At 46.9% G+C, this 72,089-nt stretch overlaps 1 long non-coding RNA gene across 1 annotated transcript; it reads right to left on the reverse strand.

The window, feature by feature from the left end:
- Positions 1-8,921: 8,921 nt before the first annotated feature.
- LOC146835274 (uncharacterized) lies at positions 8,922-56,485 on the reverse strand. The gene is made up of 3 exons (XR_014960706.1): positions 56,204-56,485; positions 34,933-35,044; positions 8,922-14,093 (listed from the first exon to the last, which is right to left on the reverse strand). It is a non-coding gene; the product is annotated as an uncharacterized LOC146835274 (long non-coding RNA).
- Positions 56,486-72,089: the final 15,604 nt, after the last annotated feature.

Genomic DNA, 72,089 nt, shown 5'->3' on the forward strand with positions numbered 1-72,089 from the left:
CTTCAAGGAGCCGCGAGTCACTCAGCAGGCTCAGGTACAAGGTCGGAGGTCTTACGATCTTCAGGGAGCCGCGAGTCACTCAGCAGGGCTCAGGAGGGTCCAAGTTCCAGGAGCCGCGACCACGTCGGCAGGCTCTCGTTCCAGCGTCGAATCTACCGGACAGACCCAGAGCACCCCTTGTTATAGGTCGACCCCTCTTTGATGTCCGGAGTCTGTGCAGGCAGGGGTCTTGTCACCTGGGGGTCGCTTGTCGGGTTTCCTGCCAGTGTCTTTTGATCCTTTCAGGGCCGGGTCGGGAGGAGTCCCAGACACCCAGCAGGCATGGAGCCAGCCCTCAGGGAGGCCGGAGGGCCGATCGAAACCCATCGTCCCAGGGGAGTTCAGAGGTGCGATAGAAACTGCTCCTCCCTCTCTCATCCCCTGGCAAGGGTGATGTCCTCCAGCCGGAGTGGCGCCTCTAGGCCCGGGTCGCGCTGGGGCCGGGCGGCCATCTTGGTACATGAAGTGGGCACGCGGGCCCGGGGTGGCCGAAAGGAGAGAGGCCATGGACGGGGATGTCCGGGTCGGGTGCGTGTGTCCCGGTGGGGAGGGTCGGCTGGGCCGTGTGCTTGGGGCTGCAGGTACCAGGTTTAGGTGGTGCGGGGGCACGTAGGGCCATACTACGAGGCCGGGTCCAACAGGAGGTCACCATCATCCCGCTCCCAGGGGGCTCACCACCATCCCCGCTCTCAGGGGGCTCACCTTCATCCCCCTCTCAGGGGGCCACCATCATCCCCGCTCTCAGGGGGCTCACCTTCATCCCCCTCTCAGGGGGCCACCATCATCCCCACTCTCATGCGGCCCACCTTCATCCCCGCTCTCAGGGGGCCACCATCATCCCTGCTCTCAGGAGGGCCACCTTCATCCCCGCTCTCAGGGGCCACCATGATCCCCGCTCTCAGGGGGCTCACCACCATCCCCGCTCTCAGGGGGCTCACCTTCATCCCCGCTCTCAGGGGGCCCACCTACATCCCCCTCTCAGGGGGCCACCATCATCCCCGCTCTCATGGGGCTCACCTTCATCCCCCTCTCAGGGGGCCACCATCATCCCCACTCTCATGCGGCCCACCTTCATTCCCGCTCTCAGGGGGCCACCATCATCCCTGCTCTCAGGAGGCCCACCTTCATCCCCGCTCTCAGGGGCCACCATGATCCCCGCTCTCAGGGGGCTAACCATCATCCCCGCTCTCAGGGGGCTCACCATCATCCACTCTCACAGGGGGCTCACCATCATCCTCGCTCTCAGGGGGCTCCCCATCATCCTCGCTCTCAGGGGGCTCATCTTCATCCCCGCTCTCAGGAGGTCACTATCAACCCCGCTCTCAGGGGCTCACCATCATCCCTGCTCTCAGGGGGCCCACCATCATCCGCGCTCTCAGGGGGCTCACCTTCATCCCCGCTCTCAGGGGGCTACCATCATCCGCGCTCTCAGGAGGCTCACCTTCATAACCGCTCTCAGGGGGCCCACCTTCATCCCCGCTCTCAGGGGGCCCACCTTCATCCCCGCTGTCAGGGGCTCACCATCATCCTCGCTCTCAGGGGGCTCATCTTCATCCCCGCTCTCAGGAGGTCACTATCAACCCCACTCTCAGGGGCTCACCATCATCCCTGCTCTCAGGGGGCCCACCATCATCCGCGCTCTCAGGAGGCTCACCTTCATACCCGCTCTCAGGGGGCCACCATCATCCGCGCTCTCAGGGGCTCACCTTCATACCCGCTCTCAGGGGGCCCACCTTCATCCCCGCTCTCAGGGGGCCCACCTTCATCCCCGCTGTCAGGGGCCCACCTTCCTCCCCGCTCTCAGGGGGCTCACCATCATCCTCGCTCTCAGGGGGCTCACCTTCATCCCCGCTCTCAGGGGCTCACCTTCATCCCCACTCTCAGGAGGTCACCATCATCCCCTCTAACAGGGGGCTCACCATCATCCACGCTCTCAGGGGGCTCACCATAATCCTCGCTCTCAGGGGGCTCATCTTCATCCCCGCTCTCAGGAGGTCACTATCAACCCCGCTCTCAGGGGGCCCACCATCATCCGCGCTCTCAGGGGGCTTACCTTCATACCTGCTCTCAGGGGGCTCACCTTCATCCCTCCTCTCAGTGGCCCACCATCATCCCCACTCTCAGGGGGCCCACCTTCATCCCCGCTCTCAGGGGGCTCACCTTCATTCCCGCTCTCAGGGGCCCACCATCATCCCCGCTCTCAGGGGCCCAGCTTCATCCCCACTCTCAGGGGGCCCACCATCATCCCCACTCTCAGGGTGCTCACCACCATCACCGCTCTCAGGGGGCCACCATAATCCCCGCACTCAGGAGCTCAACTTCATCCCCGCTCTCAGGAGGTCACCATCATCCCGCTCCCAAGGGGCTCACCACCATCCCCGCTCTCAGGGGGCTCCCCTTCATCCCCGCTCTCAGGGGGCCCACCTACATCCCTTTCTCAGGGGGCCACCATCATTCCCGCTCTCAGGGGGCTCACCTTCATCCCCCTCTCAGGGGGCCACCATCATCCCAGCTCTCTGGGGGCTCACCATCATCCCCACTCTCATGCGGCCCGCTCTCAGTGGGCCAACATCATCCCCGCTCTCAGGAGGCCCACCTTCATCCCCGCTCTCAGGGGGCCACCATCATTCCCGCTCTCAAGGGGCTCACCATCATCCTCGCTCTCAGGGGGCTCACCTTCATCCCCACTCTCAGGGGCTCACCTTCATCCCCACTCTCAGGGGGCTCACCATCATCCACGCTCTCAGGGGGGCTTACCATCATCCTCGCTCTCAGGTGGCTCACCATCATCCTCTCTCTCAGGGGCTCATCTTCATCCCCGCTCTCAGGAGGTCACTATCAACCCCGCTCTCAGGGGCTCACCATCATCCCTGCTCTCAGGGGGCCCACCATCATCCGCGCTCTCAGGGGGCTCACCTTCATCCCCGCTCTCAGGGGGCCACCATCATCTGCGCTCTCAGGGAGCTCACCTAGATACCCGCTCTCAGGGGGCCCATCTTCATCCCCGCTCTCAGGGGGCCCATCTTCATCCCCGCTCTCAGGGGGCCCACCTTCCTCCCCGCTGTCAGGGGCTCACCTTTCTCCCCGCTCTCAGGGGGTTCACCTTCATCCCCGCTCTCAGGGGGCCCACCTTCAACCCTGCTCTCAGGGCCCACCGTCATCCCCGCTCTCATGGGGCTCACCTTCATCCCCGCTCTCAGGGGCCCACCATCATCCCTGCTCTCAGGGGCCCAGCTTCATCCCCACTCTCAGGGGGCCCACCATCATCCCCGCTCTCAGGGGGCTCACCACCATCCTCGCTCTCAGGGGGCCACCATCATCCCCGCACTCAGGAGCTCAACTTCATCCCTGCTCTCAGGGGCCCAGCTTCATCCCCACTCTCAGGGGGCCCACCATCATCCCCGCTCTCAGGGGGCTCACCACCATCCTCGCTCTCAGGGGGCCACCATCATCCCCGCACTCAGGAGCTCAACTTCATACCTGCTCTCAGGAGGTCACCATCATCCCGCTCCCAGGGGGCTCACCACCATCCCCGCTCTCAGGGGGCTCACCTTCATCCCCGCTCTCAGGGGGCCCACCTATATCCCCCTCTCAGGGGGCCACCATCATCCCCGCTCTCAGGGGGCTCACCTTCATCCCCCTCTCAGGGGGCCACCATCATCCCCACTCTCATGCGGCCCACCTTCATCCCCGCTCTCAGGGGGCCACCATCATCCCTGCTCTCAGGAGGCCCACCTTCATCCCCGCTCTCAGGGGCCACCATGATCCCCGCTCTCAGGGGGCTCACCACCATTCCCGCTCTCAGGGGGCTCACCTTCATCCCTGCTCTCAGGGGGCCGACCTACATCCCCCTCTCAGGGGGCCACCATCATCCCCGCTCTCAGGGGGCTCACCTTCATCCCCCTCTCAGGGGGCCACCATCATCCCCACTCTCATGCGGCCCACCTTCATTCCCGCTCTCAGGGGGCCACCGTCATCCCTGCTCTCAGGAGGCCCACCTTCATCCCCGCTCTCAGGGGCCACCATGATCCCCGCTCTCAGGGGGCTCACCATCATCCACTCTCTCAGGGGGCTCACCATCATCCTCGCTCTCAGGGGGCTCCCCATCATCCTCGCTCTCAGGGGGCTCATCTTCATCCCCGCTCTCAGGAGGTCACTATCAACCCCGCTCTCAGGGGCTCACCATCATCCCTGCTCTCAGGGGGCCCACCATCATACGCGCTCTCAGGGGGCTCACCTTCATCCCCGCTCTCAGGGGGCTACCATCATCCGCGCTCTCAGGAGGCTCACCTTCATAACCGCTCTCAGGGGGCCCACCTTCATCCCCGCTCTCAGGGGGCCCACCTTCATCCCCGCTGTCAGGGGCTCACCTTCCTCCCCGTTCTCAGGGGGCCCACCTTCATCCCCGCTCTCAGGGGGCTCACCATCATCCTCGCTCTCAGGGGGCTCATCTTCATCCCCGCTCTCAGGAGGTCACTATCAACCCCACTCTCAGGGGCTCACCATCATCCCTGCTCTCAGGGGGCCCACCATCATCCGCGCTCTCAGGAGGCTCACCTCCATACTCGCTCTCAGGGGGCCACCATCATCCGCGCTCTCAGGGGGCTCACCTTCATACCCGCTCTCAGGGGGCCCACCTTCATCCCCGCTCTCAGGGGGCCCACCTTCCTCCCCGCTGTCAGGGGCTCACCTTCCTCCCCGCTCTCAGGGGGCTCACCATCATCCTCGCTCTCAGGGGGCTCACCTTCATCCCCGCTCTCAGGGGCTCACCTACATCCCCACTCTCAGGTCACCATCATCCCCTCTCTCAGGGGGCTCACCATCATCCACGCTCTCAGGGGGCTCACCATCATCTTCGCTCTCAGGGGGCTCATCTTCATCCCCGCTCTCAGGAGGTCACTATCAACCCCGCTCTCAGGGGGCCCACCATCATCCGCGCTCTCAGGGGGCTTACCTTCATACCTGCTCTCAGGGGGCTCACCTTGATCCCTCCTCTCAGTGGCCCACCATCATCCCCACTCTCAGGGGGCCCACCTTCATCCCCGCTCTCAGGGGGCTCACCTTCATTCCCGCTCTCAGGGGCCCACCATCATCCCCGCTCTCAGGGGCCCAGCTTCATCCCCACTCTCAGGGGGCCCATCATCATCCCCACTCTCAGGGTGCTCACCACCATCACTGCTCTCAGGGGGCCACCATAATCCCCGCACTCAGGAGCTCAACTTCATCCCCGCTCTCAGGAGGTCACCATCATCCCGCTCCCAGGGGGCTCACCACCATCCCCGCTCTCAGGGGGCTCCCCTTCATCCCCGCTCTCAGGGGGCCCACCTACATCCCTTTCTCAGGGGGCCACCATCATTCCCGCTCTCAGGGGGCTCACCTTCATCCCCCTCTCAGGGGGCCACCATCATCCCAGCTCTCTGGGGGCTCACCATCATCCCCACTCTCATGCGGCCCACCTTCATCCCCGCTCTCAGTGGGCCAACATCATCCCCGCTCTCAGGAGGCTCACCTTCATCCCCGCTCTCAGGGGGCCACCATCATTCCCGCTCTCAAGGGGCTCACCATCATCCTCGCTCTCAGGGGGCTCACCTTCATCCCCACTCTCAGGGGCTCACCTTCATCCCCACTCTCAGGAGGTCACCATCATCCCCTCTCTCAGGGGGCTCACCATCATCCACGCTCTCAGGGGGCTCACCATCATCCACGCTCTCAGGTGGCTCACCATCATCCTCTCTCTCAGGGGCTCATCTTCATCCCCGCTCTCAGGAGGTCACTATCAACCCCGCTCTCAGGGGCTCACCATCATCCCTGCTCTCAGGGGGCCCACCATCATCCGCGCTCTCAGGGGGCTCACCTTCATCCCCGCTCTCAGGGGGCCACCATCATCTGCGCTCTCAGGGAGCTCACATAGATACCCGCTCTCAGGGGCCCACCTTCATCCCCGCTCTCAGGGGGCCCACCTTCCTCCCCGCTGTCAGGGGCTCATCTTTCTCCCCGCTCTCAGGGGGTTCACCTTCATCCCCGCTCTCAGGGGGCCCACCTTCAACCCTGCTCTCGGGGGGCTCTCCATTATCCCAGCTCTCACGGGGCTCACCTCATCCTCGCTCTCAGGAGGCCCACCTTCCTCCCCTCTGTCAGGGGCCCACCTTCCTCCCCGCTCTCAGGGGGCTCACCTTCATCCCCGCTTTCAGGGGGGCCCCCTTCATCCCCGCTCTCAGGGCCCACCGTCATCCCCGCTCTCCTGGGGCTCACCTTCATCCCCGCTCTCAGGGGGCTCATCTTCATCTCCACTCTCAGGGGGCCCACCTTCATCCCCGCTCTCAGGGGCCCACCATCATCCCCGCTCTCAGGGGGCCACCATCATCCCCGCTCTCAGGGGGCCCACCTTCATCCCCGCTCTCAGGGGGCTCAACTTCATCCCCGCTCTCAGGGGCCCACCATCATCCCCGCTCTCAGAGGCCCAGCTTCATCCCCGCTCTCAGGGGGCCAACATCATCCCCGCTCTCAGGGGGCTCACCATCATCCCTGCTCTCAGGGGCCACCTTCCTCCCCGCTGTCAGGGGCTCACCTTTCTCCCCGCTCTCAGGGGGTTCACCTTCATCCCCGCTCTCAGGGGGCCCACCTTCAACCCTGCTCTCGGGGGGCTCTCCATTATCCCAGCTCTCACGGGGCTCACCTCATCCTCGCTCTCAGGAGACCCACCTTCCTCCCCTCTGTCAGGGGCCCACCTTCCTCCCCGCTCTCAGGGGGCTCACCTTCATCCCCGCTTTCAGGGGGGCCCCCTTCATCCCCGCTCTCAGGGCCCACCGTCATCCCCGCTCTCATGGGGCTCACCTTCATCCCCGCTCTCAGGGGGCTCATCTTCATCTCCGCTCTCAGGGGGCCCACCTTCATCCCCGCTCTCAGGGGCCCACCATCATCCCCGCTCTCAGGGGGCCACCATCATCCCCGCTCTCAGGGAGCCCACCTTCATCCCCGCTCTCAGGGGGCTCAACTTCATCCCCGCTCTCAGGGGCCCACCATCATCCCCGCTCTCAGGGAGCCCACCTTCATCCCCGCTCTCAGGGGGCTCAACTTCATCCCCGCTCTCAGGGGCCCACCATCATCCCCGCTCTCAGGGGCCCACCATCATCCCCGCTCTCAGGGGGCCAACATCATCCCCGCTCTCAGGGGGCTCACCATCATCCCTGCTCTCAGGGGCTCACCTTCATCCCAGCTCTCAGGGGCTCACCTTCTTCCCCACTCTCAGGAGGTGAGCATCATCCTAGCTCTCAGGGGGCTCACCTTCAACACCTGCTCTCAGGTATTCACCTTCATCCCCGTTCTCAGTCGATCGTCACAAAATCCGCGCACAGCTTATCGTATAGAAAATTTCATCACTAAGACATTGAAGTTTATTGTGAATCTTTTGGGAGACATTGCACGTTTGTTTGCTCTCAGATTTTGACATATATCATTGTCTGTAACATATAAATTTTAGCTGTGTGCTGAGCCATTTCTGTTTTCCATCCCCACTTTCAGGGGCTCACCTTCATCCCCAGTCTCAGGGGCTCACCTTCATCCCCGCTCTCAGGGGCTAACCTTCGTCCCCGCTCTCCGGGGGCCCACCTTCCTCCCCACTCTCATGCGGACCACCTTCATCCCCGCTCTCAGGGGGCTCACCATCATCCTAGCTCTCAGGGGGCTCACCTTCATCCCAACTCTCAGGGGCTCACCTTCATCCCCGCTCTCAGGGGGCTCACCTTCATCCCCGCTCTCATCGGGCTGTACATCATCCCCGCTCTCAGGGGGGCAACCTTCATCCCCGCTCTCAGGGGGCCACCATCATCCCCGCTCTCAAGGAGCCACCTTCATCCGCGCTCTCAGGAGCTCACCATCATCCACGCTCTCAGGGGGCTCACCTGTGTCCCCGCTCTCCGGGGGCCCACCTTCATCCCCACTCTCATGCGGCCCACCTTCATCCCCGCTCTCAGGGGGCTCACCATCATCCTAGCTCTCAGGGGGCTCACCTTCATCCCCACTCTCAGGGGCTCACCTTCATCCCAACTCTCAGGGGGCTCACCTTCATCCCCGCTCTCATCGGGCTGTACATCATCCCCGCTCTCAGTGGGCCACCTTCATCCGCGCTCTCAGGAGGTCACCATCATCCCCGCTCTCAGGGGGCTCACCATCATCCTAGCTCTCAGGGGGCTCACCTTCATCCCCACTCTCAGGGGCCCACCTTCATCCCCACTCTCAGGGGCCCACCTTCATCCCCGCTCTCAGGAGGCCACCTTCATCCCCGCTCTCAAGGGGCCACCTTCATCCGTGCTCTCAGGAGGTCACCATCATCCACGCTCTCAGGGGGCTCACCATCATCCCCGCTCTCTGGGGGCTCACCTTCATCCCCGCTCTCAGGGGCTCACCTTCATCCCCACTCTCAGGGGGCTCACCTTCATCCCCGCTCTCAGGGGCTCACCTTCATCCCCACTTTCAGGGGCTCACCTTCATCCCCGCTCTCAGGGGCTCACCATCATACCCGCTCTCTGGGGCTCACCTTCATCCTCACTTTCAGGGGCTCACCATCATTCCCGCTCTCAGGGGCTCACCATCATCATGCTCTCAGGGGGCCCTAATCAACTCACGCAGCTAGCAGTCCATCTGGACAAGGGATGAGTCTACCAGATCCAGTCACTTACTTCAGTCAGCGAGGATGAGTAAGCATTGACAAACAGGTTTGAGACTGAAACCCTCCTGCTGTGAGTCTCTGTGCCCTCCACGTTAAGCTTTGACGGACCAACAGTGTTAAATATGGCCCCTCACACCTCCCCATTGAAGAAGACCCTAGACATACATTTCAAGCCCCCTCTGTCCATAAATAAGAAAATCACAGAAGAGTTGACTGAATGTGAGTGAATGACTCAATGAACATTTATTTTAGAATTCATGTGTATTCTATTAAATCAGTACATCAATATCATAGAACAGTGTTTTCCAAACGACCCACTGGTGGGTCGCAAAAGAGTAATAAATGACAGCGCTTTGACATTTTGTTTTAATCTTGTCACATTTGCTTTGCTTTAAAAGCAGATGTCAAATGTTAGGATACGTCTTCTGACAAATCCTGCTCATTCTGTTAACATGGGGATTGGTGTTTACTTTTCTTGCTCTGACTCCAAAGCGAGACAAGTTTTTAAAGTGAACTATGTGTCAATCTTGCTGGTGTACATGGAATGTGAAAGGAAAGGCTGTAGAGTGTCATTTTTTCTAACACACATCTTACCTTTCTTAACTGCTGATTTATATTCCAGAATTTATCAGCAGTTAAGGAAGCAAAAATGAAATCCATTATTTTGTAATTCTGAAGTGTGATGGGAATAAAGATTTTAAAAGGATCAAAACAAATCAAGACAGTTTAACGGGGTGATGCACAAAGAATATTCACTGAAACCCGACTTCCGTACATTATCATTTGTGTGCTATATACCTTTATCAGTAAAGCTGTCTGTAATCTAGTGGTCAGAAAATGTGCTGCCTGTACATGACGTGCGTTACTGTGTGACGCTTTAAAAATATATGAGTGACTCACGCCCCGCCATGCACAGTTCAGTTATCAATGATGACATTTCAAATGCTGCAGCAATGATATTAATGATGTTACACAACATGTCATGGGTGGTGTAATATGTGGGGTAATTAGCTGTGCATGGGGAGGGTATGACATCGTTACTTTAGTACATGAGTAATAGTTACCAGAGATAATTATAACGTTTTTTTCATTTAAAATGTCACTTTGACACTGACATTTTCACCTAACTATAACGCCCTTTAACCTTTGATTTTTTTCTGTGAATTTCTATGGTATTTGTTAATGCAAAGCAAGATATGATTACAACTCATAACTAAAATGTCATTTTAACCTTGGTTTTTTTCAGAGAATTTCTATGTTTTTTTCTAACATAAAGGCTAATATTTTACTACCATAGGTAAACCGTGCATGGCATGTGGTCAGCCACAGGACCCTGCCTGCTGTCAGACCCTGCCTTGAACTCCCAGAGCAAAAGAACACAATTGATGGACAGAATTGAGAACAAATCAAAACATTCACCCCCAGTCAAGATATCTGGGTTAGATCCATCATTCTTTTGCTCACCATGCCACCCCAGTTTAGACCTGGCCATATGCAAATCAGTATTGACCCTATGTGCCTCATAGAAACAGTCCAGCCACAACTGCCAAGGCAGGTCCTCCCTAGACTGGAAACAAGCATCCTAGGACCAGTTTCGGGGTTTCATTCCTCATCAGCCAGGATAGTGTGAATCCAGTGGCACAGTGAGCGCTGGACCCACGTCTGGGCATACCCGGCACACTTAGGTCAAGAAAGCAAAAGACACAATTGATGGACAGAATGCTGAACAAATCAAAACATTCACCCCGTCAAGAGATCTGGGTTAAATCCATCATTCTCCCCATGCCACCTCAGTTTAGGCCTGGCCATATGCAAATCAATCTTGACCCTGTGCCTCATGGGAACAGTCAAGCCCAAACTGCCAAGCTAGGCCCTCCCTGGAACGGAAACAAGCATCCTAGGACCGGTTTCGGGGTTTCACCCCTCATCAGCCAGGATAGCTTGAATCCAGTAGCACAGTGAGCCCGGGACCCACGTCTGGGCATACTCGGCCCACTTAGGGCGGGAAAGCAAAAGACACACACAATTGATGGACAGAATGCAGAACAAATCAAAACATTCTCCTACAGTCAAGAGATCTGGGTTAAATCTATAATTATTTTGCTCACCATGCCACCCCAGTTTAGTCCTGGCCATATGCAAATCAGTATTGAGCCTGTGCCTCATGGGAACAGTTCAGCCCGAACTGCCAAGCCATGTCCTCCCAGGACCGGAAACAAGCATCCTAGGACCGGTTCCGGGGTTTCAACCCTCATCAGCCAGGATAGCGTGAATCCAGTGGCACAGTGAGCCCGGGACCCACATCTGGGCATACCCGGCGCACTTAGGGCGAGAAAGCAAAAGACACACAATTGATGGACGGAATGAAGAACAAATCAAAACATTCACCCCCAGTCAAAAGATAAGGGGTTAAATCCATTAATCTTTTGCTCACCATGCCACATCAGTTTAGACGTGGCCATATGCAAATGAGTATTGACCCTGTGCCTCATGGGAACAGTCCAGCCTGAACTGCCAAGCCATGTCCTTCCTGGACCGGAAACAAATATCCTAGGACCGGTTTCGGGATTTCACAACTCATCAGCCAGGACAGCTTGAATCCAGTGGCACAGTGAGCCCGGGACCCACGTCTGGGCATACCCGGCGCACTTAGGGCGAGAAAGCAAAAGACACACAATTGATGGACGGAATGAAGAACAAATCAAAACATTCACCCCCAGTCAAGGTATCTGGGTTAAATCAATCATTCTTTTGCTCACCATTCCACCCCAGTTTAGACCTGGCCATATGCAAATCAGTCTTGACCCTGTGCCTCATGGGAATAGTCCAGCCCGAACTGCCAAGCCAGGCCCTCTCTGGACCGGAAACAAGAATCCTGGGACCGGTTTCAGGGCATCACCTCATATCAGCCAGGCATGTCTCTGAGTCTTTCTTTTAACATTGTTTCAGCTCACAAAATGGAATCAGAAAAAACACAAGAGGGCTGTGCACTCCCGCTGAAGATGATAGAGCTGAAGCTAGGAGTGTTTTTGAAAAATATGGTAAGTTCTCCTGGGTCATGGATTCAAAGACCCAGGGGACTTACTGTTTTTTAGGTCTCGCCTGACCCAGCGCATGCGCTGGCCTGGCGAGACTTATTGAGAGGGCTCCAAAAAGTGCTACCAGCCCAGCCTAAAGCTACAGTGCCTGTGCGCGGGCGCGCGCGCCGCTTTTTACCGCGATTACTTTCACTTTCGGCCGCACGGCCGCTTTGATGTTTGATCACGATCACTTTCGCGGCCGCACGGCCGCTTGGCATAGCCGATAGGTCTCGCTTTTGGGACCTTATAAGAATTTAGTAACGCAACTGTTGCATGGCTAAACACTTATAAGGTCCCAAAGGCGAGACCTATTGGCTATGCCAATGCTTGTTTTAAATGTGGTTGGAAGGCTTCCGCACTCCATGCAGCTCCCCCACAACATTACTAAAATGCCTGGTGGTCCCCCTGTGCTTTCTAGGAGCACCACCAAGCTTTAAATGTATGCTTAAAAAGCCCTTGCAGGGCATAATGGGGCACTCTTTCAAGAAGTAGTGACTAATAAATGTGCGGCTCCTGCCTCTCATTTATTCTTTTTTTTGTTCTTTTTATTTAGGGTGTTCTGTGTAGCTCCACTCTTCGAGCCTTTACAGGCTCCGGGGACCCCATCCCCAGGGCCCCACTCTTTATTTAGGGAAGGTGGAGCTCACCTCTGCGGGACCCCAACCCCAGGCAGTTTTCAATTTTATAGGGGGGAGGCTGTGTTGCCCCTCCCCGAGCCTCTGAAGATTCACTAAAACTACTTTCATATTCATGTTTTTCCTGTGTGTGTTCGTTGATGTTTTTGTAGGTATGATACTTGACTAAAGCTCTTCACACATTCATTGCATTCATATGGTTTTTCCCCTGTGTGTCTTCGCTGATGTCCCTGTAGTTCTGATAATCGATTAAAGCTCTTCACACATTCACTGCACTTAAATGGCTTTTTCCCTGTGTGAGTTCCCTGATGCATCCTTAATCCTGAAGCATCAACAAAACCACTGCCACATTCACTGCACTTGAATGGCTTTTCCCCTGTGTGTCTTCGCTGATGAATCCTGAGAATTGAGGAATCACTAAATCTACTTCCACATTCATTGCAATGGTAGGGTTTTACCCCAGTGTGTGTTCGCTGATGTGTTCGTAGGTTTGGTAATCGACTAAAGCTCTTCACACATTCACTGCACCTAAATGGTTTTTCTCCTGTGTGTGTTCGCTGATGCTCCTTTAGATGTGATGGTCGAATAAAGCTCTTAACACATTCACTGCACTTGAATGGCTTTTCCCCTGTGTGTGTTCGCTGATGAATCCTTAATGCTGAGCAATGACTAAAGTTACTTCCACATTCATTGCTATGGTATGGTTTTTTCCCTGTGTGTGTTTGCTGATGTGTTTGTAGGTCCGGTAATAGACTAAAACTGCTCCCACATTCACTGCGCTTGAATGGATTTTCCACAGTGTGTGTTTGGTGATGGCACTTTAATATGGATGACAAACTGAAGCTCTCGCTGCATGTGTAGGACTCTTCTTTCTTGGTTAGTGTCTGTGGGTCTGGTATATATTCGTTTACTTTCCATGACTGCATGTCCTGATGGACCAACACGGCTAATAAAGCACTTGCTTTATTCTCACGTCCTGTATGTGTGTGGTAATTTGCACGTTTGATTTTCTGATTTCAGAATAACAATAATGTGCAATAGCCATTAAACACTTGCTACACTCATTATATGTATAAGGTTTCTTTGAAGGCGATTGTGTCTTTATATTGGAGTATGGTTATTCACGCTTGCAGATAAAGATTCATCTTCCTTCTGGCAGGTGCAACCTGGGACATTCCATTGTACTTTAAATCACAGAGCCCCTCTTTCCTTTGCCCTTTAGTTGTATGGCTCCACTCCGTTGTGCTTTTATCTGGTTAATCTGTACGGCGCCAGGAAGAGTTTACAGTGCACCTAGAACACGGAATGCTGGTCTCTTATCACTTTAGAAAACAAAGCACTGCTGTAACCACATCATAGTTATCCCATGATCAAAGCTGGCATTGGACACCTGTTGACACATGAAGCTGTTTGTCTATGTTGTTGACTTTATTTTCTAGAGTTCATTTATTAGTCTTGTGGCGTGGAGGTGCACAGCTCAGACTCTTACAATCCCTGAACTGCCCTTGACTGCTTCATCCAGGATCTGTCAGTTAATGAGCAGGTTCCTCTGTCTCCGACTGGGCTGATGTTTTCCTGAATACCAGAGCTCCTTGTTGAGGACTGATTTTTGTAGATTTTTAATTATATCTTCATTGTTCATAATAATTGCATGTATTCAAGGCTTGTTTTCTGTTGGATGGAAAGATATTTAAAATTACTAACTGCAAGCATTATTTAATGTGAATGCACAATATTTAACTGGTTGTAAATTACATCTATTCTTTACAATCTTTGAAACTTAGCAAGGAGTATTATACCATACACGGATATTTAACTAAAAGTTCTGTTGAGCACGCCACATCTTATTAACAGTTGTCGTGAGAAACGGGAAGGCTCTTCTGGTTTATCTCAGAGAGTTTCAAGGGCTAGAATATTTTAAAAACTCTTTAGATAGGACAGCCAAGGGATTCTTAGATGGCCCGTTGTTTTTAAGAGCTCCCTCATTGGCTGCCTGTAAGACTCTAGTTCAGGGGTTGGCCAAAGTCTACGCCACAAGATTAGAGGTCTCAACTGTACTGTGGAGGAGATCGGGTTCCATCCATTGGCCTGGAGATAACGAAGAATGGGTGTGCTCTGTGGGAGATTGCTAAGGTACCTAAGGGATCTTTTCTCTGCCACACACAGTTTATGAATGCCCGAATGGCCCCCAAGCTCGGCGCCGTAAAGACCAGCACTTTTTGCCCTTACTTTGTATATTTCTAGGGATGAAGTTAGATGATTGGATTTTAGTTTCTGGCCACCTTAAGCATTGCCCCAATCTCCTGCTGCAGCTTCAGAGCATTTTTATTAATCTCAGCCTTCCAATTAAAATTATCAGACGTCATCCTCAAGTATACAAACTTTCTTACCAATTCAATCATTGAACTGCTTACCTGCATTCTAGTTTGCGTAGACCTGTAAGGGTTAAGCACCATGGATTTCATTTTGCTAACGTTCAGTTCTAACCCACAATCTGCGCAAAACAACAAAGAACGATCTAAAATTGATTGTAACCCCTCAGCTGGGTTTGAGATAAGAAGGGTGTAGTCTACGACTAATAATATTGGTATTTTCATAGGGCCAATTTTGGAGGCCTTGTGGTTTTGGAAGTTTAAAACTTCAGCCAGATCATTAATGAATGGAGAAAAGAGGGTTGGGGCTAAATCGCAGCTCTCCTCTCTCTATCCTAAATGAGTCTGTCTACTCCCTATTTTTCCCATATCTGACACTTACATGGTTGTTTTCGGGAGCCTAAGATATTTTCTGGGACTCCCATACTTACCAAGACTTCACACGGCTTGCTTCGAGGTATGGTATCAAATGCAGATTTTAAATCTCCGAAAGCAACATAGAGATGGCATTTCGCAAGTACCACTGTCTTCCAGTACATGATACTAAACATCAAGAATTGGTCCAAGGCACTGATTTCTTATCTAAATCCAGCTTGCAAATTCAAGAGTACATTATTGGCTTGGCTGTAATGACATATATTGTTTACCATATTTGAAACGTAGTAAGGAATATTATACCATATACGGATATTTAACTAAAGTGTCATATCATTTAGGATAGTTCTGTCATGTATACCTCTCTCACATACATTGTCCTAGCCACACAACTGTAACGATTCTAACCAGGTGAAATTTTACCTAGTAGCTTGCTCCTGTCTCTCCGACACCAGGCTCTTAGTCTTCTATCAGAATCCCTGTACCTGTACATAAACATGTCCCCAGGCACGGCAGATTTATTCTGTATAAGAGTAACCTCTTTTTTCATCCTTGGCCAACAGCCAACTGTGCATGATCACACTTGTTTAGAAAAGCATTGGTTATTGTTTTCAAAACATTTATGATTGTTTTCAAAACATCCATGGTTGTTTTAAAAACATATCAATTCTAGAAAAAACCCTGGAGTGACCACTTTAGTATAAAAGACCCTCACTCCCCCTTACAAATCAGAATTCCTTCCATGCGGACATGGGGTCCTGCATGCTGAATCTTTGACAAGCAGCGGTCTGACATCCCTCGTGGGTTGTCATCCTTGACGCAGAAAGGGGGTCCTTCGTTCTAAACCATCAGGTGAGAGGGGCTGGTTCGTCCCTGGGGGTTTCTTGGCTACAGACACACATGGTTATACACCCATACACCTACACATCCAGGTTAGGATGACAAATTAGAGAGTGCATTTTAGGAATAACCAAGTGCTAGTGTTTTTATCTGAACTGCTTATGTTCATCTTATAGCATTATGGTAGAAATTGACCAACTATTTAGTATATTGGTACTAGCAATCTCTTTCGTATGCTTTGATGTCGCAGCACATGTTTTACACTAGACTAACGCTGGACCAATAAATACTTATTGAAACGTCCTAATCGCCATCCTGTGTATTTTTTAAGAATCAGTGAACATGAATTTCTGAGCGAAGAGTATTGTACTGTTTTCAGTGGTTGCCAGAAACTACCTACACCAATGTAAGATACGGGGGGGTGGGTGCTAGTAGCACTGTAGAGCTAGCTGGTCTAACGGCAGACATATCCTGTGGGGGTGTCCGGGATCAGTTTGGACACCACGCCCTCAGTTTAGGTCATCCAAAACGCGCAGGTCCAGGGGGACTCCAAGGAACAACGCGACAAGAGGTTCTGTTGATCACATCTCATCTCATTTACTTCAGAAAAGGAGGTGATTTGCCAGTGTTCGCAGAGTAACTTGGTAAAGAAAGGGCAGCCACGGAGCACCGACATGCTACAGATACAGCTTTAGGTAGGTGCAAAAGGGCAAGATTTCATTTAAAAAAAGAACATATCATGGAAAAAGAGAGGGATAAGGGTGGGCTGCTGCGAATTCAGTAACTCTCCAGGAAGTGTATAACAAAGGTATCTCTTCAGGAAGTATTTAACCAAGGTAACTCTTCAGGAAGTGTATAACCAAGGTAACTCTTCAGGAAGTGTATAACAAAGGTAACTCTTCAGGAAGTGTATAACAAAGGTAACTCTTCAGGAAGTATATAACAAAGGTAACTCCATTGACACACTTCTTCTCAATGCTTTCCAGTTCACACTGGATCAACTCAAATGTCAAGTCCTGTCTTTACCTTGCTGTTCACCTTTGACACTTTCAACAGCTCACTAGTTCAAGCATTTCTGGTTTCTTCTAACCTGGAAGATTGGAACATTATTGTGAGTTGAGGTGCGTTTGCTATCGCGATAAAATTAGTCCATCTCCCTAAAACTAGTGCAGCCTACAGGGTCCGCTTCTAGCCTCGAAATACAACTCTTTAGTTCTTCATAATGTAGATAAAGTTCTGTAAGATGCAGCTTCTTCTAGGGCTTTTTGTAAAACAGAACGAGGTGTTCATTGCAAGGCCCATCCTATACACTATAGGCTCAGGTAAGGCAAACAAACATTGATTCAGATAATTCAGTGTTCAACAATATAAGTCATTTAGGGCCTCATGTAGGAAGCCAAATACCGGTCGGTAACGGCCGATTTTCGGTAATTATACCGTTACCGACCGGTATTTTGGCTTTTGAGATGTAGGGGGAGAATTTCATGATTCGGTATTTACCGAATCGGTAAAATTACTGAATCGGTAATATTACCGATTCGGTAAATTTACCGATTCGGTAAATACCGAATCATGAAATGAGATGTAGGGGGAGTGTGTGGTGGGTATTCGTTATTTACCACCAACTAAAGGTTGGTGGTAAATGACGAATAGGTGAAAAAAAGCATTTTTGTGCACGTTTAAGTGTGTAATGTGGCAGACATACATGCCCTTAGGGCATGTATGTGCGCCACATGTGCACACATGGCCGAATCAGGGGTGCAACAGGGTGTCAATGTGACACCCTGCCACCCTTGCATGTGCTCCCCCATTACCGAATCGGTATTTACGGATTCGGTAATGAGGCATACCTTCCCATCAATGGGAAGGTATGCCTCATTACCGAATCGGTAAATACCGATTCGGTAATTACCGAATTTTTCCGATTCGGTAATATTTACCGACTCATTACCTACATTGCATTTACCACTTCATAAATACCGAATCGGTATGATTCGGTATTTATGAAGTGGTAAATGCCAGCCCACCTACATAAGGCCCATAGTCCTTATAAAGAATTAATCACAACCAATAATTTACCTCACGTATCAAATGCTACAGATGTGTGTATGTTAATCTTTTCCCCCCTTTTTCTACCTTTACATGGTATCTGTCCTAATGTTGTCCGTTTGGGGCCCAGGATGCCACTCTGTGACTTGATGGGTATTTGGCACAGAGGGAGGGGGTGTCAGTTATCCACAGGTGATGCGGCATTTCTACCTTTCCATATTTCTTATATTCAAGTTTACCTAATTTCCCGTCCTTCTGCGCCACTACTCCCCTCTCTGTCCGCACTCACTCTGCCGGGATCAGCAGAAGTCAGATAACGGCCTAATAGTCAAGAGACCACGGGTGTCAGTGCGGAGATTACAAGCTTTGATTTGATTTATTAAAAAATCCACAGTATCGAGCCAACTAATACAAACAAATCCAAAACCGGGATACCAGGATGGGAAAAGAAGGAGAAAAGAAAAGCCAGAAAAAACAGAAAAAAACATCAATTCATAGCCGACCCCAAAAACATTAATTTCATCAGGTCAAATGCTCAATCATGGCCCCCCCCCCCCCCAACTGTACATGCCTAGCTTTCGCTTTCTTAGTCCTTTGACAGAATATAAAATAAATTCCATATTAAATGTATTGTAAAACCTTGCGCACCACATTTCAAAAGATGGTGCCTCCGGATGTAGCCACCGTGTAACAGCCGCAGCAATATACACAAGATATCTAGACTTCTACATCGGTCTCCCGAGCAGTAGATCTTCCCCAATCCCAAGCAACATATTAAAAGGCAATATTTTTATAGCTACCCCAACAATCTCGGATAACAACCTCTCAATATGCTGAATAAGCACCATCAATTTAGTACAGGAGTAGAAAACATGTAGGGTGTCGGCGTCATCTGTGCCACATCAGAAACATTTCCCATCATAGACACCCCCCATTTCTTGATCTTTGCGGGAGTATGATACAAACTGAATATTGTTTTATAATTTTGTGCTTTCAAATTCGCCGCCATAAGAATTTTCCCTGCTATATCAATCGACTTCTCTAGAGACACATATGGGTCTCCCAAAACATTCCCCCATTTAAGATTATGTTTCTCTAGATCATCTACTTTAACAGTTTGCAGCTCTTTATAGAGAACCCCAACTTTTCCTTGACGTCTAATGATTTCAGCTATCTTATGTTGTTTTAACGTTGTTACATGTTTATTTAAGAAATCACTTATCTGCAGAAACTTAAAAAATTGGCTTTTGGGTAACTGATATATTTCCGCCAAGTTAAAAAAATTGGAGAGGGAGCCCCCGGCCTCCATCAGATGCCCCAATTGCGTAATGCCAGCCTGTCTCCATCTTCCTGCTACATGGTCGTGAAATATCGATGGAAGGATCCCTGCGGCAGGCAATGGTGTATAAAATGATAGCCCATCAATCTGAAGCTTTTTCCGTACAGACTTCCAAACCTTGTAGACTGCCCCCAATATTTTAAAGCGGGTTCTTTTATAATAACTGCCATCCATTTTTTTAAATAGACAGATTTTGGCCTCAGTCCCCAATACCATCTGATAAATTGATGGAGCCTCGGCAAGGTTATCAACACCTTCCCCAGTCAATATTAGGAGTAGGCATGCTAAAATACAAGCATAATAATATAATACAAAGTCAGCCCACCCCCATTATCATGCGACATAGTCATATACCGTGCAGCTCTCCGTGGTTTCCCGGGGGCCCATAGGAATCTAGAGCAGAGTTGTTGAAGCTGTTGTAATTGCGGATGAGATATCTCCAAAGGTACAGATCTGAAAACATATAGCACTTTCAGCAGTATGTTCATTTTAAGAACATTAGCTCTACCTACCAAAGACAAATGGAGACATTCCCATCTCCCAAGAGATTGTTTGATGTTTCCAGTAATGGCCCCCCAGTTTACATCAACAAGCTCTTTCAAGCACACCAGTATCTTAATACACAGATATATAACTCTCGGATCACTATCCATAATATGGTTACTACAAAGAATCTGGGTTTTTGACGAGTTAAGTTTGTAGCCCGACAGATGACCACATTTGTTTGCTAGATGTTCGATTTCAGGTAGAGCCATCACGGGATCCGATGTTACTATCGCTACGTCATCCGCATACGCAAAGACACAAAACTGATCCTGCCCTACCATAAATGGTCTTATCCTGGAGCTTCTCTTCAGCATATCCAAAAAGGGTTTGATGTGCAGCGCAAACAAAAGCGGGGAGCAGGGGCACCCCTGGCGTTTACCTCTAGAGATCGAAATTGGTTCTGATGTCATCCCCATAGAGCAGATCCTAGCGACCAGAGAGCGATATGAAACCTGCAAAGATTGAATAAACCCCTGGCCGAACCCCATCGAATGTAGGATCCCCCAAAGGAAATCCCACGAGACACAGTGGAACGTCTTCTCTGCATCAAGGAGCACTATCCCTAGGTCTCTAGACTCCACTTGAGCAATGTCGAGAAAGGTGATAACTCTGGCAATATGATTCATGGTTCCCCTTCCGGGGATAAACCCATGCGGTCTTAAAGACTCCAATGGGATATAACCCTGGCCAGTCGATTAGCAAGTATTTTCGCATAAATCTTTCCATCACAGTTAGTGAGTGAGATTGGGCGATAAGACCCTGGGAGATCATATGGCTTGTCCTCTGTTTTGAATACGACAATGTTAGCATCATCCCACGACTGTGGAGCCAAACCACTATGAGCGGACTGAAAAACAGCCAGAAGGTCCGTTTTATGCTCTTGAAAGAAAGTCCGATAAACTTCGGATGAAAGCTTATCTGGACCCGCAGCTTTACCCCTCATCATACTATCAATAGCCTGCTCTAATTCATCCAGCGTAATCGGACTATCCAATATAACACTTTCCGCCTGGCGCAACTGTTGAAATTGCAAGTTAAGAAGCCACAGATCCCTGACATCCCGCTCTATCTCTTGCTCTGTATAAAGCTCTTGATAAAAATGACAAAGGATCTCCAGAATTTGGTGGGGATCATGTACCATACTACCACCCAGGTTCTTCATACTTTCTATTCTATGTGCCGCCTCTTTAAAGCCCAATCTCTGAGCTAGACACCGCCCTGTCGCCTCCCCATATTCCTAACATTCTTTTTTTTAAAGCTGATACTGTGCAGCAATTTATTTACTCCATACCAGATTAATGTTGGCTTTACATCTAGCTACCTGAGTTTGGAGCTCAATAATGCTATTTCCTTGCATGATACCACATGCAAGATTTTCTTCGGCAGCTTTTAGTTTATTGTTCAGTTCCTGGACTATAAGTTTAGCTTGCCTCTGTTTATATAATCCGAAGCTTAACACTTCCCCTCTAAAGCAGGATTTAAAGGTATCCCACACAATCGCCAGCCTCGCAGAATGACTGTTATTTTAAAAAAAATCCCTGATCCAATTTCGCATATGGTCGGTAAAAGCATTATCTAGCAAAAGCTTCCCATCAAAAGTAAAATCCCTTGGGACTGCATTCATACCCAAAGCTGGAATGTCTAAAACCACTGGAGCATGATCAGAAGTAATTCTGGGGAAAACTTGTATCTGAACATCTGTGAGTAATAAAGGTGATATAAAAAAATAATCGAGCCGGACAAGTTTGTTATGTGGGTGAGAATAAAACGTATGTCCTGAGTTCGGCTTATTAAGCGTACCCCAGACATCTATCAACCCATGATCTGACAATAAATGGTATAGAGCCTTAAATACCCTGGGTTTCCTACCACTATAACTCTGAATACCTAACTGTAGTTCCCGCCCGCCAAGTTAATGTTAAAGTCCCCACATAACACCAGTGGGGTGGGCCATAACGCTAACTCAAGATTTAGTTGTTCAAGAACAGGGGTTTCATCAAAATTAGAGCTGTACACTGTACACAATGTAAACCTAGCACCCCCGATGATGCACTCCACAATTGCCCACCGACCCTGACTATCCGTTAAGGTGCGTCCACAAGATTGAATATCCGGTTTAGCCAGCACCGCTACCCCACGATTCATTGTCGTTTGTTGTGAGGAAACTAAAACAACATATCCAATTTCCGATAGTACCTTGCGCTTCCCCCAAGGTATAAGTGTCTCCTGTAAACAGACTAAATCCGGATGAATCACCCGGAGTTCTGCAGCGACCCTCTGTCTTTAATTATAGTTATTAAGCCCACAGACATTTAGCGAGCACATTCTAAGGCCTACCTTTGCCATAAAATAAACACGTAGGCCATCCCTTGTTCATTTCCCTTAATTAGCTTCTGAAATCTCTGAGTCTTCATAGACTTAACTATACTGTGGATTAATTTTCTTTTTTTACCCCCACACGTCCCCCCTCTCCTCCCCACCCCCCACAATCCTCCGGATCCCCCCACCGCCCCCCTCCCTAACCCATCAAAAGGAATCATGGTCCCAGTGATGACAAGCTCTCGCCACCCGGGTATCCCAGCCCCCACTGATATAACACCTTATGTGCTAATAAACCCTTCATTATACATCAAACAGGGAAATAAAGAAAAAAAAAACTTCTAAATAGCCGACACATATTACCAATGCCTAGAATACATTTTATACATAAACACATCATTCGGAGAGTGCAATACAGATACTCATAAAGCGAGAATATACCGGCAATGTTAACCTAACCTCTAAATATATAAATGTCATGAAAACCAAACAATCATTCGGATTATATCTCGCCATTAACTCCAAGTTCAATCATGCTATATTACAAAGACTGTAAATACTCTTTAGCCTGGACCTCAGATGTAAAGAATCTGGTATGATCTTTGAATAAGACTTTTAGCTTCGCAGGATTGAGTAAGAAGGCTTGTGCCCCTTTAGCCTGAAATGGTGATATAAGCTGACGAAGCTGCCAGCGTTTTCAGCAGTGTGGTGACAATAATTTGGCCGAACAAAGAATTCCAGACCTTTGCCGGCCCTCTTTCTAACAGGGCGGGCCAGCTTGTACACGGCTTCCGAGCAAGAAAATTATTAAGAGAAATAAGAATGGCTCTGGGTCTAGCTGTTGATTGAACGGGACCGGGACGAATGGAGAAAGAAAATCTGTGTGCCCTCTGCACCTCTCTCTGCCAGTCCCACTGTTTAAGTTCAGGAAAGGCCTCGGAAAATAGCTCAATAATAAACTTGCGAGGATCTTGGCCCTCCATGCCTTCAGGAATCTGAAAGACTCTGAGGTTATTACGACGAGAGCGATTTTCTAAGTCGGCTAGTTTCCACTGAGAGTTGTCTTTCAAAGAGCGTAGAGTCTCAGTCATAGCTTTCTGTGTTACCAGTTCGTCTTCTAGAGAGGAAATCCGTGTCTCGGCTTCATTGAGTCTAGTTTTAAATTTCGTACAGGTCTCCGCTATACGATGCACCGAGTTCTGAAGCTTACGGCAGGAACTTTGTACTCTCTATCTGTGTCTCCTCCCTATGGGTCATTATTGATATATCAGGGCAAGTGAGATCTCTTCAGGTGAGCCCGGTGCGTTTCCTTTAACCACCTCAGTACCAGTGCCACTCTCGGTTGTAAAGGAGTAATCCCACTGTAAAGCATTGCCACCATTGCTGCTATCTACCACCGCAAGCCCCTCTTTGATCTCATATTTCTTTTGTACCGTATGGGGGCTAGCGTCAGAAGTATACCCTCATGTATACTCCGGCTGTGCGCTGCTGAGGTCGCTGCCACCGGCCCCCTGCAGTCCATCATGGATCTTTAATCCTAGCTCCAGATCTTCACTGGAGTGGTCTGATAGAGAAAAAATATTGTAACCAGAGTCTGTATCCTTAAAGGGAGATTTGGTATTTCGTAAGTCCTTTTTAGCACCTGATTCCCATTTTTCTGCGTTTTCAAAATTTACAGTAGTTAGTGAACAAACCGGATTTTCCTCAGTATAAGGGGTGTTACATCCATTACTGTTATGATTAAGCCCTCCTACAGCGCATTCCGCCATTGGTGTTGATGACAACGGGTTGGTATGAACTGCCTTACTATAAGAGATCGCATAATCTGCTTTCCCCATGTTTTGGACAGTTACAGCATCAGGACCCTTCATAACTCCTTCTACAGGTTCAGCTTAAGGGGAATTAAAAGTTTTTTTCCTTTCTCTTCCCCCAGAAAACAACTGAGGAATAGTGCGCTTGCTGGTGGTATCTTCAGCAGTTTTTTTATCGGTTAAAGCTATATTCCCCTAAGTAACTCTGTTGCCATGATTTATACTTGTTGAATTTCTAGTATTCACTGTTCCAACTCCCGCTCCACCACCAGTTGAATCAGCCAGGGGGGGAGCTATCCCTCTCGCAGCCTTGGGAGGTATCACCGGGGAGTGTAGCGTGTACCTAGTCGGCCACCGTAGAGCGCTGCGGCACCGAGAACACCACACCTGAGACAGCGCTGAACGCTCCAGTAGCCCCTCTGCAATCGCTGCAGTCCCGCCGAAATCACAGCCGCCGCAAAGCTCAGCATTCCGGAGAGACCTCCAACCGGTAAGCTTTCCGTAGTTTTGTGCCTATACAATAATTTTTAAAACACCCGTTCTCCAGCGCTGATACCCCTCTGTCCTCACACAGGCAGCAGAGCAAAGACATCCGTAAGAACAGGGAATCACAGTCCCAGAGGCATTCCAAGTAACATGCCGAGGAGCCACTCTTCCGAATTTTCAAGTCCATAAAGCGGTTTCTCGCACTACGAATGTTACTTTCGACCTGCCGATGATTGCATGGCATTCACCACAACATCGTCTCTAGGCAGGAACCCGGTCAGTGTAGATACAGGGAAACCCAGGAGCGATCAGCTCACATGTCCGAGCTTGCGGACGCCATCTTGCCCTTGATTTCCAAGGGGATGCACAGTTAGATGCTAATGAGGTTTAAACAAAGGAGGTGCACAGGTAGTTGCTTATGAGGTGCAATCACAGTAGGTGCAGAGGTATGTGCTTTTGAGGTACAAACAGAAGAGGTGCACAGGTAGATGATTATGAGGTACAAAAACGAAACACTCGGGCGTTCAAAGAAAGAGACTGGAGGGTTAATTTGCTATCAGTCATTTCTCTCAAACCTGTGGTTCTTACCCCTCCTACAGCACTTGTTGCAGAGATAAGGCCTGAATTAGAGTCTGTTGGATAGGATATTGCCTAAAAATGTGACAGACATCCTGTCTGCCTTATTACAATGATATATATATATATATATTCACTGAAAAAACCATAGGTTTCAGGGGCGATATAGTTAGCTGGACTTTTCACTCGTACCATAGAAATTCCCCGTTATAGTTAGTTCAGCTAACTATAACTCGCGCGCCCGCAATGCACTGCTGATGACGTCACATATTACATCACTCATGACATGGTCAGTGACATCACTCATGACATCACTGATGACATCTCAAATGACATCACTGATGACATCATCCAGTGAATGTGTGTTTTTCTGAAAATTATATATGTTTTATATATGTATATCTCAAGGTCGATGGAAGAATAAATGGGTATATAAATGTCTAAATGGATGATTTGTTTTTGAAAAATCGATTGTGTAACTGACTGATTAAGTGTATCTTAGTGAGTAATGTTTAAATATGTAATTATCTGTATCAGTCTCTCACTTTGTGTATAAGTGGCTGCATGGGTTGGTGAGTAGCTACATGAGTGTCTATATAGGTTATTAGTTGATTTTTTGAGTATCAGTATGAGTGTCTGATGTCTGTATGGTTCGGTGGGGGGTATTACGTAGTGCATAGGTGCATGAATAAGTGACTCACTGTTTGTGTTGAAGACAGCATGTGTGCAGGACTGTATGGGTGGATGAGTGTATGCATGGGTGTGTTAGTGAGTGACTGTCTCAATAGTGTCTCTATGAGTAACTACATATGTTTTAAACTAGTATATGTGACTATTGGTGTATATAAGTGAGTATATGTGAGAGTGAGAGATTGAAAGAGTTCCTGTATGAATAAGTATGTGTTTCTATAAGTGATTGTTTAAAAGACTAAAGTATGAGTAAGTTTCTGTAGAAGTAAGTGTGGTGGTGTGTGTATAACTGAATATGCAGGTAAACGGATGTTTGATTCTTTATTAGCATGAGTGACTACGTGTGAGTAACTTTATGGATGAGTGGCGTTGTGTAACAGAATGTATAGGTGTATGAATACATATGAAGAGTGAGTGCATGTATGAGTGACTGTATAGGACTGTTGGTGAAAGAGTGGATGTGTATGTGGATCTTACAATTACTGAATAGGTTGTTGTAACTGGTATTGGTATGTACATTGTTTTGAAAATTTTAATTTCTATTTTTGAATGTGTGTATGAAAGGTTATATTAGGGGGAGAGGAGGTCTGCCACTCTATCACAAGGATGATGTCATCAGTGATGTCATGAGTGATGTCACTGACCATGTCATGAGTGATGTAATATGTGACGTCATCAGCAGTGCATTGCGGGCGCGCGAGTTATAGTTAGCTGAACTAACTATAACAGGGGAATTTCTATGGTTTTGTACGAGTGAAAAGTCCAGCTAACTATATCGTCCCTGAAACCTATGGTTTTTTCAGTGAATCTCTAAGGTTTTTTAAATGCTAATTCCTAGCTATAACGTGCCTGAAACCTATGGTTTTTTCAGTGAATTTCAAAGGTTTTTTAAATGGTAATTTCTAACTATGCCTACAGAGATAGGACAGGTGAAGAAAGAAGGAAAAACACACAGAAAGATAAAAAAGAAATGCAGAAAGAAGCAACAGAAGTCCTCAAAGACGAAGAAAAGTGCAGGAAGAAATATAACGTGCAGAAAGAACAAACAGAAGAGCAGAAAGAAGCCTTGTTGCAAAATCATCCTGTACCCTCGACTTTTTCAGACGGATACTGGTGGTAACTGAGTCTGCCTAAGCAGTCCTAGAGCCAGTGGTATGTTAAAAGACACTCAGAATACAGTGAAAACACCTACATACACTAGGGCACACTATGCGTTGGGGTCCCCCTGTGATTAGCATGACCTCCTCTGTAAGCCCCTAGTATATAATAGGGCAGGGGATTAAAACTACCTCTTAAAACGCACCACAGGGCGTGTTTGAACACGTCACCTCATGCCCCGTCCCCTCCCTTCCCCACTGTGTAAACACACCCTGTAGCCATTTTAAGTTGGGAGATTAAGTCCCCTTGAATCCTGAGGGTCCCTAGGGTCCAACTAGACCACTAGGTACCTCCAGTAAGCGCCACAGAGCTGCGTTGCAGAGAGGTGTAAAAAGTGGCACGGCCTGCACCACCTCTCTGCAACGCAGAGCAGTGGTGCTTACTGGAAGCACCTGGTGGGCTAGTTGGACCCCAGGGTCCCTCAGGATTGAAAGGGAATTATTTCCCCAACTTAAAAACACGCCACAGGGCGTGTTTGCACACGTCACCTCAGGCCCCGTCCCCTCCCTTCACCACTGTGTAAACGCGCCCTGAGGCCGTTCTGAGTTGAGAGATTAAGTCCCCTTGAATCCTAAGGGTCCCTAGGGTCAAACTAGCCCAATAGGTACCTCCAGTAAGCGCCACAGAGCTGCGTTGCATGGAGGTGTAAAAAGTGGCGTGGCCTCAGAACACCTGTCTGCAACGCAGCTCCCTGGCGCATACTGGAGATACCTGTTGGGCTAGTTGGCCCTCAGGGACCCTCAGTATTGAAGGGGAATTAATTCCTCAACTTACAACTGGCCAGGGGGCGCGTTTGCAGAGTGCTGCAAGGAGGTGGTATGGCCTCCGGCGCGATGCCAGACTTTTATTTATTTATTTTTAAGAAGGAGGGCTGTGTGGCCCCCTTTCTTTTTCTAATTTATTAGCCCTGGGGACCCCATTCCCCAGGGCCTGCACCCTAATTTTTTTTTGTTGAAAAAAAATAATTTGGCCCTCCCAAGGCCTTAATCGGCCCCGGGGACCCCAACCCCCGGGTCACGGCCTTTTTTTTTTTTTTTTATTCTTTAGGAGGTGGGCTGTGTTGCTGGACAAACCGTATGTACCTATCACCATGACGATTTGCGTGATATTCATTAAAAGGCGACTATGCATACAATGAATCCACGTAGAATGTATTCACACCGCTAGTGAAGCTCTGACATGTCTGACACCCTACCGTGCCTAATCCCGGCGCCCCCGCTGGTGGGTACTCTCCAAGTAGACATCCTTGTCGTTTATTTATACAAACATGGGTAGCTATTGACGGGCACATTTAATACACATGCACACCAAGCCATTCAAAGGGGATTCGACAAAAATTCAACCAAACTATGCAAGAAACCCCCTCACGGTTAATAAAACACACATCCACCGCCGGATGTGTAATACTTTTTATTTTACTCTCTGGAAAGGAGACAAACCTCACTTGAGAGTCACAGCGTGCTCCTGGCTGAGCCCAATGCTGTGTTCCACCCACCATTGCCTGCCGAGTGCCACACACCTCTGTGTTGTATTCCACCATCTAGTGCTTATGCTATGACACTCTCTAGCCCATGTGCACTGTAACACCACCCCGTGAATATGTCATGCCACACTTGCCTTCGCACGGGTTATATTGCCCCATCTAACGTGCCTTCCTCGATGCCTATGTTATAAGGCACAGCGCTATGACATACTTATTACAATCTGGGATCCATATCTTTGTCACAGTGCATATGCAATGTTACACTACCCAGCACATATTTTATATTACAACTTTAGAGACTACTTAGGTTACACAACACTGCCCTGTGCATATTACACTCCAAGGCGCATATCACATAGCAAGCGCTAGTGCCTGTGCTATCTCGCGCTCTCCAATGAATCTGTCATTGCGCACAATGTATTGCATATTATATTTCACGCCCCGGTTCATCTTATATCACACTTTTTGGTGCATAGTTTATACCATATACTATATCTAGTTTTCTTTTTCAATCGTGCTCTCAGGACTATGTTCTATATAACACTGCGTCCACCTACCCTTTTCACGGGCATTACATTTTGCGATGGGTGGTGGAAGGTCAGGGGATGTTTCTGCCAAGTGAGCCCGGAGTCACAGTCCCAAACGTTCTCTTCTTCCTGAATAAAAGTGAGATTATGCTGCATACTTGTTCATATTTTAAGTAGTTCGCACAGACACACATTTTAAAAACAATAAAGTTCCTAATACCCACCTTCTATGAACAGTTAGCTTGCTGCCCCATCCACCTCCTCCCTATCCTCTGTTGTCTGAATCCATGGACTAGCCTCCTCCCTCCTGCCATGCATGGTCTGATGTGCTGCCACTGCCCTCCATTTAGCATGATGTACCAGTCCACTCCTCCTGCCCTCCATTGCCTAATTATATGGGCAATCATTGACCTCCTGCTTAGCCTCTGTGCTTAGCTTGCTGCCCCTATTCTCCTTCCCCCTGCCCTCTGATGTCTTTGTGCATGCCCCTGCTCCATCCTTTTTGACCACCATGTTCCATGGACCTGCCACTCCTATCTACTCTGAGTGTTCTGTTGAGCTGCCACTCCCCTCCCACCTGCCTAGCATTGTCAGATGACTGTAACCTGTCCCTGCCACCTCCACCCTGCCTGTCCACATGCCATGCCCCTATCCCCTTCTTCCTGTCCTTCATGGTCCATTTTACTGCCACACCCTTCTGCCCTCCCTGGTCTGTTGTGCTGCAACTGCTCCTCCTGCCTTCCCCGAGCGGTCTGTTGTGAGGCCCCTTCCCCTGAACTCTCTTGTCTGTGCCCAGGTCCTGACCCTCCCTTCTATCCTCCATGGTCCTTTGTGCATGCCCCTGCACCCTCCTTCTTGCCCATCATAGCCATTGTGCTGCCACTAACCCTCCCGCTTGCCATGCATGGTCGTCTGTGCTGCCATGGCCCCTCCCACCTTCCCTGTGTGGTCAGCTAGCTGCTCCTGACCCCCTCCCACCTTCCCTCCATGGTCTGTGTGTATGCCATCAGTCTCACTGTTGCTCTCCATGGTGTGTCTCCATGGTCATCTTGCTGCTCCTGTCCTTCCCCCTTGCCCCCAGCCCTCTGTTTCCATGTGCAGACCCCTATTCCCTCCTTCCTGGCTTGTCGGTTCCATTGTAATGCCCCTGATCCGTCCCTCCTGCCCTTTATGGTCTGTTATCCTGCAGCTTTCTCTCCTGTCAGTCCATTATGGTCAGCTAGCTACCATTGCCTCTTTCCCCTCTGTTGTCTGTTGTCCATGTGCATGGTCCTGTCCCCTCCCTATTGCTTTCTATGGATTGTTGTGCTGCACTCCCGTCCCGCATGCCCTGTGTGGTGTATTGTGCTGCTGCAAACCCTGATGCCTGCCCTGTAGGGTCAGTTTGGTGCACCTCTCAATGTCCCTCCTGTCCTCTGTTATCCGAGTCCATGTCCCTACCCCAATTCCTCGTGCCTACCATGATCCAATGTACCATACTTGCAAATATTTTGAACTTGGTAAGAGGGAGATTTTGAAATAAAACTGGGGTATTGATTTTCTCCTTTGAGATACATTGAAAAAGAGAAGATTGTAGACAGGAACCAGATCAAGTAAAGCCCATTTGAGCTTAAAAACATTGGACATTTCCTGGCTGAAACGGGTCTGTTGGCATGTATGGTTGTATGACCACTGCCTCTTCCTTCTGCCCACAATGGTCTATTACATCACCACAGCCTCTCTTGCCAGTCCTGTATTGTTGGTTTGTAGCCCCTGCCCCCCTTTCCACTGCCATCCATAGTCTGTTGTGCTGCCATTGCTCTTCCTGCCAGCCTAGTGTGGTCAAATTGTTGCCTCTGCACTCTCCTACCTGCTTTCAATTTTCAGAGTCCGTGCCCCTGGCCTCTGCCTCTCAACAGTATCCCAATGAACAACTAGATTGCTAACATTCTATATTTATTACAAAAGTGTGGACTGCCTGACGTCATCTTGATGTAATCAAAACTGTAATGCCTAGAGCATTTCCTTTAGAAATTACATATATGAGATGGTCTTATTTGCATCAAAATTATGGTTAGTGCTCTAAAAAACTAAAATGAGGACATATTTTCTGAGTTTTCAAATAGCGACAAAGAAATTTTAAATTATTTGTAATCTTAGTTTTTGTATCCAGTTGACCACTTGATTAAATGTTGCATCCAAGGGGAGAGGGTGTGGTGTTACTTCCAGACCTGCAGACTTTGCAACTGGGGAACCAGGTTGGAGTTTCTGCTTCAGCACAACATTCTGTGATTCTGGTCAAATCACTTAATCTCCCCATGTCTACAACCAAAACGAATTTGATCTTGTGTGATGTAACCAATGCTCATGTAAAGCACTCCAATACCTGACAAGTCTGCACTATATAAAACTGCAAATACACAACAAATAAGTGTTTTGCACACTTCTGTCATTGGGCTACATTTGGGTGATATTTGGGCTACATTTGGGCTACATTTGGGCTCTTTTGTCTCTGGTGGCCATTTTAGGAGATTTATTTGTTATGAAGTTTCCTAATTTCCTCATTTACTGCAGTCTCCTCAGTAGGAAATGCTTTCAGTTTTTTACTTTGATTCCATCAAGAAGGTATTCAGATATGTCACACATCTGCCATAAATTCTGAATGTTAGCACTCTAGTTGCTCATTAGATCACTGTAGTAAAGCTACTGCTCACCACGGAAGTCTGCTGCTAGAATTAGAAGTGCATGTTTCAGTCTGCATATCAGAATTTTTTAATGAAATAGAAGAGGATTTGAGAAGTCGCTCAAAATATGCCCTAATTTTTCTTTCTTCAGCACTAATCATAATTTCTATGGCAAAATGAACCCCCTCATTGTGTTCCTTTTTAAATTAAATGTTTTAAGTGTTACCAGTTTATTCCAATCAAGATGGCTTCAGGTATGCCATACTTTTGTCATAAGTAAGACAGTAAGCGCTCTAGTTGATCTTAAGAACACTCTGGGACGTTCTGTCATTGGGCTACATTTGGGCTACATCTGGGTGATATTTGGGCTACATTTGGGCTCTTTTGTCTCTGGTGGCCATCTTGATAGCTTTGTTTGTTATGAAGTTTCCTAATTTCCTCATTTACTGCAGTCTCCTCAGTAGGAAATACTTTCAGTTTTTTACTTTTATTCCATCAAGAAGGCATTCAGATGTGTCACACATTTTCCATAAATTCTGAATGTTAGCACTCTAGTTGCTCATTAGATCACTGTAGTAAAGCTACTGCTCACCAGGCAAATCTGCTGCTGGTATTGAAAGTGCATGTTTCAGTCTGCATGTCAGAATTTTTTTATGAAATAAAAGAGGATTTCAGAAGTCAAAATGTGTTTTTCTTTCTGCAGCACTAATCATAATTTATATGGCAAAATGAACCCCCTCATTTTGTTCCTTTGCAAATTAAATGTTTTAAGTGTTACCACTTTATTCCAATCAAGATGGCTTCAGGTGTGCCATACTTTTGTCATAAGTAAGACTGTTAGCGCTCTAGTTGTTCTTTAGAACACTCTGGGAAGCTGCAGTAGAACACAAAGGAATCAACTGACAGTCTCTGCCCTTGTTGGATGTACATGTTTTACTGAGAATGTCAGACTTCATTCTCACATGACTGAGAAAGATAATGTGAATTTACAGAAAATATGCTCTCAGTTTAGCTTATAGATCACCTTCCAAACCTCTGTGGGAAAAGCATGAGAAAATAGTTTTCTCTAAAACATGGTTCATGATATCACAGCAGAAGGCTTTTTCACATGGTAAAATCACCTTAGAACACACCACAATTCCTTAACCTCTTCAGTGCCCCGCCCTTTCCCCGCCCTGTGCCGGGCGTTGCATTAGCGGGCGGGGTTCATGACGAGATAGTCTCGTCATGGGCACAGCACAACCGCGCTCCATGACGAGACCATCTCGTCATGGGCACTGAAGGGGTTAAATGAGTATGGTACCATCAACAAATGATTTATAATGTAACTAAAGTCTTAAAACCTTCTATTAACTGCAATGCTTTTTAATGAGGTGCTATCATGTATATTGGTCCCAAGATGGCTGCCAACACTTCTTGGATGAAGTGCTGACAGCCAATCAGATCTCAGGATGAGATGTGTGGTTAGGCTCCGCCCAGATATATATATGATTTTACTTTTGATTTTCTCAGGAACTACTGAACAGATTGACTCCATATATGCAAAAGGCACATCCCTGAGCTGAGGACTACCTCTTTGCCAAATTTCAAGTAATTCTGTTCAGCCGTTCGGGCTGTACCTTGGACTAAAGGTCCCTATGGAAAATTGCATGGGGAAAACGCGTTTTGGGACCCCCCTTTTTTCTCAGCCCCCGCTTGACGAATCCCCCCGAGACTTTCAGGGTAGGAGCGGAGCGGAGCGCCCCACCTATTTTGAAGATTTCGCGAGGATTCGTCAACCGGCGCCAAAGTTATTCCAAATAGAATGTTGCGGATTTCCTATGGAAACACGGTCCTAACTATAACTATCTACTGGCGACCGCCAGTAGATAATATATATATATATATATATATATATTATCTCTTACAATATAAATCAGGCCCTTGGTGTAGAATTGCGTCTTTTGAGTGTTGGACAATGTCTCTTTTATTAAAGGCACCGTATTATCCCACCACTACAGTGACTTGCAGTCATAAGGCCATTACCTAAGTTGGGGAGACGTATGAACTTTTGTGACGGAAGTGAGCACACTTCAGCATCTACTTTGGTCCACACTGCTTGTGAGTACTATATGGGAAATAAAAACTTGTGAAGTATCAGGAGCCTGATAATGGTTTTACTGAAAAAACTACTGGACGGGTTGGAGGAGATGTACAGTGTGATTTGCCCGTACCTGACTGAAAGCCTTCGTCTTCTACTAGTAATGAATGAGCCCTGAGGAAGTCCCTGAGTGGGATGAAACTCGGTGAGGAAAGTAGTTTATTATATGGTGTGGTTGTGCAACCTCATAGTGGAATAAAGGCACAATTATATATCTTATCCGCTCTGGTTTGTTTGTAAAACCCTAGCTAAGTTCTGGGTAGCTGTAGCTTGGAGTAGTCAGGCTTTATCAAAGGAACAAGTGTAAATCCAACACCAGTTTACAAAATAGATTGTATTTTTATTTTTGAATAGACACCTGTGGAGATGCTCCGTGTTCTTCTGGGCATTGACGATGTATTTAGAATGATGTCACTGTGGGGTTCTATGAACAGCAGCTGACTTTGCCAGTCTGCTGGAGGTTATTACACGAAGAACATGTACTATGAATAAAGGATGTATGAAACTACTTTACTGGCCTGCATGGTTACTACAGATTTTGGCGACGAGGATGGAATAGCTGTGAATGAATAACCTCCACCCCTGGAAAAGTGCTGTATCTGAAATTGAACAGTGCAGAAGAAATGATGTACTGATTGAACTGTGAATTAATCTCCATATTCCCCTTCAAGTCTTCGTGTGGGGAGAGAGATTGTTGTGTTCTGGGATTGCGAGTTTAAGCTGGGAGCTTGAAATGCCCAAGAACTCAATACTGGGAAGCTTTATTATTTTTTTGTCAAGTAGTCAAGAACTCAACACTAAGAAGCTGAGAATCATCTTCCTTGCCAAGTGTCCCTATTTTCACCCTTTCATTGCCCCTTGTTTGTGTTTAAAAACTGTGTGGGACAGCTCCGGTTTTTCAACGTTTATTTGATGTGTACTTGAGTACTAGTGTGACCATCATCTCAAGCGTTCTCACGAGCTCGGTTAGCTAGAGCGAGCAGTTCCAACCAGTGCGGCCATCATCTCCTGACTGCACACTCGATCAGCGCGAGCGAGCCATTCCAGTCAGTGTGGCCATCATCTCGTGGTCAGTGGTGCTCGTACGTGCTAAGTCCCTTGACCTAGAGCTCAGCGCGGCGTGACACTGTACCAACCTTGCATGTTGAGGACAAGTTTCCTTGCGTCCTTCACCGTGAGTGTTTGGAACTATCATTCTTCTTCCTGCATTCCTGTACCTTCGAAGTGCACGTCATCGCAGATTTGAATCTGCAAATAAAGAGGACAACTTTCTAGAGGAAGGACTACACCCATAGACTTGCAAAGTGGATCATAAACATAGAAAGTGAACAACTGGCTGGAAGAAAGACAACATTCATAGACTTGCGAAGTGCATTACAGACACATTATAGTATTAATAATGCATTTTATTATTTTAGACAATTATTTTAGTTCATTCTTTTGGTTTATTGTTTCAGTTTTTTATAATGATTTGTTGTTTTACCGTGTCATTTTCTTTGCGTGAAAATGGTTGAACAGAGCTTGTCTGCTCCTCCAAGTTTTTTTACCACTTCCTGGGAAAAATATTTTTTCTCTTACATGCTAGCCATTGCTGGAGATAAGTACGGTCCCTTAGGAAGACAAGCAATATTGCTTCATCATTTAGGAACTGAAGGTCGTAGAATTTATGATGATTTACCAGAGGTGTCTTTAGGGATGGGAGATGGTCAGCCTATAAATGTTTATGAAATGTCCATACAAATGTTAGAGAAACACTTCACACCTAAGATGAGTGTTGTTTTTGAGAGAATCAAAATTTTCTCTAGAATACAAGGTCACGATGAGGATATTATGAGTTATGTTGCTATGTTGCTTGGATTAGCACTAACATGTGAATTTCAAAATTTATCTGAGAGTCTCATTCGACACCAGACTCCTATCCTTGGATCCTACATTAGAGGAGTCTATACATAATGCCAGGTGTATGGAACACAGATAGGTGTGAATGAAGGAAATTGACATGAACAAACTGAGTGTTAAAGCTTTTGAGAAAGAATCGTCTTTGATTGATGTTAAGGAAGTTAAACTGAGTCCTAAACTCAAACCTGCACGAAGCAATAGAAAGTAAAGTGAGTGAAAAAAGAAAAATAATGTGCTATCGGTGTGGGGCTCTGGAGCACATTTGCTTACCAGTCTTGCGTGTGCTGCAAGAAGCATGACTCATAGAGTGTCTGGCGAGAAAGGTAATTTAGCATAAGTCTGCAGATCAAAGGGGAGGGTGCAAGATCCAACTGTAAATGTAGTAGAGGTTATGGAGGAAATACAACATGAGATTATATCTACTATAAATGACAGTGTGTTTTCTACAGTATAGGAATTGGTACAAGAAAAAAGTAGTTTGCAAGGAGTGAAAATAGAGAGTTCTGAACCACTAGAAAAACCTCACCGTGCCATTTCTTTGGGTACTGCACAAATTAATGCGTTAGCAGATTCAGGAAGTCTTTTTACTTTGATTTCCAAAGAAACTTATGTGAACGTTGTCAAGAGGAAGCTGGAGGATTTGTTGTCAGCTGATGTAAAAGCAGTGAGGTAAGGAGGAAGGAAAATCGATATTATTGGTGTGAGGTGGATAAACATATTCTTTAAGAATAATGGTGTGCATGGGAGGATTTGTGACTGAGGAAGGATCTAATCTTTTGGGATGGCGTCATCAGCATGATTTGAACATTGTTTTGCTAATGAACCTGTGATGGGTATAGAATTTGGGAATGCGATTCTTTCACTTAAGCATGATGCTGATACAAAATGGAGTGAAGAATTATTTCAGTCTTTTCCGAATGTACTCACTGATAAATTGGATAAGCTGTAAGGTTTTACTCCCAAAATAATATTGAAAGAGAGTGCTGTTCCAGCGGTCCATAATGTAAGACCCATACCTTTTCTCATGAAGGAGCCTCTCCAACAGGAGCTCGATAAGCTACTGAAAGAAAAGATTATTGAGCCTACTATTGAATCATCGGAGTGGCTTGCTCCCATTGTGATTGCCCCAAAGGCTGATAATAAGATTTGTCATTGATTTGCGTGATTTGAATAAGAACATTTGGGTAGATCGTCAACCATTACTCAATATCACTGAAATGTTGAACAGGATGGTGGAGGAAGTGTATTCAGTGTCCTTGACATGTCGGCAGCCTATCATCAAGTGAACTTGCACCCAGATTCTAGACCATTAAATTCTTTTGTGACTACTCTTGTGGCATACCGTTATTGTCGCATGCCATTTGGTTTAGCTTCGGCTTCTGCAGTTTTTCAAAGAGTTATGCAGAAAAATTTTCATGGTCTGCAAAACGTCTTGTGTTTTCAAGACAATGTATTGGTGGTGGGAAAATCTGAGAGTGAACATGGTCTGCTGAATGAAGTTTTAAAGAGAATGGAAAGATATGGTTTGACTGTAAAGAGAGAAAAATATCTATTACGTAAAAAACAAGTGTCTTACCTCAGTCACAAGACCTCTGCAGAAGGAATTAACCGTTGTAGATGTGCCTCGACCTGAGGACAAGGAGCAATTGAAGTCCTTCTTAGGACTTGCTGAATACTGTTCCAAATTCATTTCCAACTTTGCTGATGTGGTTGAACTCATGAGGATCCTTTTAAAAAAAAGGAGTGGAGTATGTATGGGGAACAAATTGTGATGCTGCATTTACTTCTATCAAAAATCTCTTACAACCGCACCAACATTGGGGCCTTTCGATGTCACTAAAAAGGCTACGGTGACGACTGATGCTAGTAATGTGGGCTTAAGTGCTGTTTTGACGCAGAAGGTGTATGGTGAGGAGAAAATTATTGGTTTTGCTTCGGGGAGGTTGCAAGGGGCTGAATTGTCCTATTCAGCTATCGAGAAGGAGGCTCTGGCTTGTTGTTGGGGATTGAACCATTTTAGATACACTTAAGACTGACTACAAGCCGTTATTGCATATATTCAAGTGTGGTAGGGGACTGGAAGGAGATGTTAATTCCCCGCATTTTCAAGTGGTTGTTATCTGTGTCAATTTTTGTGTAGAATTCATCGAGGGAAACAGAAATGTGGTGGCTGATTGTCTGTCTCGTTTACCGGTGACTGAAGAAGAGGATGTTTTTCTTTCGGACAAATTTATTGTCAGTCCTGTGGATGAAGAGTTAGCTTTGAGGCAAGACGAGTGGAGTGACGCCGTCCTTAATGATGACAAATACAGGCAGTTAAAGACTCTGAATAGCAATGGTTGTCAATGGTTGAGTACTCTCGATGAGTCTTTAAAGCAATAACTTGTGGTAAAAGATGAGTTGAGCATTCAGGAGGATAAGATGTTACTGTGTAGTCGCATTGTACCTCCAAGAATATTGAGAGGTAGAATTATGAGGATTGTTCATGAAGGACATTTAGGAAGGAGTTTAACTAAGAAAAGGTTGAGACATTCTTTTTGGTGGCCAAATATGGACAAGGAGGTTGAGAGAGTAGTCAGTGACTTGATTGCTTGTGGGAATAGCGACAAGTGCAAGGTGGTTAGGCAGCCACCGTTAGGATGTGTAGAACTACCCACTCGTCCATGGGAAAGATTGGCTTTGGATTTTGTTGGTCCTGTGGATAAGCTGGGTGTGAGAGACAGGATTTTGGCAGTTCTGGTGGATTACCGTAGCAAGTGTTTTGTGGTTAAGCCTATGAGGGACATCTCTAGTCAGAGTGTGGCGGAATTTTTGAAGGGAGTGTTATTGGAAGAAGGAATTCCCAAAGTATTCGTTTCTGATAACTGAGAGCAGTTGGTTTCTACAGTCATGGCAAGTTTCCATGAGGGTCTTGGTATCAAGCATTAAAAAGTGCCATTGTTTAGGCCACAATCTAATGGATTAGTGGAAAGGGTCAATAGAAAAGTCATGGAGAATATCCAGTTCTCTTTGGCCAATGGTCTTGCATGGTAGTGTGAATTGAACAAAATGTTTTGGGCTCAGAGTTACGCCACATTCTACGACAGGTGTGACTCCATTTGTGGCTCTCAAGAGAAGAGAACCTGCTGTAGGAGAGTAGGATCTGCTTACTATGGTTACCCCCACTTTTTTTAGGTTACCTATATCTACCTTTAATCACTGACACATATAAACCTATCAGTCACTCCTATGGCAGGCCTTATCAATCCTGAAGGCTGAGTGCTTGGTTTTGTGTGACAGGGTACCCATGCATGAGCAGGACCCTTCTGCAGCTTTCGGAATCTATTCTCTGAAGCTGTTCTATGATGCAGCCAGACCATATACTCTTAAGTGCATTATAACCTCGCGGTAAATGCTAACTTTGGAATAGCTGCATTGAAACATGTCGTGTTTGGTGTCAAACACTTTCGAATCCTACCCCCCGCCAGTCCTGGCGTCGGGGGTAGAATTCCACCCTTGTAGAGGGAGAAGGCATGTACACACTGGTCTGACCGGTAATAGTTTAAAAGAACCCTAGCATCACAAAATGGATGCTGCAGCCACAGACAACGGTCTGACTTCCTGCTGCTGGACGAAACTCCAGCAGGGAAGGCCTGGACAATAGGTTTCCTGTCACAAGGGAGGTGTAACCACCTCCCAGACAGGCTTTAGTGTATTGGGGCTGGGTGGGAGCACTCAGAGAGTGCATTTCAGACAGTGCTGGGGCACACTTGGTGTCCCTGTGCATACCCCAGTTCAAACCGGTTGCAAGGGCGCTCAGCCCCTGCTCTGGCGCGAAACTGGACAAAGGGAATGGGTGTAACCACCCCTCTTCCCAGACCCTCCCATAGGTGGGTCCCCAGAGCATGTCTAACCCCCTTTCTTAGTATAAGTATGGGACCCCAGTCCTTAGGACTTCAGATTACACCTGGACGAAACTCTGCAACATATATCCTGGAACTTCGACATTTTACACGACCAGAAGACGGAAGAATCTCCCTTGGGGTCAAGGAGTGACTCCCCTGGTCAAACAGGCACCAAGATACCAGCAAAGCTGAGACCCGCAACCCTCACGAGAGACGTGGGCCCAGAACTCCTGTACACCGTGCACATTTGCTAGTGCATCGACTTCCCGAACTTTCCTGAAGTTGTGATTAGGGTTACTTGTAGCCCAAGCCCCGAGCATCACCTGCACCCGAAGATTGTGGGCCTTCTTCTTGCACTTTTGCTTGAGGCTCCTTTGCGATCCCTAGTCCGTTGACTGGTGGGTCCCCTTGAAGGTAACACTACTTTTCCTTGGGCTTTCCTGGTTGCTCCAGACGTGCCCTGACTCCCTACCAAGTGGTGAGTCACCCAGACCTTGCTGGTCTGCACCGAAGCCTATCTCTGCTTTCTGCGTGGGCTGCTGTTGCCAAGGCTTGTTGGATCCAATCCGGGCACAGACACCGCAGCAATCAACATCCTTCGTGGGACAGCTCGAATCCAGCTCCTGGTCATCGTCGACGTCTCTGGGACCTCGTGGCTGAAGAGTCAAGCTTCACCTTCTTCACCTGCAAGCACCCGACATCGGTGGGCATCCGCTCATCGCCTTCCTGGTCACTGGCCAGTGACCCAGACTCTGGCCCCTCTGCTTTCAGGTTCTTCACATCTCCGATCCAGGCTTGGATCTCTCCGGACACTTTCCTCCTGGACGCCAGCAGCACTTTGCAGCAGATCGCCATTGAAAACGATGACGAAACCCGACCCGAAAAGACACCTATGCACCTGGCTTCCCTGGGTGAGGTAACTCGAGTACTCCGGTGCTCCCGTGGGTGTTGACTCTAGAACCTCCTAGTTCTAAAGGGGTTTGCTCCAAGTCCTCTTCCAAGTGTCCTTTATCTTTGAATTTCCAACTGCGACTTTCCCCATAGAAGTTAATGGTGATTTGCTGCTGTGTTTAGACACTGCACGCATCCCCCGTGGGTCCCCTGTGTCACTATCTTGGGTGGTTCCTGGTGGCCCCAGCGGTTCTAAAGGCTATAGACCTTGTATCTATGCAAGTCGTGGTTCTTATACCACTTTATTGATATATGGTTTGGTATGCCCCTAGGGCTCAGCGTATATTGTCCTAATTTACTGTGTGCTATTAAGTTTACTGAATGTACTTTTGCCTCTAGCCTCATAAAGAGACTTGAGGGATGTATTTAGAATAAATACATATATTTCATATATATACCTGGTGTGGTTCTCCTTTCATTTGGTCATTCACAAGATTATAGACTGGTAAAACAAGCTGCTTTACATTCCTTCAAGACTTAGCCTGAAGGCTGCTCGCTACAGCTACCACTAGGATAGCTTTCTATAAGGTTGTCTTTAACCTACCATCAATAAGGGGTCGTTTGGACTGGTGCAAGGTGCCCACTAGAATAGTGGACAGCATATGCCAGGCCAACTTTTCACATTGGTGTGCAGCGTGTGGGATTCCAGCTTGCCATTGTTTTACTAGATAATCTCAAGTGATTGATCATTTGAAAACCACTAAAGGTACCAGAGGTACATATAATACAAGCTTAAATACAGTAAGTTCTACTGAACTTAGAGTTGTGTGCCAAGGGCTTAGCACACCCTTTCTACAACTAAAGAGAGTAAAGTAGGTAACGACTAGAGTAGGTAGGTGCATACACCACACCTCACTAGTGATGTCTTCAGGGCCAGGAACCAGTGGGTCCCTGCCAGATGTCAGCACAGTGCAGACATCCAAGTATGACACATTCCCTTTCTCTGAGTTAAGGGCTCTTTGTACTATGAGGAAACTGAAGACAGGCAAGGGTGCCAACACCCAACCCCTCTAGATGACTTTAGAAAGGCTTCAGAGCCTGAAAGGGTAGACAGTGGGGTGGAAGCAGCATATGAGGAAGATCCCAGCGTTCCAATCCCACAGGAATCAGACTCTGATGCTGACCAGGGAGGTGACAATTACCTTGACCTGGAAAATGCAGCTCCTACTGGAGATGGAGATGAAGGCCCAGCGGGTCCCTTCTTTGTCCCCCCACGAAGAGTTGGAGGTGTGCCTAGAAGGCCAAGATCTCCTTCACAGGAATCTAACCATTCTGACACATCTGTAGAGACTTCTGTCTCTTCTCATAGGAGGGACACCTTCCAGGAGAAGAGAGAGAATCAGATGAGACTACAAGAGGCTCAACTGAGGATAAGGAGACAGCAAGTAGCCTTAGAAAGGGAGACCCTAGAGCTTGAAAAAGCTAAAAAAAAAAAAATAGGGACTAGAGTCCCATGGTGGCAGCAACTTCCCTAGTGGTAGAGAAAGGTCTCATGACCACAGGAATTTAAACAAGATTTTCCCTCCCTACCAGAGTGGGGATAACATCCACAAATGGATAACTGCCCTGGAAAGGGCCTGAAAAGTACAGAAGGTCCCCCAGGAGCAGTGGGCAGCTGTCTTGTGGCTCTCCTTTGCAGACAAAGGTAGAGACAAGCTCCTCACTGTAAGAGAAGAGGATGCTGATGATTATACAGCCCTGAAGAGTGCTCTGAATGATGGGTTTGGCCTAACCACTGAGCAGTATAGAATACAGTTCAGAGATACCCAAAAGGCTCAGACTCAGGACTGGGTTGACTTTGTTGATTGTGCTACTAAGGCTCTGGAGGGCTGGTTACTGGGCAGTAAAGTGTGTGATTATACAGGATTATACAACTTGATTATGAGGGAGCAGATCCTTAATAAATGACAGAATCAGCTGTTGCATCAGCACCTGGTAGACTCTGATCCGACCTCTTCCCAAGAATTTGGAAAGAAGGCAGACAAATGGGTCAGAACCAGGGTGAAGCAGAAGGTGCAGAACCAAGGTGGTGACCAGAAGAAGCACGATCCTAATAAAGGTGGGGAGAAGGGTAAAGACCAGAAGTCTTCACAAGGTCCCCAAAAATCTTCTAATGGGGGGGATTCCCAATCTTCCAAGAAGAAAGGCCAAAAGAAACCATGGTGTAAAGTCTGTAAACAGAACAACCATTGGACTAGTGATTTCACTAGAAATAAAGACTCAACTCCAGCCACCATTGCCCATAAGGCAACTATTCCCCCTAGTTCAGCTCCAGATGGTGGTACTCAGCAGAAGGGTGTAGTAGGGTTAACCCTGGGTTCTGAGATGGACTCTGGCCTAGTCAAAGTTCCACCTCAGGCTGTACTGGTCTGTGATGGAGGCATGGATATGTCCTCCTTTGTGAGTCCTAGTATCTTGGGCAAATACAGACAGCAGCCTTTGATAAATGGAAAAGAGGCTATGGCCTACAGGGATACAGGGGCTAGTGTCATAATGGTGACACAAGACCTTGTGGACCCTGGACAGATCATACTTGGTGAACTCTACCAAGTGACCAATGTTAGCAATGTCAGGACCAACCATGCCCTGACAGTTGTTATTTTCTCCTGGGGAAAGGTAACTGGCCTAAAGAAGGTTGTGGTGAGTGCAGACCTCCCTGTTGAATGCTTGCTTGGCAATGATTTAGAGACTTCAGCCTGGTCTCAAGTGGAGTTAAGGACCCATGCAGAAATGTTAGGGATCTCTGCACATGTGTTTGCTGTGACTAGGTCACAGGCCAAAATGTCTAAAACTGAACAGGCCCTGGATTCTGGAATAATGGACCAGGTGCCTTTCAAGAAAAGGAGCAGAAGGGTAAAGGAAGTGCCTTTCCCCCCTGACTCAGAGTGAGGATCAGTCTCTTGAGGGAGATGATTGTGCTCCTGAAGAAGGAACTGTCTCATGTGAGCTTGAGCCTGATCAGGTTGAGTTTGTGGGGACAGGGGTCCCTTCCAGGGCAGATCTGCAAGCTGCTACTGAGGCTGCTGGGAATGCTAGTGGCACCCATAAGATTTATTGAGATGATGGACTCCTATATTTAGAGGGTAGAGACCCCAAGCCTGGTGCAGCCAGGAGGTTGGTCATACCTTTGAAAGTCAGGGGCTTCCTATTGACACTAGCCCATGATATTCCCTTAGCAGGTCACCTGGGCCAAAACAACACCTGGGACAGAACTGTCCCTCACTTTCATTGGCCCCATATGTCAGAAGACACCAAGGAATTGTGTCGCTCCTGTGTCACCTGTCAAGCCAGTGGTAAGACAGGTGGTACAACAAAGGCCCCCTTGATACCACTACCTGTGGTGGGGGTTCCCTTTGAGAGAGTGGGGACTGACATTGTTGGACCAATGGATCCTCAGACAGCATCTGGGCACAGGTTTATCCTAGTGGTTGTGGACCATGCCACTAGGTACCCAGAGGCAATTCCCCTTAGGACCACTACAGCACCTGTGGTGGCAAGAGCCCTCTTGGGAGTGTTCTCAAGAGTGGGTTTCCCTAAGGCGGTAGTTTCTGACAGAGATGCAAACTTTATGTCTAGCTACTTGACTGCAATGTGGAAGGAGTGTGGAGTGAATTACAAATTCACCACCCCCATCACCCACAATGCAATGGTTTAGTTGAAAGGTTCAACAAAACCTTAAAGGGTATGATGAAGGGTCTTCCAGGAAAGCTTAGGCAGAGATGGGACATCCTACTACCCTGCCTTTTATTTGCATACACGGAGGTTCCTCAGAAGGGGGTTGGCTAAAGCCCTTTTGAACTTCTGTTTGGGCATCCTGTAAGAGGACTATTGTGTCTGGTGAAGGAGGGATGGGAGTTACCTCTCAAACCCCCTAAACAGGACATAGTGGACTATGTACTTGGTCTCCGCTCCAGGATGGCTGAATACATGAAAAAGGCAACTAAAAACCTTGAGGCTAGCCAGGAATTAAAGAAAGCCTGGCAGGACCAAAAGGCTGTACTGACTGTACAAGTATATGGTACCTTAGGTACTAAGGGCATAGGTACCACAGAGGCCTGCCAGGGGCTGAAGCATGTATTATGCCACCCCTGGGAAGCCTTCCACAATGGCACCACAGGACTGCTACTGCAGCCTGGGTAAGGTGGTGCATGCACCCCTTACTAAGATATAGGTTACCTATATCTACCTTTAATCACTGACACATATAAACCTATCAGTCACTCCTATGGCAGGCCTTATCAATCCTGAAGGCTGAGTGCTTGGTTTTGTGTGAGAGGGTGCCCATGCATGAGCAGGACCTCTCTGCAGCATTCGAAATCTATCTCTGAAGCTGTTCTGTGATGCAGCCAGACCATATACTCTTAAGTGCATTATAACCTCAAGGTACATGCTAACTTTGGAATGGCTGCATCGAAACATGTCGTGTTTGGTGTCAAACACTTTGGAATCCTACCCCCTACCAGTCCTGGCGGCGGGGGTAGAATTCCACCCTTCTAGAGGGAGAAAACATGTACACACTGGTCTGCCCGGTAATAGTTTAAAAGAACCCTAGCATCACAAAGTGGATGCTGCAGACACGGGTCTGACCTCCTGCTGCTGGACGAAACTCCGGTAGGGGAGGCCTGGACAATAGGTTTCCTGTCACAGGGAGGTGTAACCACCTCCCAGACAGGCTTTAGTGTATTGGGGCTGGGTGGGAGCACTCAGAGAGTGCTTTTCAGACAGTGCTGGGGACACACTTGGTGTCCCTGTGCATACCCCAGTTCAAACCGGTTGCAGGGGCGCTGACCCCCTGCTTGGGCGCAAAACTGGACAAAGGGAATGGGTGTAACCTCCCCTCTTCCCTGACCCTCCCATAGGTGGGTCCCCAGAGTATGTCCAACGCCCTTTCTTAGTATAAGTATGGGACTCCAGTCCTTAGGACTTCAGATTACAACTGGACAAAACTCTGCAACATATATCCTGGAACTTCGACATTCTACACGACTAGAAGACGGAAGAATCTCCCTTGGGGTCAAGGAGTGACTCCCCTGTTCAAACAGGCACCAAAGAAGCATCATGCTGGTCTGCATTTCCGAAGCTCCTGCAGGACTCCGAAGTATTTGCGACTCAGGACACGCACTTCCAGACTTCTCAGAGGCCGACACGAGATCCCAGCAAAGCTGAGACCCGCAGCCCTCACAAGAGACGTGGGACCGGAACTCCTGGACACCGTGCACATTTGCTGGTACATCGACTTCCCGAACTCTCCTGAAGTTGTGCTTTGGGTTACTTGTAGCCCAAGCCCCGAGCATCACCTGCACTGAAGATTGTGGACCTACACTCCACGAGTGTTCCGTGGGCCTGCTTCTTGCACTTTCGCTCGAGGCTCCTTCGCGATCCCTAGTCCGTTGACTAGTGGGTCCCCTCGAAGGTAACTCTAGTTTTCCTTGGGCTTTCCTGGTTGCTCCAGACGTGCCCTGACTCCCTACCAAGTGGTGAGTCACCCAGACCTTGCTGGTCTGCACCAAAGCCTATCTCTGCTTTCTGCGTGGGTTGCTGTTGCCAAGGCTTGTTGGGTCTAATCCGGGCACCGACACTGCAGCACTCGACATTCTTTGTGGGACAGCTCAAATCCAGCTCCTGGTCATCGTCGACGTCTCCGGGACCTCGTGGCTGAAGAGTCAAGCTTCACCTTCTTCACCTGCAAGCACCCGACATCGGTGGGCATCCGCTCATCGCCTTCCTGGTCACTGGCCAGTGACCCAGAGTCTGTCCCCTCTGCTTTCAGGTTCTTCACATCTCTGATCCAGGCTTGGATCTCTCCGTACAGTTTCCTCTTGGACGCCAGCAGCACTTTGCAGCAGATCGCCATTGAAAACAACGACGAAACCCGACACGAAAAGACACCTATGCACCCGGCTTACCTGGGTGAGGTAACTCGAGTACTCCGGTGCTCCCGTGGGTGTTGACTCTAGAACCTCCTAGTTCTAGAGGGGTTTGCTCCAAGTCCTCTTCTAAGTGTCCTTTATGTTTGAATTTCCAACCGCGACTTTCCCCATAGAAGTTAATGGTGATTCGCAGCTGTGTTTAGACACTGCACGCGTCCCCCGTGGGTCCCCTGTGTCACTACCTTGGGTGGTTCCTGGTGGCCCCAGCAGTTCTAAAGGCTCTAGGCCTTGTATCTATGCAAGTCATGGTTCTTATACCACTTTATTGTTATAAGGTTTGGTACGCCCCTAGGGCTCAACGTATATTGTGCTAATTTACTGTGTGCTATTAAGTTTACTGAATGTACTTTCGCCTCTAGCCTCATAAAGAGACTAGAGGGATGTTTTTAGAATAAATACATATATTTTATATATATACCTGGTGTGGTTCTCCTTTCATTTGGTCATTCACGAGACTATAGACTGGTAAAACAAGCTGCTTTACATTCCTTCAAGACTTAGCCTTAAGGCTGCTCTCCACAGCTACCACTAGGATAGCTTTCTATAAGGTTGTCTTTAACCTACCATCAATAAGGGGTCGTTTGGACTGGTGCAAGGTGCCCACTAGAATAGTGGACAGCATATGCCAGGCCAACTTTTCACACCTGCAACAAAGGAATCACCTGTGTGGTTAAAGAAGAAAGATCAAGTGTGCGTTGATCGTGATTGCATGTCAGCAAGAGCAATGGAGTGTCAGAGACGAAATAAGATAATTTATGACAACAGGAAAGCGGTTATGGAGTTGGTTGTGAGTTGTTGTGACAGGGCGGCTGTGAAGAAATCTGGTCATATAAAGAAAGGAGAAAGTAAGTTTTATCAACCTCAAAAAGTGGTCAAAGTGAAGAACTCGGTTGTCCAATTGAGTGATGGGAGGTTTTGGAGTAAAGGGAGTCTTTGTTGGGTCAAGAGTCCTGTTGATACCACTCACCTTTAATTGCTTATGTCCTGCTGTATTTCATATGTTGATTGTTCTATGTTTTCTCAGTGTTATATTTTCATTTGTATTATATAAGGGTGAAGATGTTTGGAGATGCTCTATGTTCTTCTGGGCATTGATGATGTATTTAGAATGATGTCTCTGTGTGGTTCTATGAACAGCAGTTGACTTTGCCAGTCTGCTGGAGGTTATTACATGAAGAAGACGTACTATGAATAAAGGATGTATGAAACTACTTTATTGGCCTGTATGATCACTACAACACCTCAATGACAACCATCCACCAGAGTATTCCAGAAATATGAATGAATCGCTGCTTTTCACTACAGCAATAAATATTTTTAATCTACTGTGACTCATGGTTTAGGGTTGGCCACAACAGGTAACTTGAATATGGGTACAAGGGCACCTTTGTGTGGTCTGACTCCAAGAGGGAGCCAGTAACAGGGACCAGTCAGGTCCAGTAGTTACCTCTTGGTTAAAGCAGTCTTCAGTTCAAGGTCCTATAGGTGAACTCCCGTAGGAATCAATGGAGCGATCCTGATGCAAGAGATGGAGGATGCTGAAGGTCCTATGGGTGAACTGCTGAAGGAATCAATGGAGCGGTCCTGATGCAAGAGATGCAGGATGCTGAATGTCCTATGGGTGAACTGCCGTAGGAATCATTGGAGCGGTCCTGATGCAAGAGATGGAGGATGCTGAAGGTCATATGAGTGAACTGCCTGCTCTAGGATCCAATGGAGCGGTCCTGATGCAAGAGATGCAGGATGTTGAAGATGTTCAAGGATGCTGAGGTTGCTGAGCCAGTGTCATTGGGTCTTACTGTGGTGACCCCTTGGTCTACGAGCACAGGGGAGCTAGTTTGACCTCATGGGCCGATGCACTGTGATGCTCAGTTGGCGAACAGCACAAAACCAGTTGCCACTGGGCTACTGGTCTCCTGTTACACCAAAAACAGCCCTCTAACTGTCAGTAATGTATGTTCTGTGCAAACAAACTGCACCCCTACATCTCTTCCTGATCCAGTAGACTCAGCAACAACTTTTGAGGGCCAGGACTCAGTCTCCCAGATTGCACCTTGATGTCCAGTGGTGTTCAGGCTTTTTGGCGCTGGGACCTCAAGGGTGCAGGTTTCTCAGTGTTTATTGCCCTGTGATGGTAACAGGGAGTTAGCCATCTGACACTTGGCCTCACCTGCTCTGTCCTGAGGCTTGTAGAGAACGTTTCCATGAGGGGGGCACCACAGACACAGCCCTTTCTTTGCTAATCCAAGGTCCCAGACACAGTCTAGTCTTTGATACAGACTCTTTTTGCTGGGTCCAGAGAACAGCAGGGCAGTCTTTCTTTGGTCCTCTCTCCAGTACAGATGTTATCTGAGGTCTGGTTGCCAGGGGTGCCACTTCTATACCCACTACGAGCATAGGGGGATGTGGTGACTAGGCACCCTTCCACCTGATGATGCTCACTCTCAACATGGCAGCTGGACCCCCAAGAGGAGAACTCCATAATATTCAGTAACCACGTTTGGAGTTAAGTGCAGTGTGATTACGCCATAACTTCCTTTTTTTGTATTATTTGACACCCAAGTCAGATTTCTTTTCTCTTCTTTTCCCAGCTCTTGTCACCTATGGTCCTCAATTGTCCAGAGTCAATATCACACTTGGTTCACTCTTGTGTTTCCAGTGATAGGTGCTCTTTACTTTATTGTTATCCTCCATTTTGTTTCTAATGTGCATCATCAGAGAAGCGGGCTGGCAGCATCAACGCTGCATCTGGTTTAGTCTTCAGTAATCATGAATTACAATGGCTTCTGCGAATTGCAATTGTTAGAAAATGTCCCTCTCTGCAGGGTCACCCACAATTTGTTTGCCTTCCTCTTCAACTTCTTCTGACTTTTTTTGTTGGTATAAGGACTCTGTGCACTTTGCCACATATAACCAGTGCTAAAGTGCATGTGCTCTCTCCTCTAAACATGGTAATATTGGCTCATACCCAATTATCATATTTAAATTATGTTTAAGTCCCTAGTAAAATGCACTACATGAGCTCAAGGACTGCAAATTAAATGCTACTAGTGGGAAAGCAGCACTGATTGTGCCCCCAACATGTCTCAGGCCTCTGACTGCAGAGCCTGTGTGTGCTAGATGTGGGTGGAGGACCTTCATTGAGCTGAGGCATCAACTATTGACCTCGCTTGCAGAGGTTTGAATGCGTGTGGAGCACCCTTCTATGTTACCATCTTTGGGACAGCCTGCCTCTGAGATTCGTGGAAGCTCCACACTCAGTGAACAATAAATAACACACACTGCACAGAACTGTAGATAAAGCTAGCATTATCAATCTATGTACCATTGTCCTACTGCTGTTGTTTTAACATGGATGTTTTGCCGTCTATCACAGCAACTTCTTAATTTAAAACTTTACTCAACAGTTTGCTTTCCATCATACCTACTTAGCTATGTACTGTTTCTGCCCTTACGACATCTTAGGTAGACATGTTGTCCTGACTGTTGCTATTTATTATTTATTTGAGCTTATAACGCGCAACAGCTACCCACAGTGGGTTTCCCGGCGCGAAGGGATAGACTCAAGAAGAAAAAGCAGACCACCTAAAAGGCAACATCAGAAAACGACTAGGGCAGCGGCAGATCAATTAAAAAGCAAAGTCTTCAACCTTTTTCTAAAGATGAAAAAATTATTTTCTGATTTCAAGGTGATAGGTAAGGCATTCCAATATTTGGGGGCAAGATGGGAAAAAGCTCGTCCTCCCATTTTTACAATCTTAAAACGGGGAATGACGAAATCGCAGCTAGTAGAAGATCTAAGAGTGCGATTCGGCTTATACAGTTGGACTAGGTTTTGCAAATATTTAGGGGCCGAACCCTGCTTAGCTTTAAAGAGATAACAAATAGTCTTAAAATTAATGCGGCTAGGGATCCGGAGCCAGTGGAGGTCACGCAGAGCTTGAGTGGCTGAAAGTCTCCTAGGGATGTTACAAAGAAGACGAGCAGCTGAGTTTTGAACCACTTGAAGTTTATTTATAGTGGCCGCATCGGCACCAAGATAAAGGACGTTTCCGTAGTCCAGGCGAGAGGTTACTAACGCCTGGACAACGGTTCTACTAGTGGCTAGGGGCAGCATCCATAGAATTTTCTGAAGCCACCGCAGAGTGGTAAAGCAGATGGCGGCCACCTGAGTGGCCTGCTGCCTCATGGAGAGTTTATCGTCAATGAGAAAGCCGAGATTACGGGCCACAGGGGAAGGTTGAGGGAGCGTTCCCATCTCGCTAGGCCAATGTTGTGGGCCCCATAGGTCTTTCTGCTTCCCAAAAATAAGGATTTCAGTTTTGTCACCGTTTAACTTGAGAAGGTGTCTCTGCATCCACTCAGCTATACGTGATAACCCAATTTTCAGAACCGAAGCATCATTACTCTCACTGCTGGAGAGGGAGAAAACAATTTGAGTATCGTCGGCATATGAAAAAATAGTCAGCCCAGCACATAAATAGTCAGTAGATTACTGCTGCAGGACCCATGCAGTATTCTTGCAGTCAGATGCACTTTATTGGGATAAAAGGTACCATGTTTATTAGAAAAGCTGCACCTACTAGAATAATAACATAGCGAATGTAGAGCACACAATGCAATAACATAGTTCTGGAACTAGGAGAACCTGATGGACACAATGCAATAACATGGGCCAGTTACTAGGAGACGCTGATGCAAACAATGCAATAACACAGGCCAGGTACTAGGAGAATCCGATGTAAACAATGCAAGAACACGGGGCAGGAACTAGGAGAATCCGATGCAAACAATGCAATAATACAGGCCAGGTACTAGCAGAATCGGATGCAAACAATGCAATAACACAGGCCAGGTACTAGAAGAATTGGATGCAAACAATGCAATAACACAGGTCAGGTAATAGCAGAATCCGATGTAAACAATGCAAGAACACGGGCCAGGCACTAGGAGAATCCGATGTAAACAATGCAGTAACACAGGCCAGGCACTAAAAGAATCGAATGCAAACAATACAATAACACAGGCCAGGTACTAGCAGAATCGGATGCAAACAATGCAATAACACAGGTGAGGTAATAGCAGAATCCGATGTAAACAATGCAATAATACAAGCCAGGTACTAGGAGAATCTGCCTCAAACAATGCAATAACACAGGCCAGGTACTAGCAGAATCTGATCTAAACAATGAAATAAAACAGGCCAGGCACTAGGAGAATCAGATGGACACAATGCAATAACACATGCCGGGCACTAGGAGAATCTGACGCAAACAATGCAATAACACAGGCTGGCACTAGGGGAATCAGATGGAAACAATGCAATTACACAGACCAGGCACTAGGAAGATATGTTGCAAACAGTGCAATAACACAGGCTGGCACTAGGAGAATGTGACGCACACAATGCAATAACACAGGCCAGGCACTAGGAGAATCTGATGCAAACAACGCAATAACACAGGTCAGGCGCTAGGAGAATCTGACACAAACAATGCAATAACACAGGCCGGGCACTAGGATTGATGCAAACAATGCAATAACAAAGGTCATGCACTATGAGAATATGATGCAAACAATGGAATAACACGGGTCATACACTGTAAGAATCTGATGCAAACAATGGAATAACGCAGGCCAGGCACTTGGAGAATCTGACGCAAACAATGTAATATCAGGTGCAGAGGCTAGCTCTGTATATTATAGGTATAGATTCACACCAAGTCATGATATCTTTACATAGTTTAAGGCAACAAGGTTTCTGCTACACTTGACTGTAGGTCTTACGGACTCTATGGTGACGGGCATTGGTTGAGACATGGCACTAGTTCACTGAGCAGATATATCATAAATAGGTAAAAAAGGATGCCACTGCTCAGGGCCCAAATGGGTTCTTTGGATACCAAACACTGGAATTGCTGATCTGAGCACTTCTGTGAAATTATGTTTGTCACACCCTCTTCCGGTGTCACCCTGAAGCAACAGGGAGGATTGTACAATTAGCTAAACCAGACCTTTCTGGAATTTTCATTTCAAGCAGTCTCTGCAAATGCCTACTCAAAGTGAAGTAAAGTAAAAAAGTAGGGCTGAGTAGAAATATTTCCTTCTGCTTGCACTCCTTACAGTGTGAGTAAAATGCAGTGCAATGTGAAAGTCCCTCGTTTAATTAAGACCCCTCACAGTGTCAGTAAGAAGTGGTGCAGTTTATACAGTAAATGCCCGTCGTACTGTGAGTACAAAGCAGTGTACAGATATTAGATATTCTCTACTCTAAACACTCCTCTTAGTGTCAGTAAACATCAGTGCACATTACAGATTTGTAAGTAGCCCTTATATTGTAGTAATAGTTAGTGCATTGTGCAGAGTTTTCCTCTGTAAATATCCCTCATAGTGTAATAAACAGCAGTGCACTGCACTCCGATTTCCTCTTGTTACTGCCCCTCACAGTAAAGGTAAGAGCAGTGTGGTGTTTACAGATCCTCTCTGTTAAAGGCCGCTCAAAAGGTGTCAGTAAACAGCAGTGCAGAGTGCACAGATTTACTCTTCTGTAACCGACCCTCATTCTGTTGTAAACTAGATTGCCTCCTGTGGATGAAAACACTGCTTCTAGTGCAGATCGAAAATAGTGCAGTGAACAGGCTTCCTCTTCTGTAAACGACCCGCGTCAGGCAATAAAGAACAAAACAATGAGCACAGATCATCTCTTCTGAAGATACCACACACAGTGAAGTAAAAAGCAGTGCAGTGTGGATGGGTTTGCCAGAGTGAAGAGTAAAGAGCAGTGCAGTGTGGATGGGTTTGTCAGAGTGAAGAGAAAAGAGCAGTGCAAGGTGGATGGGTTTGTCGGAGTAAAGAGCAGTGCAGGGTGGATGGGTTTGTCAGAGTGAAGAGTAAAGAGCAGTGCAGTGTGGATGGGTTTGCCAGAGTGAAGAGTAAAGAGCAGTGCAGGGTGGATGGGTTTGTCAGAGTGAAGAGTAAAGAGCAGTGCAGGGTGGATGGGTTTGTCAGAGTGAAGAGTAAAGAGCAGTGCAGTGTGGATGGGTTTGTCAGAGTGAAGAGAAAAGAGCAGTGCAGGGTGGATGGGTTTGTCAGAGTAAAGAGCAGTGCAGGGTGGATGGGTTTGCCAGAGTGAAGAGTAAAGAGCAGTGCAGTGTGGATGGGTTTGCCAGAGTGAAGAGTAAAGAGCAGTGCAGGGTGGATGGGTTTGTCAGAGTGAAGAGTAAAGAGCAGTGCAGTGTGGATGGGTTTGCCAGAGTGAAGAGTAAAGAGCAGTGCAGGGTGGATGGGTTTGTCAGAGTGAAGAGTAAAGAGCAGTGCAGGGTGGATGGGTTTGTCAGAGTGAAGAGTAAAGAGCAGTGCAGGGTGGATGGGTTTGTCAGAGTGAAGAGTAAAGAGCAGTGCAGTGTGGATGGGTTTGTCAGAGTGAAGAGTAAAGAGCAGTGCAGTGTGGATGGGTTTGTCAGAGTGAAGAGTAAATAGCAGTGCAGGGTGGATGGGTTTGTCAGATTGAAGAGTAAAGAGCAGTGCAGTGTGGATGGGTTTGTCAGAGTGAAGAGTAAATAGCAGTGCAGGGTGGATGGGTTTGTCAGAGTGAAGAGTAAAGAGCAGTGCAGGGTGGATGGGTTTGTCAGAGTGAAGAGTGAAGAGTGAAGAGTAAAGAGCAGTGCAGGGTGGATGGGTTTGTCAGAGTGAAGAGTAAAGAGCAGAGCAGTGTGGATGGGTTTGTCAGAGTGAAGAGTAAAGAGCAGTGCAGTGTGGATGGGTTTGCCAGAGTGAAGAGTAAAGAGCAGTGCAGGGTGGATGGGTTTGTCAGAGTGAAGAGTGAAGAGTAAAGAGCAGTGCAGGGTGGATGGGCTTGTCAGAGTGAAGAGTAAAGAGCAGTGCAGTGTGGATGGGTTTGTCAGAGTGAAGAGTAAAGAGCAGTGCAGTGTGGATGGGTTTGCCAGAGTGAAGAGTAAAGAGCAGTGCAGTGTGGATGGGTTTGCCAGAGTGAAGAGTAAAGAGCAGTGCAGGGTGGATGGGTTTGTCAGAGTGAAGAGTAAAGAGCAGTGCAGGGTGGATGGGTTTGTCAGAGTGAAGAGTGAAGAGTGAAGAGTAAAGAGCAGTGCAGTGTGGATGGGTTTGCCAGAGTGAAGAGTAAAGAGCAGAGCAGTGTTGATGGGTTTGTCAGAGTGAAGAGTAAAGAGCAGTGCAGTGTGGATGGGTTTGCCAGAGTGAAGAGTAAAGAGCAGTGCAGGGTGGATGGGTTTGTCAGAGTGAAGAGTGAAGAGTAAAGAGCAGTGCAGGGTGGATGGGCTTGTCAGAGTGAAGAGTAAAGAACAGTGCAGTGTGGATGGGTTTGTCAGAGTGAAGAGTAAATAGCAGTGCAGGGTGGATGGGTTTGTCAGAGTGAAGAGTAAAGAGCAGTGCAGGGTGGATGGGTTTGTCAGAGTGAAGAGTAAATAGCAGTGCAGGGTGGATGGGTTTGTCAGAGTGAAGAGTGAAGAGCTGTGCAGGGTGCCCATATATTCTCTTGTTTAACCACCCCTCGAAGTGCAGTAAAAAGTGATTCAGTATGCAGATGAGAGGTGTGCACTAAACACTCTTCGGTGGAATAGTTAAAGACAGAGGAGTCCACAGATTTCCCCTTTGAGTTTAAACACCGCTGATAGTGCAGTAAAAAGCAGTGCGGAGTGCGCACCTTTCCTTTCTTGTCAAAAGCAATGAAATATACTGATTATCTCTGAAAAACAGTTCTCAGAGAGTAGTAAAACGCAGTGTACAAATTTGGCACAAAGTAGTAAAAAGAAGTGCAGTTTTTAGAGACTTCCTCTTCTGTCAAAGTCCCACAAGGTGTAGTAAACAGCAGTGCAGTGTGTACAGCTTTTGAACAGTGCAGTGTGCACAGATTCCTGATAGTGCAGTAGGTTGCAGTGCAGTATGCAGATTTCTCATAGTGCAGTAAGAATTTAGTGTAGTGTGCACAGATCCCTCGTAGTGCAGTAAGATACAGTGCAGTGGCACAGATTCCTCATAGTGCAGTAAAATGTAGTGGCCTGAATTCTGGTAGTGCAATAAGATGCAGTGCAGCGTGCAAAGAATCCTCACAACGCAAGAAGATGCAGCTCAGTGTACACAGATTCCTCATAGTGCAGTAAGATGCAGTACACGGATTCATCATAGTGCAGTAAGATGCAGTGCAGTGTGCACAGACTCCTCCCAGTACAGTAAGACATAGTGCAGTATACACAGATCCCTCTGTGCAGTAAGATGCAGTGCAGTGTGCACAGATTCCTCACAGTACAATAAAATGCAGTGAAGTGTACAGACCCCTCACAGTGCAGTAAGATGCAGTGCAGTGTACAGATCCCTCAGTGCAGTGAGATGCAGTGCAGTTTGCACAGACCCCTCATGGTGCAGTAAGATGCAGTGCAGTGCACAGATTCCTCATAGTGCAGTAAGATGCAGTGCAGTGCACAGATTCCTTAGTGCAGTAAGATACAGTGCAGTGCACAGATCCCTCACAGTGCAGCATGATGCAGTGCAGTGTGCACAGATCCCTCACAGTGCAGAAAGATGCAGTGCAGCACACAGATCTCCTCTTTAACACAAATGATGCCCACAAACACCCCCAGGGCCGGAAGGAAAGACCCAGAGGCCCCCGGATAGAAGAGCCCAGCTCAGCCCGGTTCCTGCAGAGATTTCCTCCAGGATTATTCAGTCTATTTCTACAAACACAGCAGAAGGTGCTGACAATCTCCTACCTGAGCAGAAACCTGTGCAGACATGTCCAGGCTCTCTCCTCCTCCTGGGGGCGGCGGCAGGTCTGGGGAGGGGCTGGGGCAGATCTGGGGGTTTGAGGGGCAGATCTGGGTTCTGAGGAGGGGCAGATCTGGGGTCTGAGGGGGCAGGGGCAGATCTGGGGTCTGGGGGGTCTGTGAGGGTCTGAAGATGAAGATAACTGCACAGACAGACAGGGGTCCTTCCTCCTCTGCAGAGGCCGGAAGTGATGTCACCGCCGCTGCTGTCTCTGCCGCCACTGACCCGGAACAGGAAACCCTCCTCCCTTTTATCCAGTGTGCAGCTCAGTAGGTTCATCAGCCGGCGAGGAGCGCCCTCTGGTGGCCTCTGACGGAACCGCCGCCTCCGGTATCCAGCAGGGAAACAAGCATTGGTGCCTGTGATTCCTCAGAGTGCAGTAAGATGCAGTACAGTGCCCAGATCTTGTGTTTTATTAAATGTATAAAAACGTAGGCAGCTGCTACCATTAAACTGCACTTTTTTCTAATTGTCCTGTTCGTGTCAGATATTCTTTATATGTAATGTGGCGGCGAATCCTCAAACAACTCTGTTTGGAGCAAATTGAGTTTTGGATTTCAGTTAAAGGCATTATCTGCTTCTTAAAATATTAAACCAGAGGCTTCTGTTAACCAGACTTTGTAACCATAGACTTATGTCTATTTGCTGATGCCATTTGATCCGATCAGGTGGGAGAAACGGTGTTTTTACGGCAAAAATTGAATTATTTTAGCTGCCTCCCGCTCCTATGTACGTCAATTACAAAAAATTAAGACCCCCCTGATTTTTTTTTCAAAATCTCCCTCTTTTCAAAATGCTAGCATGCATGCTTTGTCATACATGTCAACCATGCCAAAATTTTAGAACAGGAAAGCGGGAGATTTAAAAAATGAATTTTGGGAATGACCTATTGACCTTTTTTGAAGCAGAGGCAATTTTAGGCAGGAGACAAGTAAAATAAAGTCAGATTTAGCTTTAAAAATCTGGAGTACCCAGCCTGATTGGGTCTGTTGGCATGCATGTTTTGTTGACCACTTCTTTCTAACTAAGGATCACTTACAAAAAAAATTAAAAAATAAAGAAATATGCTGTAGGTACACTATATTCATAAGGCAGAACAATCAGGTTTGACCCACACAGACATTTCTCAAATAGTGGATGATGTTATGAAAATTAGTTAGTGGTGCTGGATGAGAAAGAAGAAGGCATTTAACATGATACTTAAATAGGGCTTTGAATAAAACTGTCTGTAATCATTTTAGCATGGCTTTGCTGTCTTTGTTTAATTAGACTGTTAGTCTTGGATCATTAAGGCAGCTCTAGAACACATTTTAAAGTGTGTTCTGCTCATATTTACTATTTTAAGTGTGCGCTTATAAGAGGAAACAATAGTGGAAGTAGTTTGTTTTGATACCTTTTGCACTGGTTGGGACATTCATGTACTGGTTGTGCCAGTAAAAAGGCAGCCAGGTGGTAACACTAGCTCCTAATCATAAGACATTTATCATCTGGAATCAGTCTGGATGCCACTCCCATAGTTTACGTTGTCTAAACTCGCAAATCCTATAGAGATTTATAGGAACTGCACGACAACACAACATCGATGAGCAAGTGTCGCAAGCCTTTGTAGCGTTCTCATGCACGTTGCTTAGGTGCCTCTGCAGTGACATCAGTTCCGACATGCACAAACCAAGAGCCCTCAACTTTTGGCATCTGGTTCTTTTCGGACCTCAAACACTCGGGGGCACTTCAATAACAAAAAATCTCTCCAAAACATTAAAGATCTGTTCTCCACATGGTCTCCAAAAAACATCACATGGTGGGGACGGGTGATCACAGTAAAAATGATGCTAGCACCCCATATCAATTTTCTATCTAGCATGCTCTCTGTCTCCTTATCCATCACTTTCTTCAAATCCGTAGATAGTCATTTACGAATTCGACACCTTACACACAAAGTACAAGGCTCGACCCTCACCTCCCTTTGGTTTAACTACCAGATCACAATTTGCGGGAAGACAGTATTCTGGCTCAGCTGGGACCACAAAGGAATAAACAACATAAAAAGTGTTAGATCCTGTTATGTGGCCCTTAGGGACATTGTCAACATTGCTAAGTTAGCATGAGCTTTGCACCCATTCTGCTGCCTTTGCGCACGTTACTACATGCCTTTCTTTTTGCAAGACTCTGTTTGTGCCTTTCACATGAGAACGGTGTGCTGTTCGCGTTCTCTGCTTTTCCTGGAGTTTAGTCTGAACACGATGTGCAAGGTCGATAAACAAAGCCCCTTGTTATTCTGTTCTGGTCAGTCCCTAGCACCTAGACATAACATGCTAAACACAACTGTACTGCTGAAGACTCGTGCTTTGATATTACAGGGTTGCAGGTTGTTTTAACACACTTGGAGAAAGCCGTTCCATGGAGAAAAGCTCAGCTGTCCCTATGATGTAAACCTTACATCCAGGCTTTAAAGTATGGTGTCTGCTGTCAAAGCCCAGACATCTTTTAAATAAATAAACTTCTTCCAGTCAAGGGGAGGGTGGGTAGGTCTTATTGTCCTTTTCCCACAGTCTTTATATAATGACTTCCCCCTTTGTACTCTATGAAATTGTAACAATGCTAACTGTTTTGAGTTTATGCATTTTGCTACATGTAGTGGCTCGTATACTGTATTGTAGAGCACAATAGTTAAAATAAACATTTTGAACTATTTCAGTGACTCTGCCAATTCTTATTGTCTACAAGTACAAGTGAGTGAGCGAAAGAGTATGTCTTGCTCCCGTGATTCCTGAGAGAGTCAGGAGTGTTGGTTTCTGGGTTGTCTTATCATTTGGAGCTTTGTAATTTTTGGAGGAGAACGAATCAGACACTATAGCTAGTCATTTTGGGTACTGATGTGTTAGTTTGTTACGCCCCTATACACTGAGGTCCTGTTTTCCTGCGCATAGTTCTGTTCCTACAACAATCCTGTGACAACCCTATCCCCTTCAGTAACATACAATCCAGCCATGAAATACCTAATATTGACTTCTACAAATTCCTGCGCCTCAAAGGAGCTTTGGCCAAGCAGAAGCTCCCACATGAACCAGATTTACCAAACCTACCATCCACCCTTAAACAAAGAGGCCGTACTGCCTCGCACTTTTACAAAGTTCTTGACACTCACAACGGGCAATGGTTGAAACTATTTATCAGAAAATGGGCACCACACATTTCACCGCTCACCAACCTACATAATAATGAAACGTGCTCGCAAAAAATGTGGAAATCTCCCTTTGACTCAAAAATATCTCCCGCCATAGCACAAGCCAGATTCTGGTCTATCCATAAAACTTACTGGACTCCAAATAGATTACACAAATTGGAACTAGCACGTCTACTCAGGGCAAAAATTCAAGTGTTGATACAACAGTCACAATAAGACCATTAGTTATCAACTTCCTTACAACTGCACTAGGACTTCACGCTAACCAGAATGCACTGCTCTTAGACCCACATACTGCCTCGTTAGTTGATCTCCTCTGGGTACAAAAGTACTTTCAGATTGGAAATCAACCTCTGCTAGAGCCTATGACAAATTGTAGAGCTTACTCTGTTCAATTAGGATTGCGAATAACACAATATTCCCCAAAAACATGGCTCCTCAAGTTCAAGATGTTTCTGGGTTACACTTGATAACCTTTTACAGGAACACAAACCCCATAGGCCCCCGCACCATCACACCCTCACTTAGGATCCTGGCCGGTGGCAAACCAAGTGTATAGCCCACGAATGCCCGAAGGAGTCACCCCACCTCTGCCCCTCTTTCTATCTCTTACTCTCTCCTTCCTTCCTCTTCTTCTCACCCTCTTTCTCCTATCAGGGACTGTTACATGTAGTACAATCCATCCCATAGGTTCATAACTTACAGCCCATCTAATTACTGTGTAAGTCGTCAAATATTCTGTGTTTACTGCGCTTTCATGTTTACCATGCCTAGCGTGCAAGCTTTCGGGTTCACAAACTACCACCCATCTAATTGCCGTTCCTGGACAATGTATAGCATTTGGTAATCCCCTTCTTTTACTTAGCCTAGCTACACAGACTGTAAGACCACTCCGATATTACCTTTATCAGTCACTCATATTAGCTTTATTTCGATAAAACATATCTTAAAAGCTGTAAAACACCATTTAAAAAACTACATTATACAACATACAGAACATTTGATCAAATATTGAAAATATTTAAAAATGCCCTTAGTGGTTAAGTAGCATAATTCATCAGGGGATCCTTATAGTGAAACAATTGGCAATGACACTGAGGATAATATTTACAAGATAAAAGTATATAAAAAATACATTCACAAGGTGCAAAATAGCTTTTAGCAGCAACAATATTTAAAGATCAGCTTTCAGAGTTCTCAGTCTGATTTTCCATGCCCAGCTCAGGAATTTAGTCATGCCGCACGTGTATAGGGCTCGTGCATCAGATCTTAGGATGCGCAATGCCACAAGGTGGCTACGAGTACCCAACTCCCTGCAAAGCGGTTTAAGCCAGCGATCCCTTGGCGCTTTATAGGCTGGGCACACGAACATGACATGAACTATTGTCTCAAGGTTTGCTTCGCAATTCGGGCAAGAGGCTAGTGTCTTATGGGGAGCCTTCCATTGAGCAGTCATTGCACGAGTAAAAAGTGAGCCAACCCTGAACTCGAAATACAGAGCTCTGTCGTAAGGTTTTTGAATGACGTCTAGGTATGGTCCATAATAGGTGGTATATTTGTGCTGCATGAACTCCTCAGATAGCCTGCCTAGTTTACAATCTAGGAAACCCTTGTTGCGAACCCAGGACCAGTAAGCTATCTTAAGTTCTGCCTTTGGTGGAGAAGTTCTATTTATCCATGCCTCTTTGTGGCCAAGATCATACAGTAATGATTTTAAATCCTTGAGCCATTTGATTTTATACCAGCCATCCATGTTCATAATTTCTCTTAACCCCGCTGCATACTTTGCTAATTCTGGGGTCCGCCACAAGCGAGCCTACAGTAGAAGGGGACAGAGTCTAGCCAAATCTCTGAATGAATGACACCCTAGGTCTTGTAATAGGGGCCTGGTGGGTGTCCTTGGAGACAGCATCATGAGATCTTTTAAAAATGTGTTTTCTGACCTCACAATTTGGTCTAGGTTAGAGAAGCCACAGAGTTCAGCACCATAGAGGGCTGAACTCACTCCTCTAGCCTTATATATATCGATTGCGGGAGCTATAGGCCTACTTGTTGAGGTGCGATGCTCTTTAAGTATTGCCCCAGCTACCCTTTTGTGGTTCAGGAGCATTTTTTGTATGTGCGTACTCCAGAGCATTGAATCAGAGATACGAATACCCTGATAATCAAACACAGTTACCCTCTCTAGCTGGACAGAATTTAAAACAGGTGGAAGTCTAAGATTCGCAGGAGGATTCAGCACCAAGTACTTGTTTTTCTCAGAATTGATAATCAATCCTCTATTAGTACAGAATGATTGAAAACTATCCAGCAAACCCTGCAAGCCCCTCGGAGTCTTAGAGATAAGGAGGGTATCATCGGCGAACAGGAGAGTTGGAATTTTTTCGCCCGCCAGGGCTGGTGCGTCGGATGGTATTTGCTGCAGATGCTCCACCACCCCATTCACATACAAAGAGAATAGGGTGGGAGCTAAAACACAGCCCTGACGGACGCCCCTGTTCACCGGTATTCTATCCATTCTCTGCCCCTTGGAGCCCCTTCTGACCTGAGCATAATTTCCTTCATGAAGACGTACCAGGAGATTTAAAATATACTTAGGAACCCCCTGGTCGGCTAGGACCTTCCACAGGCGCCCTCGGGGGACTAGGTCAAAGGCAGTCTTCAGGTCTATGAATGCAAGATAAAGACTGCCTTTGCCTATCTTAACCACCTTCCAATAAAAGAGAATTAGCCTGAACACCTGCTCAATTGTCCCTGTGCCTGCCCTAAAACCTGCTTGGTAGTCAGAGAGAATCTTATTTTCATCTGCCCATTCCAGGATTCTCTCCAGCACCACCCTCCCAATTACCTTTTGCACAGAGTCAATTAGGCTTATTGGGCGATAGTTAGCAGGGTCGTCCCTAGCGCCCTTTTTATAAATAGAGACGACCTCTGCTCCTTTCCAGGAGTCTGGTATCGGGGAGCCGGTATCGATGGCATTAATAAGAATGTTAATAAATTTCGCCCATTTGACAGGGTCTGCCCGAAGAAGATCTCCGGGAATGCCATCCGGGCCTGCTGCCTTAGCTGGAACTATGCGCCGAATGGCGGTTTCGACTTCCAATTCAGAGAAGGGATAGCTGTTTAAATCCCCTATGTCTATTCTGAGATCTGTTAATGTGTCTTTTAATGGAAGATCCTCAGAGACAGAATAAAGTTTCAGGAAGTGGTCATACCAAATAGAGCTTGAGATGTTACAGGTGATTGAATCGCTATCGGGCTGTGTCTTAATCCTAATGAAATTCCAGAACCGGCAGGCATCCTTTTCCAGACTAGCTGTTTTTAGATCCTGCCAGTACTGCTCTCCCCACTCTTTTTTAGCACTAGCCACTGCCTCCTTATAGTCCCTTCTCGCTTGCTTGATCATAGGGAGCGATTTACTTCTAACTGCCAGAACCAGGGTCGTTTTTTTTTGTCTACAGATTTTCGTATACCACGAATTATGGCTATTTGACTTTTCGGGCATTGGACGATAACCTACTTTAGTAGTTAAACAAACGAAATTCTGGAGCGTACTGATTGTTTTTTCATAGATTTTAGGAATTTTCTCAATAATATCAGGATCCGTGGAGGCACCTCCCAATGCATCCAATGCCTCTGCAACAGTTTCTTTAATGCCACATAGCTTCTTTTCATCCAAAAGGACCCTGTGCCATTTCAGATACCTATTGCAATTAGAGGGAATTACTTCCCTTGTTGGCATTGGATCTTCTAAAGCCAAACAACCAGGATTGGGCAACCATAAGGATTTTAAAGTTAGGGATAATGGATTATGATCACTATCAACTGTCAATGTTATCGCCATATCTATTAAGTGCTGCCACAGTTTATGATTTAGTAAGATATAGTCTATTCACGATGAGCAACCTACCCTATTATAGGTGTGGGCCCCTTTTATATCAGATAGTGACATGCCATTTGTTGCCCTTAGCCCGTATTCTATGGCTAAAGAGTTCAGTTGGACAGCGAGCTCGGTCCATCTTTTTATCGGCGTGATGCTCAACAGAGGGATTCCTCGCTTTATATCGTCTTCCTCAATGCCTAACACATCCTCAGCGGCAAGAGGCTCAAAAGTACAATTGAAGTCTCCCGCCACTAGGATGTGCGAGTCATAAGGGCAGTTAGAGAGCTCAGCTTCCAAGGATGCAATTATGGGTGACTCAGCTCCTCCCTTTGTTCCCCGGACATATACATTAAAAGTGTCAAGAGTTCTACCTCCTTGATTCTCTCGGATGGTCAATCTTAAAAGATCAGAAGAAGTGCATTGAATCTGCTTGATTGACCAGTCCAGAGATATGGTAATCCATACCAATAACCCACCCGATGGACGTCCCTTCCCTGTTTGTGCCAAAACCGCTGGAACAAAATAAGACACAAATCCTACTTTATGGTGCGCAGTCTTGCTCCACGTCTCTTGGAATATACAGATGTTATAGCCTTCAATAAACATATTCCAGTCTGGAAGAAAAAGTTTCGTAAAGAGGCCAGCTATGTTCCAAGAGAGGATCTTCAAGCCTGCGCTATCCATTTTTACGGGCCCCTTTTCGCCAGATGGTTGGGTATGGGCACAGTTAGATTCTAAAGAAGAAATTGTGATACTGGGGCTTGTTATTGCCAGCCCAATGTAAAAAACCTGATTATTTGTACACTGTGAGGCAGAGGTGATGATAGAAGCACCGTGCGTGGAAAATGGAACGGGGTCGCATATCCGAGAGATTGGCGATTGGAAAGTTTCCAGCAGTCAATCATTATCAAGAAGCGACCCTCTAGGAGACTCAATGGCTTCATCCCTCATAATTGCAATACCTGCCATTGGAGGACATCTGAATTGGATGTCCGAAGTAGCAGGGGGGCAGGACCTATACTCCAGAGCCAAACGTCCCTCTGCTAAATGTGGGGATATCAGGGTGAGCTCAATAGTGTCCAATCGCTGGGCAGGATGAGAATGTCTAGTAGCCTTCACTATATCCTCTCTTATCAATGAGTAGCAACCTCTAACATGTCTAATCCAGTGTGTTGCCTTATTGATCAGTGAATCCTCATATTCTCGACCCACCACCTTGGGAACATTGACCATAAGAACTGTCCGCTTTGAGGATGTAGAGCAGGGAAAGCGTCTATCAGGCGGAACTCCTGGTACTAATCTATCACGTATAATTGCCTGGGGTCTAGGCAATCCTACAGACTGTACCAACACATTGTTGCTCAGGATACCCAGCTTTGCTGGTCCTCGGAATGTACTGCCCACTGTTCTTATTCTTTTTCTTTCTTTCTTGTACTTTATATATTTGGTACTTCTTTTTTCCATGTTTATTTTGTGCTTTCTGTACATAAAACAAAAACTACCTGAAATAAAAAAAAAAACATAATGTTAAAAAAAATAACAGTGAAATTCACCAGTTATAGTTGTCTCAAGTAACAATAACTTGTGCCCTAAAGTAACTAACTCTCCCCCTTGCCATGCAGTGTTGTTTTTAATGATGTTATTAACCCCTTGTATGCCCATGACGAGATGGACTCGTCATGGAGCACAGTCGCGCTGTGCCCATGACGAGTCCAGCTCGTCATGAGGCATTCCCTGGGGAATCCCTCTGGTGCGGGAGCTTCCTCAGCTCCCGTGCCCCCCCCCCCCCATTCACTGTAATGACGATCGGCGCGCACGTCGCGCCGACGTCATTACAGTGAAAGTGAAACTGAAATGAGCCAAGAGGCTCATTTCAGTTTCACTTTCTACGTGCTCAGGGGGCTGTCAGTTTGGCTCCTGCAGCCTCAGGGACAGTTGTTTGAGATTTAACTGAGAGGCAGTGACGTAGCTAGGGGAGGCGGGGGGACTGTGTTTGGGGGTGGCAGAGGTGAGCAAGTTGTGTCTGTCGACTATCACCATTCCCCCGCCCCCAAGCAAGTCAACCGTCAGGTCCCCCAGAACAAGTCGTTTGTCGCCGCAACCCCTCCGTTCTCACCTGCACCGGCGGCAAACCTAGGCTCCGGGTGGCAGTAGGGCTAGCTACGTCACTGTTGAGAGGGTTCGTTATGAGAGAAAACGTATAGATGGAAAATTGAGAGAAAAGAGTGAGAGATAGCAAAAGTGAGATGTAGTGATTTAGGTATGTTAGTGAAAGCGAACAAATATCTTGTGAGAGAAATAAGCTGTATATAGTGCGAATGAATGAGAGACAGAGTGAAAAAGAAAGATGGAATAGAGGGGTAGTTGGAGAGATATGGGGGCATATTTACAAGCTGGCGATAATTTTATCGCCTAATTAGCAAGGCCACGCTAACGCGTGAAACCTTGCTTTAGCGTGGGGATTCCTAACGCCCAGCTTTGCATCTCTAATGAGATGCAAAGTGGGCGTTCCTGACCTAACATGACAGGAGAAATGTCACTAAGCGACATTTCTCCTATCATCAATCCCCACGCTATGAAGCATAGCGGCATTAAAAGTAGCGATAACCCCTGTTATCGCTACTTTCCTTACGCCTGCTTCAGGACTGACTTAGCCATGATATCCTATGGAAGGAGGATATCATGGCTAAGTTTGTGAGTCCCTGTCAGCAAGCTAACGCCACATTGCGTGAGATTATCGCTGGGTTTCCAGTGAAAATCTCACGTTAGGCAGTTAGCGCTAGGATTTTTATCGGTGAGGAGATAAGCGTTGCTAATAGCACGCTATCTCAGCGATAAAAATCCACGTTACCCGGCAATAATTATCCTCACGCTAAGAGCGCTGAGCCATAATTATCGCCGGTTGTTGCTGATATGCCCCATGGTGAGAAATGAATGGCTTAGTGAAGAGAGAGAAGGTATAGAGAGGAATGGTGGCTAGAGTTGAGTCCTTGGACTTGGCACAATCACTTGTCCAATGGGTCTTCTGTTTACAGATTTGACACCATGGTTTCTTCTTGCTTTTCCCCTTGTTGGATTGTGACTCCCCACCAGATGCAGATTGTTGGGGCCCTTGAGAAGTCTTCTGGTCTTTACCCTTCTCCCCACCCTTATCAGAGTTTTTAGAATCCTGCTTCTTGGAGTCACCACCTTGGTTCTGAACCTTCTGCCTCACCCTGGTTCTGACCCATTTGTCTGCCTTCTGGCCCAATTCTTGGGGAGAGGTCAGATCAGAGTCCACCAGGTACTGATGCAACAACTGATTTTGACAATTATTAAGGATCTGCTCCCTCATAATTAAATTGTATAATCCTTTAAAATCACACACTTTACTGCCAATTAACCAGCCTTCCAGAGACTTAGTAGCACAATCTACAAAGTCAAACCAGCCTTGAGTCTATGCCTTTTGGGTGTCTCTGAACTTAATCCTGTATTGTTCAGTGGTTAAGCCAAACCCATCAATCAGTGCACTCTTCAAGACTTTGTAATTATCGGCATCCTCTTCTCTAACAGTGAGGAGCTTGTCTCTACCTTTGTCTGCAAAGGAGAGCCACATACACATAATTGCTGCCCACTGCTCCCTTAGGGGACAATCTTGTTCAGGTTCCTATGGTCATGAGTATATTCTCTACCTCTAGGGACACTGTTGCTGCCACCATGGGGCTCTAGCCCCAACCTTTGAGAAGCTTTCTAAAGCTCCAGAGATTCCCTATCTAGGGCCACTTGCTCTCTCTTGAGTCTGAGCTTAGCTCGCTCAAAGTCAAGCAGTTGGCACTTCCTCTCATAAGAGGACTACCTTTTATGAAAGGCAGTAGTCCTATGAGAAACAGAGGTCCCTACAGAAGTACCAAAATGAGTAGATTCCTGAGAAGGAGATCTGGACCTTCTTGGTACACTGTTAACCCTTCCAGGTGGGGTAAAGAGATGGCCATTGAGGCCTTCTCCCTCACCTTCAGGAAGAATTGGATTGTCCAGGGTAGAATCATCTTGATCCTCCTGGTCAGCATCAGAGTCTAGGTCCTGGATGTTGTTACTTCCTGGCCTTTCCTCTTCTGCTGCCCCCCCCCAACCTGCCTGCCTCATCAGACCCTGGGGTCTTTCTGAGGTCATCTAAAAGCAGAGCCTCTATGAGGCATGAGTTCTAGAGTATTTCCCTGTCTTCAATTTTCTTGATGTACACATATTTCTCAATTCCTGAAATGAGAGGTGGTCATACTTATTCAGCAAGGAGCCACTGGCTTCTGCTCTTGAAGACATACTAGTGTTGTGTGGTGTTGCACCTACCTAACCTAGTGGGAACTACTAAACTCTCTTGAGTTGGAGAAAGGCTGTGCTAGACCCTTGGCTTACCCAACTCTAAGTTCAGTAGAACTTACTTTATTCTAGTCTTGATTATATGTGCCTACGTACCTATAGTGATTTTCAGTTAGTCACTCAGTGAGTTTATCTGGTAAAGCAATAGCAAGCTTGAATCCCAACCGCTGCACACCAATGTGAGAAGTTGGCCTGGTATATGCTGTCCACTAATTAAAGTGGGCACCTTGTACCAGTCCAAACAACCCTAATTGATGATTAGGTTAAAGACAACCTTTATTGAAAGCTATCCTAGTGGTAGCTATGGAGAGCAGCCTTCAGGCTAAGCCTCGAAGGAATATAAAGCAGCTTGGTTTACCAGATTATAACTTCTTGAATGACCAAATGAATGGAGAAGCTATGGAGAGCAGCCTTCAGGCTAAGTCTCGAAGGAATGTAAAGCAGTTTGGTTTACCAGATTATAACCTCTTGAATGACCAAATGAAAGGAGAATCACACAAGGTATATATATAAAATATATGTATTTATTACTAAACACTCTCTACTAACCTCTTTATGAGATTAGAGAGCAAGGCACACAATATTAATACACTAGAACGACAGTAAATAGCACAATACACAGTGGGACCCAGGGGAAAACTATTAAGAAAGTGGTATAACAACCACAACTTGACTAGACACAGTGCCTAGAGCACGTAGAATCGCTGGGACCCCAAGGAACCACCCAAGGTAGTGACACAGAGACCCACGGGGGACGCATGCAGTGTGAGAACACAGCCACAAACTCTGTACAATCCTATGGGAAAGTCGCAGTTCTAATTTTACAGCTTAAGGACACTTAGGAGAGGACTCTGAGCAAACCCATTTAAACTTAGAAGGTTCTAAGGCCAACACCTACGTGAGCACCGGATTACTTGTGTTACCTCACCCAGGGAAGCCGGGTGCATAGGTGTCAAATGGTGTCGGGAATCTTCATTGTTCTCAACGGCGAGATGCTGCAAAGTGCTGCTGCCCTGGAGAGGAAAAGTGTCCGTTGTGATCCAAGCCTGAATCGGAGATGTGAAGAACCTGAAAGAAGAGGGGACAGAGTCTGGGTCACTTGCCAGTGACCAAGGGCTCGGTAGACGAATGCCCACCGATGTCGGGTGTTTCAGGTGCGAAGCTTGACTCTGCAGCCACGGGACCAAGAGATGTCGATGACAACCAAAGTCCGCAGGCGAGCTGTACCATGAGGGATCTCGAGTGCTGTGGTGATGTGATGCTGTCAGCAATCGGCATGGATTCTGTGATGTCCTTTGGAGTGTGTATGAGTGTTCCGTCCTGGATGTTCTGCAGGCTCCAGTTACTGTTCATGCCTGGGCTGTGCCAGCTGGGACGGCTCTCTGTACTCCCTTCATAAATAATTCCTCAATTTCTACAACTGCGTCCAGTCAACTTCTTATCAGTGGCGACAGAAGACGGGACCTCTTACCCACAGCCATCTCCACCTTCTGATGACCTTCGTGGGCCGCGCTGCAAGTATTTTCCTATCTATCGAATTGGAAGGCAGTTGTGAGTACAACCTATTTACTTCATTCTCTGCCCAGGGCATTCCTGCGCGTTGGTACAGAGAGCCATGCCCGTTTTGAACATTTTCTAGAGCTTTTGTTTGCTTCGACCCATTCTACGCTTTTAAATTGGTCGCAAACTTGCTATTGTGGGTTTACCGACTTGTGCTCACCTCCCAGTGTTACTTTCACTCTGAGCTCCCTGTTCTGTTTAAAAGGGGAAGGAATTTCAGCGCCGGTATTACGCTGTGAAGAGCTACCTCGCGCCATCTTACCTAAGCGCTCCCTTGTACTGTACCGGCATTCATCCGTCACGCGCTTGCTCGCGTTAAGGTTCCGACATTTTTCTTCAAGACGCATTGCCTCGAGCTACCGGCACGCACCAATTGGTTCGCGCATCACGTGCTGCCAGCGCGCTCCAGTACGCTTGTGTTCATCAGTGCGTCACGGCACGACTCGCATTCAACTCAGCGCGACTTCACGTCTTTGTGTATTAGTTGCCCAGCAACGGATCGACCTCGGAACAGCAAGTGTACAGTCAAACAAGAAAAGCTTTATTCATTACGCTGACACACTCAGCTCTTTGTGTGTCTACAAATTATTTTCAGCGTTTGGTCACTTCCTGTGGCATCTGAAAGAAGGCGATTTTCACAAATTTGTGGAAAACAATTTCAAATCATACAAAATATTCTTTTTTACTCAGCAGACACTTTTCTTTGAATTAACATTATCCAATTCTGCCATCTAGTGACCTAATTTAAAATTAATTATCTCATGTGGAATTCTCATGGTGTATTACATCTGTCATACACGCACATATATATATATTTTTTTTCCTTCTTCATCAGCTGCATCCTTTCACTGATGGGCACAGTTTTTGACTACACTGCATTGCCTGCCATTTCACGCTGCCGGGCACAGCTCTACCATGTTAAAATTACACTGATGGGCACAATTGTTTTCATCACTGTCTTGCCTATCTTTTCACTCTGATATATATTTTTTTTTTGCGGTTTTCTCTCTCCTCTCTCTTCGTTTTATTAACTACTTTACTTTTTTTTTATTATTACTATACAACATGCAAAGTGTTACTCCACCAGCGCCTTTTCTACAAGCACCTGGCGATCCACATTTAAGAGTGGAAATTATGGGTTAGATCGTTTATGGCGTACTTAGGTGCAATTGATGGCCAAAGGTATAGACCTGAGAGAAAAAAGAATCTCATGTATTATCATCTAGGAGTCGAAGGGCAAAATGTATTTGATCATTTACCTCCGTTCAATCCTCCTGAAGGTGAGGATCCTGACGAGTGTGAAATAGCTGGTGCTCAATTGGATAAGTATTTTTCCAAAACAAAGAACATTGTTGTGCACAGATACAAGTTCTTCACAAGGATGCAGAAACCTGATGAAAGTATAGACACCTTTATTACAGCTTTAAAAATGTTAGCCTCAAAATGTGAGTTCGATAACTTTACATCTCAACTTGTAAGAGATCAACTTGTTGCACAATGCTTCTGTAAAAAGATTCAACACAATACTTCTGTGATAGGGATTGTCAATACTTCTGTGATAGGTTTTTATTGATGCCAAAGTTAATCAGATTGTTGTATGCTCTCCTTGATTTTGCTCTCTATAAGAAAATAAAAATGTGCTTATCAAAAAAAGATTCAACAAAGACTACTTACCTGTAAAGATCCTACTTTAGATGAAGCAATTGATATTGCCAAGAGCATCGAAAGTTCGATGGAAGATGCAAAGCAACTTGAAAGTGCTCTAGCTAACACAAGCGTTTCTGGTGCTGTCTCTACCAAGTCTACTTCTACCAAACCTTCTTTTGTTCCACGCGGTAATATCAGAAGACCAAACTGGTCAAGAGGTGGAAGAATTTTCACTCAAAGTAGACAATCCAATCCTAGAATTTATTGTCAACTTCTTATCACAACCTTTATTCAAAGCTATCCTAGTGGTATCTATGGAGAGCAGCCTTCAGGCTAAGTCTCGAAGGAATGTAAAGCAGCTTGGTTTACCAGATTATAACCTCTTGAATGACCAAACGTAAGGAGAACCACACAAGGTATATATATAAAATATATGTATTTATTACTAAACACTCTCTAGTAACCTCTTTATGAGATTAGAGAGCGAAGCACACAATATTAATACACTAGAACGACAGTAAATAGCACAATACACAGTGGGCCCCAGGGGGAGACCAAACCATATATTAAGAATGTGGTATAACAACCACGACTTGACTTGACACAGTGCCTAGAGCACGTAGAATCGCTGGGACGCTAAGGAACCACCCAAGGTGGTGACACAGGGGACCCAAGGGGGGACGCGAGCAGTATGAGAACACTGTTGCGAGATCCATACAATCCTATGGGAAAGGCGCGGTTGGAATTTTACAGCTTAAGGACACTTAGGAGAGGACTTTGAGCAAACCCTTTTAAACTTATAAGGTTCTAAGGCCAACACCCACGTGTGCACCGGAGTACTCGTGTTACCTCACCCAGAGAAGCCAGGTGCATAAGTGTCAAATGGTGTCAGGAATATTCGTTGTTCTCAATGGCGAGATGCTGCAAAGTGCTGCTGCCGTGGAGGGGAAAAGTGTCCGGTGTGATCCAAGCCTGGATCAGAGATGTGAAGAGCCTGAAAGCAGAGTTGACAGAGTCTGTGTCACTTGCCAGTGACCAGGGGCTCGGTAGACAAAGGCCCATCGATGTCGGGTGTTTCTGGTGAGAAGAGGTGAAGCATGACTCTGCAGCCACAGGGACCAGGAGACGTCGACGATGACCAAAGTCCACAGACGAGCTGTCTCATGAAGGAGGTCGAGTGCTGGGGGTCAGTGTCCGGATTGGA

Source organism: Triturus cristatus, chromosome 4_2 (genome assembly GCF_964204655.1).
Source record: "Triturus cristatus chromosome 4_2, aTriCri1.1, whole genome shotgun sequence".
NCBI classification, from domain to species: Eukaryota; Metazoa; Chordata; class Amphibia; order Caudata; family Salamandridae; genus Triturus; species Triturus cristatus.